The sequence below is a fragment of the Odontesthes bonariensis genome, chromosome 20, assembly GCF_027942865.1.
Source record: "Odontesthes bonariensis isolate fOdoBon6 chromosome 20, fOdoBon6.hap1, whole genome shotgun sequence".
NCBI lineage: Eukaryota > Metazoa > Chordata > Actinopteri > Atheriniformes > Atherinopsidae > Odontesthes > Odontesthes bonariensis.
The window spans coordinates 14,011,445-14,081,064 of record NC_134525.1 but is presented as its reverse complement, the minus strand read 5'-3'; the positions used below and the strand labels follow the sequence as shown (position 1 = coordinate 14,081,064).

General features: G+C 42.3%; 4 protein-coding genes and 4 non-coding genes across 15 annotated transcripts; 7 read left to right on the top strand and 1 right to left on the bottom strand.

The window, feature by feature from the left end:
* Window positions 1-1,086: 1,086 nt before the first annotated feature.
* On the top strand, window positions 1,087-1,159 carry trnaf-gaa (transfer RNA phenylalanine (anticodon GAA)). The gene has a single exon. It is a non-coding gene; the product is annotated as a tRNA-Phe (tRNA).
* Window positions 1,160-2,532: 1,373 nt separating this feature from the next.
* On the top strand, window positions 2,533-2,605 carry trnaf-gaa (transfer RNA phenylalanine (anticodon GAA)). Its single transcript has one exon. It is a non-coding gene; the product is annotated as a tRNA-Phe (tRNA).
* Window positions 2,606-9,382: 6,777 nt separating this feature from the next.
* Window positions 9,383-15,343, top strand: LOC142370132 (uncharacterized). Its single transcript, XM_075452579.1, has 10 exons — window positions 9,383-9,449; window positions 9,557-10,095; window positions 10,196-10,523; window positions 10,658-11,462; window positions 11,623-11,832; window positions 11,952-12,232; window positions 12,353-12,460; window positions 12,555-12,707; window positions 12,810-12,962; window positions 13,389-15,343. Exons 2-10 carry the CDS (start codon window positions 9,635-9,637, stop codon window positions 14,421-14,423), a joined length of 3,534 nt encoding a protein of 1,177 aa, XP_075308694.1. The 5' UTR covers window positions 9,383-9,449; window positions 9,557-9,634; the 3' UTR covers window positions 14,424-15,343.
* Window positions 15,344-17,384: 2,041 nt separating this feature from the next.
* Window positions 17,385-17,457, top strand: trnaf-gaa (transfer RNA phenylalanine (anticodon GAA)). The gene has a single exon. It is a non-coding gene; the product is annotated as a tRNA-Phe (tRNA).
* A 2,205-nt stretch (window positions 17,458-19,662) lies between these two features.
* trnaf-gaa (transfer RNA phenylalanine (anticodon GAA)) lies at window positions 19,663-19,735 on the top strand. The gene has a single exon. It is a non-coding gene; the product is annotated as a tRNA-Phe (tRNA).
* Window positions 19,736-23,669: 3,934 nt separating this feature from the next.
* Window positions 23,670-35,869, top strand: mak (male germ cell-associated kinase). 5 transcript variants are annotated; one of them, XM_075452536.1, is made up of 15 exons: window positions 23,670-23,777; window positions 26,382-26,789; window positions 27,683-27,737; window positions 28,043-28,164; window positions 28,606-28,685; window positions 30,020-30,152; window positions 30,333-30,504; window positions 30,619-30,786; window positions 31,646-31,894; window positions 32,122-32,330; window positions 32,498-32,637; window positions 32,834-32,977; window positions 34,419-34,538; window positions 34,765-34,860; window positions 35,091-35,869. In XM_075452536.1, exons 2-15 carry the CDS (start codon window positions 26,686-26,688, stop codon window positions 35,249-35,251), a joined length of 1,953 nt encoding a protein of 650 aa, XP_075308651.1. In that variant the 5' UTR covers window positions 23,670-23,777; window positions 26,382-26,685; the 3' UTR covers window positions 35,252-35,869. The 5 variants fall into 5 exon arrangements, with proteins under 5 accessions (XP_075308651.1, XP_075308652.1, XP_075308653.1 ...); XM_075452537.1 differs by lacking the exon at window positions 34,765-34,860 and adding an exon at window positions 33,737-33,823; XM_075452538.1 differs by lacking the exon at window positions 34,765-34,860.
* A 4-nt stretch (window positions 35,870-35,873) lies between these two features.
* Window positions 35,874-38,662, bottom strand: tmem14ca (transmembrane protein 14Ca). Its single transcript, XM_075452541.1, has 5 exons — window positions 38,457-38,662; window positions 38,010-38,094; window positions 36,704-36,805; window positions 36,346-36,433; window positions 35,874-36,092 (listed from the first exon to the last, which is right to left on the bottom strand). The coding sequence occupies exons 2-5, from the start codon at window positions 38,083-38,085 to the stop codon at window positions 36,032-36,034; spliced, it is 327 nt and encodes a 108-aa protein (XP_075308656.1). The 5' UTR covers window positions 38,086-38,094; window positions 38,457-38,662; the 3' UTR covers window positions 35,874-36,031.
* Window positions 38,663-44,151: 5,489 nt separating this feature from the next.
* tfap2a (transcription factor AP-2 alpha) lies at window positions 44,152-56,377 on the top strand. Of its 4 annotated transcripts, XM_075452554.1 has the most exons (8): window positions 45,502-45,592; window positions 45,980-46,412; window positions 46,958-47,377; window positions 48,627-48,678; window positions 50,270-50,492; window positions 51,342-51,460; window positions 53,216-53,357; window positions 54,640-56,377. In XM_075452554.1, the coding sequence occupies exons 2-8, from the start codon at window positions 46,386-46,388 to the stop codon at window positions 54,926-54,928; spliced, it is 1,272 nt and encodes a 423-aa protein (XP_075308669.1). In that variant the 5' UTR covers window positions 45,502-45,592; window positions 45,980-46,385; the 3' UTR covers window positions 54,929-56,377. The 4 variants fall into 4 exon arrangements, with proteins under 4 accessions (XP_075308667.1, XP_075308666.1, XP_075308669.1 ...); XM_075452552.1 differs by lacking the exons at window positions 45,502-45,592; window positions 45,980-46,412 and adding an exon at window positions 44,152-44,279; XM_075452551.1 differs by lacking the exon at window positions 45,980-46,412 and having other exon boundaries at window positions 44,986-45,592.
* The last annotated feature ends 13,243 nt before the right edge of the window (window positions 56,378-69,620 follow it).

Sequence of the window (69,620 nt, the reverse complement as noted above, 5' to 3'; positions counted from 1 at the left end):
CTCCACGGAGCGAGCTCCCGGTTTTAGTTTCCAAATGAAAACGGCCATTTTGGCCCTGTGTAGCTGAAATAGCTCAGACTGAAGATCTTAAGGTCCCTGGTTCAATCCCGGGTTTCGGCAAAGACTACTATGAATGTTTGTCGAGAGGGAAAAACAGCCCATTTTAGGGAAGTGAACTGGTAAAAAGGAACTATCTCAATGAAAACACACGAGGCTGGTAGGAAAGTGAACTGGTAAAAAGGAATTATCTAAAAAAAACTGCATTAATGAAAACACACGAGGCTTCTTCCTCATCTACAACCGTCAATTATTGCATTTTTGTGGCCTTTATCTGGCTCCACAGCTTTGTCACCTAAGCTCCACGGAGCGAGCTCCCGGTTTTAGTTTCCAAATGAAAACGGCCATTTTGGCCCTGTGTAGCTGAAATAGCTCAGACTGAAGATCTTAAGGTCCCTGGTTCAATCCCGGGTTTCAGCAAAGACTACTATGAATTGTGGATGTTTGTCAAGACGGAACAACAGCCCATGTTAGGAAAGTGAACTGGTAAAAAGGAATTATCTCAAAAAAGCTGCATTAATGAAAACACACGAGTCTTCTTCCTCATCTACAACAGTCAATTATTGCATTTTTGTGGCCTTTATCTGGCTCCACAGCTTTGTCGCCAAAGCTCCACGGAGCGAGCTCCCGATTTTAGTTTTCAAATGAAAACGGCCATTTTGGCCCTGTGTAGCTGAAATAGCTCAGACTGAAGATCTGAAGGTCCCTGGTTCAATCCCGGGTTTCGGCAAAGACTACTATGAATGTTTGTCGAGAGGGAAAAACAGCCCATTTTAGGGAAGTGAACTGGTAAAAAGGAACTATCTCAATGAAAACACACGAGGCTGGTAGGAAAGTGAACTGGTAAAAAGGAATTATCTAAAAAAAGCTGCATTAATGAAAACACACGAGGCTTCTTCCTCATCTACAACAGTCAATTATTGTATTTTTGTGGCCTTTATCTGGCTCCAAAGCTTTGTCGCCAAAGCTCCACGGAGCGAGCTCCCGGTTTTAGTTTCCAAATGAAAACGGTCAGAATAGCCCTGTGTAGCCGAAATAGCTCAGTTGGGAGAGCGTCAGACTGAAGATCTGAAGGTCCCTGGTTCAATCCCGGGTTTCGGCAAAGACTACTATGAATTTTGGATGTTTGTCAAGAAGGAAACACAGCCCATGTTTGGAAAGTGAACTGGTGAAAAGGAATTATCTAAAAAAAACTGCATTAATGAAAACACACGAGGCTTCTTCCTCATCTACAACAGTCAATTATTTTATTTTTGTGGCCTTTATCTGGCTCCACAGCTTTGTCGCCAAAGCTCCACGGAGCGAGCTCCCGATTTTAGTTTTCAAATGAAAACGGCCATTTTGGCCCTGTGTAGCTGAAATAGCTCAGACTGAAGATCTGAAGGTCTCTGGTTCAATCCCGGGTTTCGGCAAAGACTACTATGAATGTTTGTCGAGAGGGAAAAACAGCCCATTTTAGGGAAGTGAACTGGTAAAAAGAAATTATCTCAAAAAAGCTGCATTAATGAAAACACACGAGGCTTCTTCCTCATCTACAACAGTCAATTATTGTATTTTTGTGGCCTTTATCTGGCTCCAAAGCTTTGTCGCCTAAGCTCCACGGAGCGAGCTCCCGGTTTTAGTTTCCAAATGAAAACGGCCAGTTTAGCCCTGTGTAGCCGAAATAGCTCAGTTGAGAGAGCGTCAGACTGAAGATCTGAAGGTCACTCGTTCAATCCAGGCTTTCAGCAAAGGCTACTATGAATTGTGGATGTTTGTCAAGAGGGAAACACAGCCCATGTTTGGAAAGTGAACTGGTAAAAAGAAATTATCTCAAAAAACCTAGATCAATGAAAACAAACGAGGCTGGTAGGAAAGTGAACTGGTAAAAAGGAATTATCTCACTGAAAACACACGAGCCTGGTAGGAAAGTGAACTGGTGAAAAGGAATTATCTAAAAAAAACTGCATTAATGAAAATACACGAGGCTTCTTCCTCATCTACAACCGTCAATTATTGCATTTTTGTGGCCTTTATCTGGCTCCACAGCTTTGTCGCCAAAGCTCCACGGAGCGAGCTCCCGGTTTTAGTTTCCAAATGAAAACGGCCATTTTGGCCCTGTGTAGCTGAAATAGCTCAGACTGAAGATCTTAAGGTCCCTGGTTCAATCCCGGGTTTCAGCAAAGACTACTATGAATTGTGGATGTTTGTCAAGAGGGAAACACAGCCCATGTTAGGAAAGTGAACTGGTAAAAAGGAATTATCTCATTGAAAACACATGAGCCTGGTAGGAAAGTGAACTGGTAAAAAGGAATTATCTAAAAAAAACTGCATTAATGAAAACACACGAGTCTTCTTCCTTCTTCCTCATCTACAACAGTCAATTATTGCATTTTTGTGGCCTTTATCTGGCTCCACAGCTTTGTCGCCAAAGCTCCACGGAGAGAACTCCCGGTTTTAGTTTCCAAATGAAAACGGTCAGAATAGCCCTGTGTAGCCGAAATAGCTCAGTTGGGAGAGCGTCAGACTGAAGATCTGAAGGTCCCTGGTTCAATCCCGGGTTTCGGCAAAGACTACTATGAATTGTGGATGTTTGTCAAGAGGGAAACACAGCCCATGTTTGGAAAGTGAACTGGTAAAAAGGAATTATCTCAAAAAACCTAGATCAATGAAAACAAACGAGGCTGGTAGGAAATTGAACTGGTAAAAAGGAATTATCTCAATGAAAACACATGAGCCTGGTAGGAAAGTGAACTGGTAAAAAGGAATTATCTAAAAAAAATTGCATTAATGAAAACACACGAGGCTTCTTCCTCATCTACAACCGTCAACTGTTGCATTTTTGTGGCCTTTATCTGGCTCCAAAGCTTTGTCGCCTAAGCTCCACGGAGCGAGCTCCCGGTTTTAGTTTCCAAATGAAAACGGCCAGTTTTGCCCTGTGTAGCCGAAATAGCTCAGTTGGGAGAGCCTCAGACTGAAGATCTGAAGGTCACTCGTTCAATCCCGGGTTTCGGCAAAGACTACTATGAATTGTGGATGTTTGTCAAGAGGGAAACACAGCCCATGTTAGGAAAGTGCACTGGTAAAAAGGAATTATCTCATTGAAAACACATGAACCTGGTAGGAAAGTGAACTGGTAAAAAGGAATTATCTAAAAAAAGCTGCATTAATGAAAACACACGAGGCTTTTTCCTCATCTACAACAGTCAATTATTGCATTTTTGTGGCCTTTATCTGGCTCCACAGCTTTGTCGCCAAAGCTCCACGGAGCGAGCTCCCAGTTTTAGTTTCCAAATGAAAACGGTCAGAATAGCCCTGTGTAGCCGAAATAGCTCAGTTGGGAGAGCATCAGACTGAAGATCTGAAGGTCCCCGGTTCAATCCTGGGTTTTGGCAAAGACTACTATGAATTGTGGATGTTTGTCAAGAGGGAAACACAGCCCATGTTTGGAAAGTGAACTGGTAAAAAGAAATTATCTCAAAAAACCTAGATCAATGAAAACAAACGAGGCTGGTAGGAAAGAGAACTGGTAAAAAGGAATTATCTAAAAAAAACTGCATTAATGAAAACACACGAGGCTTCTTCCTCATCTACAACCGTCAATTATTGCATTTTTGTGGCCTTTATCTGGCTCCAAAGCTTTGTCACCTAAGCTCCATGGAGCGAGCTCCCGGTTTTAGTTTCCAAATGAAAACGGCCATTTTGGCCCTGTGTAGCCGAAATAGCTCAGACTGAAGATCTTAAGGTCCCTGGTTCAATCCCGGGTTTCAGCAAAGACTACTATGAATTGTGGATGTTTGTCAAGACGGAACAACAGCCCATGTTAGGAAAGTGCACTGGTAAAAAGGAATTATCTCAAAAAACCTGCATTAATGAAAACACACGAGGCTTCTTCCTCATCTACAAAAGTCAATTATTGCATTTTTGTGGCCTTTATCTGGCATCACAGCTTTGTCGCCTAAGCTCCAAGGAGCGCGCTCCGGTTTTAGTTTCCAAATGAAAACGGCCAGTTTAGCCCTGTGTAGCCGAAATAGCTCAGTTGAGAGAGCGTCAGACTGAAGATCTGAAGGTCCCTTGTTCAATCCCGGGTTTTGGCAAAGACTACTATGAATTGTGGATGTTTGTCAAGAGGGAAACACAGCCCATGTTTGGAAAGTGAACTGGTAAAAAGAAATTATCTAAAAAAAACTGCATTATTGAAAACACACGAGGCTTCTTCCTCATCTACAACAGTCAATCATTTTATTTTTGTGGCCTTTATCTGGCTCCACAGCTTTGTCGCCAAAGCTCCACGGAGCGAGCTCCCGATTTTAGTTTTCAAATGAAAACGGCCATTTTGGCCCTGTGTAGCTGAAATAGCTCAGACTGAAGATCTGAAGGTCCCTGGTTCAATCCCGGGTTTCGGCAAAGACTACTATGAATTTTGGATGTTTGTCAAGAAGGAAACACAGCCCATGTTTCGAAAGTGAACTGGTGAAAAGGAATTATCTAAAAAAAACTGCATTAATGAAAACAAACGAGGCTTCTTCCTCATCTACAACAGTCAATTATTTTATTTTTGTGGCCTTTATCTGGCTCCACAGCTTTGTCGCCAAAGCTCCACGGAGCGAGCTCCCGATTTTAGTTTTCAAATGAAAACGGCCATTTTGGCCCTGTGTAGCTGAAATAGCTCAGACTGAAGATCTGAAGGTCCCTGGTTCAATCCCGGGTTTCGGCAAAGACTACTATGAATGTTTGTCGAGAGGGAAAAACAGCCCATTTTAGGGAAGTGAACTGGTAAAAAGAAATTATCTCAAAAAAGCTGCATTAATGAAAACACACGAGGCTTCTTCCTCATCTACAACAGTCAATTATTGTATTTTTGTGGCCTATATCTGGCTCCAAAGCTTTGTCGCCTAAGCTCCACGGAGCGAGCTCCCGGTTTTAGTTTCCAAATGAAAACGGCCAGTTTTGCCCTGTGTAGCTGAAATAGCTCAGTTGAGAGAGCGTCAGACTGAAGATCTGAAGGTCACTCGTTCAATCCAGGCTTTCAGCAAAGGCTACTATGAATTGTGGATGTTTGTCAAGAGGGAAACACACCCCATGTTAGGAAAGTGAACTGGTAAAAAGGAATTATCTCAAAAAAGCTGCATAAATGAAAACACACACGAGGCTTCTTCCTCATCCACAACAGTCAATTATTGCATTTTTATCTGGCTCCCCAATTTTGTCGTCAAAGCTCCAAGGAGCGAGCTCCGAAATAGGCCCTGTGTAGCCGAAATAGCTCAGTTGGGAGAGCGTCAGACTGAAGATCTGAAGGTCCCTGGTTCAATCCCAGGTTTTGGCAAAGACTACTATGAATTGTGGATGTTTGTCAAGAGGGAAACACGGCCCATGTTTGGAAAGTGAACTGGTAAAAAGGAATTATCTCAAAAAAACCTGCATTAATGAAAACAAACGAGGCTTCTTCCTCATCTACAACAGTCAATTATTTTATTTTTGTGGCCTTTATCTGGCTCCACAGCTTTGTCGCCAAAGCTCCACGGAGCGAGCTCCCGATTTTAGTTTTCAAATGAAAACGGCCATTTTGGCCCTGTGTAGCCAAAATAGCTCAGACTGAAGATCTGAAGGTCCCTGGTTCAATCCCGGGTTTCGGCAAAGACTACTATGAATTTTGGATGTTTGTCGAGAGGGAAAAACAGCCCATTTTAGGGAAGTGAACTGGTAAAAAGGAATTATCTCAATGAAAACACACGAGGCTGGTAGGAAAGTGAACTGGTAAAAAGGAATTATCTCAAAAAAGCTGCATTAATGAAAACACACGAGGCTTTTTCCTCATCTACAACCGTCAATTATTGCATTTTTGTGGCCTTTATCTGGCTCAAAAGCTTTGTCACCTAAGCTCCACGGAGCGAGCTCCCGGTTTTAGTTTCCAAATGAAAACGGCCATTTTGGCCCTGTGTAGCTGAAATAGCTCAGACTGAAGATCTTAAGGTCCCTGGTTCAATCCCGGGTTTCGGCAAAGACTACTATGAATGTTTGTCGAGAGGGAAAAACAGCCCATTTTAGGGAAGTGAACTGGTAAAAAGGAACTATCTCAATGAAAACACACGAGGCTGGTAGGAAAGTGAACTGGTAAAAAGGAATTATCTAAAAAAAACTGCATTAATGAAAACACACGAGGCTTCTTCCTCATCTACAACCGTCAATTATTGCATTTTTGTGGCCTTTATCTGGCTCCAAAGCTTTGTCACCTAAGCTCCACGGAGCGAGCTCCCGGTTTTAGTTTCCAAATGAAAACGGCCATTTTGGCCCTGTGTAGCTGAAATAGCTCAGACTGAAGATCTTAAGGTCCCTGGTTCAATCCCGGGTTTCAGCAAAGACTACTATGAATTGTGGATGTTTGTCAAGACGGAACAACAGCCCATGTTAGGAAAGTGAACTGGTAAAAAGGAATTATCTCAAAAAAGCTGCATTAATGAAAACACACGAGTCTTCTTCCTCATCTACAACAGTCAATTATTGCATTTTTGTGGCCTTTATCTGGCTCCACAGCTTTGTCGCCAAAGCTCCACGGAGCGAGCTCCCGATTTTAGTTTTCAAATGAAAACGGCCATTTTGGCCCTGTGTAGCTGAAATAGCTCAGACTGAAGATCTGAAGGTCCCTGGTTCAATCCCGGGTTTCGGCAAAGACTACTATGAATGTTTGTCGAGAGGGAAAAACAGCCCATTTTAGGGAAGTGAACTGGTAAAAAGGAACTATCTCAATGAAAACACACGAGGCTGGTAGGAAAGTGAACTGGTAAAAAGGAATTATCTAAAAAAAGCTGCATTAATGAAAACACACGAGGCTTCTTCCTCATCTACAACAGTCAATTATTGTATTTTTGTGGCCTTTATCTGGCTCCAAAGCTTTGTCGCCAAAGCTCCACGGAGCGAGCTCCCGGTTTTAGTTTCCAAATGAAAACGGTCAGAATAGCCCTGTGTAGCCGAAATAGCGGTAGCGGGGGACCGAGCGTCTGTATAATCTCCTCCAATCACGTTGGCCCATTTCCATCTTTCTCCATCTTTGCTGTCAGCCAATCACAGTAGTCCTTCTCCAACATTGCTGGGACGGACCAATCGCAGCCCAGAAGTTCCATCTTTCTGACAGCCAATCACGATGCCGCTTCTCCAAAAATTCATCCCGCCGAACTTCAAATGTCTTTACCGAAAGCTGTGGAAAAAGGTAAATATATCGCTAATATCATTGTATTCTGTCAACTATCTAACTTGGTCGGTGTGAAATATGTATTATAGAGAGAAAAAAATAAATAAAAAAATACGATAACAGAAACGACTGCCGTTGCCTCCCCAGACGTTAACATTAAATTGATTTTTCATTCGCCGCCAAAAGGAAACACACTCGTTATAATACTCAGACACTCGTTATAATATTGTATTAAGTTAGCTAGGTAGCTAGGCAAATATTAATGATATATTAAAAAGAGAAATTACGGTTAAAAAGAAACGACGTTGACGTCGCATCGCCGTCGACGTGTCCAAACGTGACTTTTAGAGCCATTTTGTTTTGGCTTTTCAGTATCGTCTCCATCATCGTCACATACTGTTGCAGTCACCGTTGTGAAACTTATTTTGACCACTTTTGGACTTTTTCTATGTGCGAGTTTCCTCCAAGAGCAACGACTAACGGTAATGCTGGCCCCCTCCCCGGTTACCGGCATCGGTATAACGTATAACGAACGTATTCGTAACGTATAGCAGTATGTTAAACCTGTATAGTATTCATTTCTATTGTCACAAAAGTCTTGACTATGCACTGCTACCAGTTCATAATAAGCTACAGTACGAATTAAATCTGTCTACTGGTAGTATTCACTTCACCAAAGTCTTCAATATGCACTGCTTCTATTAGTACTAGTTGATAATAAGCTACGGTATGATGAATGAAATCTGTGTAGTATTCACTTCTGTTGTAATAAATATATAATATGTAGACTACTGCTCTTTGTTAATAATTAGCTGTGTGCTTGTGTGACTGTAAGAACTTGTGTGTGTGCATAAATATATGTATATTAGTAAGTTAAAAATATTGCACATTGTTCATATTTATGAATAAATATTAGCCGTTTTGGTATAAATATTCTTTCCCTGTTAATGGCAGATGGCTTGCAAACAAAAAAAGCACAGGGCCATGGGAGAGGAGGAGTGGATACGCCGCCTTCGTAGATTTGCTGCCTCAGGCGTTTGGCCCTCTGAGGCAGGAAACAGACCAGCACCTCGGCAGAAAAAGTGGCATGATCTGTATCTGAAGGTAAACCTGGACAGAGTGATATGTGTATCATATTAAATGTAAAGCTATGACATATTTAAACGGAACACCTTCTTATTCGCTGTCAAACATTAATACAGATTGAGAAATGCCCAATGCAGACGAGGGGACAAATGTCACTGTTTGGAGGTGCACAGAGCTGTAACTGTGGTTTCCATGCAAAGAAGGTATCAGAAGTTTCTCATATAATTATGACGTGCTGGTGTTGAATTCTGTAGTATTACAATTTTTTCATCTTCTCTGTGAACCTGTAGCCTTCCAGTTCGCTCCCTGACTCAGGACCCTCATGTACAGTGGCACAGCAGCCAGGGCCTTCATCTGCTGGACCTTCATGCACGGTGGCACAGCAGCCAGGGCCTTCATCTGCTGGACCTTCATGTACGGTGGCACAGCAGCCAGGGCCTTCATCTGCTGGACCTTCATGTACGGTGGCACAGCAGCCAGGGCTGTCATCTGCTGGGACCGTACAGTCAGGACCCTCACCTGCTGGTGAACCTAGAAGGCCCCTTTTGACTTTGGCATCAGTAAGTAATGAGGATTTACTTATGCTGATATTTATCTTGATGTTATTAATATACTCAACTATAAAAAATGTACAAAGCCCCAGTGAAGGTCATTTTTTTCTTTTTGTCAGTTTACAAAGCCACGGTTTGGTGGCTCTCATGGTGCCATGTTGAAGCCAAACCTAAGTTCGGCTGGGAAGCGTTCATCTAAGGTAATGTAAAGAGAATGATACATAGACTGACTTTGATTTTAAAAAACATACACTGTTATTGTTTTCATGTAGCAGTAACTATAGTGGGACTTTCATGCATCCGTTTCATGTTGAAATGATCTGGTTTTATTGACTGCTATACCAATAATGGATAGATTCATTCATTCATTCGTTATCATCTAAGGTTATCCTATATTGTGAACTGTGCCTTTATTCCCTCAGACCTCTGACATATCCAGCCTCATCATCAGCCCACCCAAAAGAACATTGTCACCGCCTGGCCGCAGTTCCAAGTTGTTCCTGCAAACTGTCTCTCCTCTGTCTCTTCCTCCCTCTCCTGTTCCTGTATCACCAGCTCCTTCCATTCTGCCCTCCACTGCTACAGTTGTAAGAAGATATTCTACTACACTTGAAACAGGAACTGCTCTTAAGTAGATTGTTATCATATCTATGTATTTACCTTATTTTATTTTATTTTATTTTTCATAAAATAGGAAGTGTCATCTGCCACCTCCTCCTGTGTATCCTCTGGAACCCCCTCTGCTCCTCTCACCTCGCCATTTCCTGAAAATATGGAGATTCCACACGTTTCAGATGCTGCCTGGCTGCCCACAAAGCTGCTGAAGACAATACCACCGCAAGACCAGAAGTGGATTTCAGCAGCCCTGTGGAAGAACCAGCGTCTGCGCACAGACCTAAAACTGTGGTATGATCCACCAGAGCCGTCCCTTATTTATCATCAAGTCCCCACTCCAGAGCGCTTTTTCCATCACCGGCTTCTCTTGTGGATGCCATACCATCTGTGGAAGGTCAGGCTGTCCTGTCCTGCTTGTGGCACACAGCTCACAAGCTATGGAGCTCACAAGAGAGCCCGACACATTCTGGATGTGGACAGGTATTACCTGATGATCACCGAGACTCTCTGGTGCAGTTCAGCTGGTTGCAAGACAACATATCTTTCCTCCAGCAAGACAGTCTTGGACCAGCTGGACTTGGCTCACAGGCTGGAGTTCAGATTGATTCTGACTCGAAAGTAAGTATACGTAGATAATTTTGCCTTAGTTTGTTATCAAGAAATTAGAAGGTTTTGATGTTTGTCTCATTCGGTCTCTCGTTTCCTTTGTTTTATACAGATTCGCTTGTGATGTGCGGGTGATCCGTTTCCTGAGGGAGAGGGCCCTTGGAAACAGTCCCACCCGCTTGGTCAGACAGCTGAGGGAGAACCACAGCGAGGAATGGCTTAAGCGCCTCTGCCGTTACCTTGGAGCTTGCTCTGACTTTGCTGCCAGGCCAAGCCTTTTTCCCGTAACATTCCAGGATCCCCCTGAGCCTGTGGATGTTCCATCGCACCGATGGATGCTGGCTGTGTATGGGCGGGACATTTTGTGCAGGCTGGACCACATCAAAGCCAGCATAACGTCCACCTTTGGCAGTATCCTAAAAATGGACTCCACAAAGAAGGTAAGTATTTTAACTGCTAATGCTGTGAAATTCAGTAAATACATGTAAAATAAATACATAATTATAACCCTGATGTTCAGATACAAATTCAACAATTTATTTAGGCATTCACTGTGTTTTCTGTGCTATTGCAGATCACCAAGAAGCTCTCAGGCACTGCTAAGGGGACAGCCTTGTGGCTTACTTCTGTAAGCAATGAGAGAGGGCAAATCCTGATCAGTGTCCTGTCTGCTCAGGAGGGTCCTGCCCTGGACAGAATGGCAACTGGCCTCATCTCCAGGTACAGTAATGCCGGAGTGGCTCCACCTCAGCTGCTGTACGTCGATTGTGACTGTTGTCGGGAGGGCAGAGGACAGACCAAACTGAAGGAGAGATTTGGTGGGTGGCCAGACCTCATAATCAAGCTGGACATTTACCATTTTATGCGCCGACTGGCATCAGGGTGTACAAAGGATGCTCATCCTTTGTACCCTGTCTTCATGGCGAAGCTGTCGAGCTGCATCTTCGAGTGGGACAGAGGAGATGTTGCCTTGCTGCGTCAGGCCAAGCGGGAGCAGCTGAGACAGGAAGGCATCCCTGGCATCACTGACACTCTCGTCGATCAGCGCATCAGCAAAGACGAGCTGGCACTGCACTGCAGGAGGCAGACAAGAGGAGAGCGGCAGACATTGGGGATGATTGAGCAGCTCCTCAATGAACTGATGGGGGCAAAGGGCAGGGATTTTCTTGGTGTCCCTCTTTTGGACCACGAAAGGATGCAGCACATCTGGCAAGTCCAACAGAGGCACGTGAAGTGCATACAGGACGAACCAGGTGTGCTGCTTTACACCAAGACTGGTACCACCACCAAGGCAGGCATTGTCCTGCCAAACTACAGGTGTGCCAGAGGGTCCACATCGTTGGAATCCTTTCACCTCCATGTGAACAGGTTCATTCCAGGTCAGTATGAATCATTATTCATCAGTAAGATTCTTTAACATCGCAATTCTGTTGTTTGTCATTACCATTACCCTGGAAACAGTGGCACAATTAATAATTTTCAGATGACCAAACACAACAAATAAATGTATCATCGTGTTTACCTTTCTACTATCTTAAGGAACGAGTGCCAACAGTTTAAATTTCCAGCTGTACCTCCTGGAAGGACTGAACAGGTGGAACCAGGACCGAGAAGCTGCATCTCTAGCAGTCAAGCCTGCCCCCCTGCTGAGTTATTCTGGAGACCTTGTTCACTGCGTCAACACCCTCAGTGTCAAGGTCTTTGGAAGGCACCTTGTCCCGTCCTTTCAGCCACCTGCTGTTTACACTGGTAAGTTTAAGCTTTTCATCCTGATGAAGCTATTTGCTATATTTACTATATATTCATCTTTTTAATGCATTTTCTGAAAGTGAATTTTCCACCCTCTATTGTTCTCTCACCTGTCCCAGGTGAGCTTCTTGGCATGGACTACCTGTACAGCCAGACCGGAAAGGCCTTGCAGGATGTACATCCTGACTCAGAGGAAACTGAGGCCCTGCTGGAAGATGTAGGCACTGAGGAGGAGCTGGAAGATGAGGGGTTTGAAGAAAGTGGGTTAGACCCCACCGTAGAGCTGCTGGACCTGTCTGATCCAGCCCCTGTCACCACCAGCTCGACTCCAACTCCCACCTCTCTCCAGCCCTCCCCTAGTCCGGCTGTTTCCACCTTGACAGCACCTGAGCAACAACTGGTAATAATTATAGAATTATAATTATAGTAAATAAATACATACTAATAAAGTAATTATGCAAAAAGATGAAGTCCAATTGAATGCATTTTTATAATCACCTTTTTGTATTACATTTTACAGCCTGTGCATGAGTCCACACTCTCTGATCCATCAGCTACCTGCTCTGCTCCTGCTCTCCACACTTCCACCAGCCTCCCAGCAAGTACGCCTGCCGAACTGTCACAGCTGGTAAGTGTTCTTATTATGTGACATATCATTTGTTGCACTTGTAATATGATGTAATATGTTTTTTCTTATTTTTTATTTCTATTTTTTTTTTCAGCTGTCCTCTGGCCAGTCAGCCACTATCACCAGTGCAGCCTCTGCCCTTCCTCTCTCCACCGCCTTCAGAATGACTACCTCTGCTGCTGCAGCTGCAGCTACAGCTGGGTCAAAAATGGCCACCGCCACCCCAGCAGCCCCTGAGAAACAACTGGTTAGTCTTTTTGCATCAAAAAGGTGTCAGTGGTCTTAATGTCCTGCTTGTCAATGTATTATATATCACTGATATTAATAATTGTCTTATTACATTTAACAGATTGAGCACATCCTGTCCTCTGGACCAACAGCTGTCACCTCCAGAACAGCCTCTGCCCCCCCCCTTAACATCCAACCAGCCACTCTCCCCACAGCAACTGTTGGTCCCTCTGGGGCACATACCTTGGCTCCAGCAGCACCTGTGGAACAGGCGGTAAGTCTTAGTTCAGTGAAGTTCATTAAGACTTAATTTAATAATCACCAATGTTCTTCTAATCAGACATATGGATATGGATCAGTGTTTTTGTGTTACCTTGACATGTTTTGACTGCATCTGATGTCTTCCTCAGAAGAGTCACCTGATGTTGCTGTGATGTGTCACACCAGCTGATGTTACACAGAAAATCAGCTGAGAAGACACATCACAGCAACATCAGGTGACTCTTCTGAGGAAGACATCAGATGCAGTCAAAACATGTCAAGGTAACACAAAAACACTGATCCATATCCATATGTCTGATTAGAAGAACATCCTACAGTAGTTGGTAAGTGTTTTGTGACTGTTGGACTGTGACAGCTGTACTTTTCTAGTTGTGTTATTGTGTTTTAATTTTGATGTATACTCCTACCTCTTTTCCAGGCTGTTGATGAGCGTGGCATCCCAGGGATGGACAGAGTGGATAGCCTGGCAGAATATTTGGTGGGTCTGAGGACAGAAACTGGTCAAACAATGAGCAATCAGCAGGCCAGTACAATAGTAGCACTGTGGCAGAACCTTCTGCCGTACGACCAGCAACGGGTGGCATATGCTGCACGTCATCAGGTGCGCCTTACCACAGGACGTTTCAGGTGCTCTAAAAAGAGACCTGAATTTACACCTGGTGTGGAGAGCACAACACGCTGCGTTTTAGCATCCTCAGGATCTCCTGCCCAGTGGCCAGACTGTAGTCGCCTTGTAGAGTCCATATGTGTCAAGCTGTGTAACATTCACAAGAGCCCCAAAAAACAGGGCACTTCCAGCCTGACAAGATGGACTTTGATTTTGACTGACTACAGCAAGATCAGGCAGCTGGTTCTGGGGAATGCCACAGTGATGCAGAGCACTACTCTGCAGTTGTTTGATATTAATCAAACAACACTGACTCAGTGGCACAATAAGAGACTGAAGAGGCAGGACAGTGGCATTCTGCTGCAAGGGGTCAACCTGCCTGACTCTGTCCCCATTGCTGCGAGGCCTCTGCCACTTGCGCAAGTGCGCCCTCCTGCTGTACCTCCACGGCCTGGTCCCCACCATCAGTACCACTTGCCCCGCAGTACAGTTGGACAGGCAGTGGATAAGCGGAGGTCAGCAGCTCAAAGGCAGTTATTCATTCAGCCACCACCTCCAGCTCCTGTTCTTTCAAACGCCAGCCCATTCTTTGTGCCAGTTGCGTTTGTTGCTGGAAACAAACAGATTGTGCCGTCTGGCCCCCTGCCCTCACCACCGCCGACCCGGAGAGCTTACACCCGAACGGTTGAAAAAAACAAATGCCGTCAGTGCCACCTGCCGCGCATAAAGGAAAATGGTCATGGGCAGTATTATGGGAGTATATACTGTCCCAAAAATAACAGAATGCCACTGGAAGAATGGATGGAGGAGATGAGGAGAAAGAGGGAAGAAAAAAAAATGGTGTGACATTCTTTGTCAATATGTATATAATATAATGTAAATAGTTTCAAAAGAAAAGAAATGTCTTCATTTACTCCTGTTCTAATTTTTCTAACTTCTTTTATTTTCTTCTTTTGTTAATATATTGTATTTATTTTACTTATACTTACTCTTTGGATCGGACTTGTTTGTCCAACACATCCCACGATTGGATTGAGATCTAGGAAATTTGGGGCCTTTCTATGTGGGGGCTGTTTATTCTTTGCATGTCTGCAGGGGCTTCCTCCCACAGTCTAAAGACATGCACTTAATAGATGACTAAAATGTTCATGTGAATAGTTGTTTGTCTCAGTGTACCCTGTGATGAGCTGTCTTGTCCAGAGTGTAACCAGCCACTCGCCTTAAGTCAGCTGGGACAGGCTCCAGCTCCAAAATGGCTGGTTGGATGTAATTTGGAGGCCATGTCAACACCTTTAACTTGTTGTGTTCCTCAAACTGTTCTTGAATCATTCATGGCAGGGCGTATTATCCTGCTGCATCCCACTGCCTCTGCTGGGGGTGCATCCTGGTGCTTGCCTATATTTTTTCTGCGTCAAACACGTCAACTTTGAGGTTCACTGGCGGCCTAATATATGCACCTTTTATGAGGCAATCTGTTAATTACTTCACCTGTCAGTGGCCAGGCTGATCGGTGTATCTAAAAAATCTGTTCTAATTTTTTTAAAATTTATTTTCTTCTTCTGTTAATTTATTGTATTTATTTTACTTATTTTGTTTTGGTTATTTATCTTTTTTTATTCTATTTTAAATTGTTTCTTGTTCTAAATTTTCTAAGTTTAAATATTTTCCATTTTTGTTTATTTATTGTATTTATTTTATTTTGGTATTTATCATTTATTTATTCTATTTCAAGTTGTTACTATTGTTCTAATATTTCCTAAATTTAAACATTTTATATATTGCTTTTATTTTATTTAGGTTATTTATCTTTTTTTTCTACTTTTAATTGTTTAATTTATTCCTGTTTTTATTGCTTCAGGTTTTCTGGTTTAATTTCACACACTTGTTTGTGAGTGTTTGTGTGTGTGAAATTAGTAATAAATTTGTTACATTTCAGTGAGTGTCTTCAGTTTTTTCTGCAAACATGCAAACTCATTCATAGAAGACGATTGTTGCAGTACTTAATTCAGAAATCACTTTAAAAGTACATTTAGTTACATTTGATCACACTTGGTAGTAGTTTGTGTTACAGGCGTCATGTTCCAATGGTGGAATCGAACCAGCGACCTTTGGATCAAGAGCCTCCTATGCTATTGTACAGTAAAGTGTCATGTTTGGTTAGTTTTCTCAAATGAATAGACCAGAATATGTGTTCTTTTACTTGTGATGGACAGCAGAGACACAAATAACTACAAGTTCCTTTCATTTTTTCTCATTTTCTCAAAATTTCCTCTCTTTTCCTTCATTTTTTTCCTTCTCCCTTCTTCCCCCTTCTTCCCCCTCTTTCCTTCTTCTTCCCCCCCCCAAACAGACTATTGTTCCCCAGCTTTAGCTCAGTTGGGAGAGCGTCAGACTGAAGATCTGAAGGTCCCTGGTTCAATCCCGGGTTTCGGCAAAGACTACTATGAATTTTGGATGTTTGTCAAGAAGGAAACACAGCCCATGTTTGGAAAGTGAACTGGTGAAAAGGAATTATCTAAAAAAAACTGCATTAATGAAAACAAACGAGGCTTCTTCCTCATCTACAACAGTCAATTATTTTATTTTTGTGGCCTTTATCTGGCTCCACAGCTTTGTCGCCAAAGCTCCACGGAGCGAGCTCCCGATTTTAGTTTTCAAATGAAAATGGCCATTTTGGCCCTGTGTAGCTGAAATAGCTCAGACTGAAGATCTGAAGGTCCCTGGTTCAATCCCGGGTTTCGGCAAAGACTACTATGAATGTTTGTCGAGAGGGAAAAACAGCCCATTTTAGGGAAGTGAACTGGTAAAAAGAAATTATCTCAAAAAAGCTGCATTAATGAAAACACACGAGGCTTCTTCCTCATCTACAACAGTCAATTATTGTATTTTTGTGGCCTTTATCTGGCTCCAAAGCTTTGTCGCCTAAGCTCCACGGAGCGAGCTCCCGGTTTTAGTTTCCAAATGAAAACGGCCAGTTTAGCCCTGTGTAGCCGAAATAGCTCAGTTGAGAGAGCGTCAGACTGAAGATCTGAAGGTCACTCGTTCAATCCAGGCTTTCAGCAAAGGCTACTATGAATTGTGGATGTTTGTCAAGAGGGAAACACAGCCCATGTTTGGAAAGTGAACTGGTAAAAAGAAATTATCTCAAAAAACCTAGATCAATGAAAACAAACGAGGCTGGTAGGAAAGTGAACTGGTAAAAAGGAATTATCTCACTGAAAACACACGAGCCTGGTAGGAAAGTGAACTGGTGAAAAGGAATTATCTAAAAAAAACTGCATTAATGAAAATACACGAGGCTTCTTCCTCATCTACAACCGTCAATTATTGCATTTTTGTGGCCTTTATCTGGCTCCACAGCTTTGTCGCCAAAGCTCCACGGAGCGAGCTCCCGGTTTTAGTTTCCAAATGAAAACGGCCATTTTGGCCCTGTGTAGCTGAAATAGCTCAGACTGAAGATCTTAAGGTCCCTGGTTCAATCCCGGGTTTCAGCAAAGACTACTATGAATTGTGGATGTTTGTCAAGAGGGAAACACAGCCCATGTTAGGAAAGTGAACTGGTAAAAAGGAATTATCTCATTGAAAACACATGAGCCTGGTAGGAAAGTGAACTGGTAAAAAGGAATTATCTAAAAAAAACTGCATTAATGAAAACACACGAGTCTTCTTCCTTCTTCCTCATCTACAACAGTCAATTATTGCATTTTTGTGGCCTTTATCTGGCTCCACAGCTTTGTCGCCAAAGCTCCACGGAGAGAACTCCCGGTTTTAGTTTCCAAATGAAAACGGTCAGAATAGCCCTGTGTAGCCGAAATAGCTCAGTTGGGAGAGCGTCAGACTGAAGATCTGAAGGTCCCTGGTTCAATCCCGGGTTTCGGCAAAGACTACTATGAATTGTGGATGTTTGTCAAGAGGGAAACACAGCCCATGTTTGGAAAGTGAACTGGTAAAAAGGAATGATCTCAATGAAAACACATGAGCCTGGTAGGAAAGTGAACTGGTAAAAAGGAATTATCTAAAAAAAATTGCATTAATGAAAACACACGAGGCTTCTTCCTCATCTACAACCGTCAACTGTTGCATTTTTGTGGCCTTTATCTGGCTCCAAAGCTTTGTCGCCTAAGCTCCACGGAGCGAGCTCCCGGTTTTAGTTTCCAAATGAAAACGGCCAGTTTTGCCCTGTGTAGCCGAAATAGCTCAGTTGGGAGAGCCTCAGACTGAAGATCTGAAGGTCACTCGTTCAATCCCGGGTTTCGGCAAAGACTACTATGAATTGTGGATGTTTGTCAAGAGGGAAACACAGCCCATGTTAGGAAAGTGCACTGGTAAAAAGGAATTATCTCATTGAAAACACATGAACCTGGTAGGAAAGTGAACTGGTAAAAAGGAATTATCTAAAAAAAGCTGCATTAATGAAAACACACGAGGCTTTTTCCTCATCTACAACAGTCAATTATTGCATTTTTGTGGCCTTTATCTGGCTCCAAAGCTTTGTCACCTAAGCTCCATGGAGCGAGCTCCCGGTTTTAGTTTCCACATGAAAACGGTCAGAATAGCCCTGTGTAGCCGAAATAGCTCAGTTGGGAGAGCATCAGACTGAAGATCTGAAGGTCCCCGGTTCAATCCTGGGTTTTGGCAAAGACTACTATGAATTGTGGATGTTTGTCAAGAGGGAAACACAGCCCATGTTTGGAAAGTGAACTGGTAAAAAGAAATTATCTCAAAAAACCTAGATCAATGAAAACAAACGAGGCTGGTAGGAAAGAGAACTGGTAAAAAGGAATTATCTAAAAAAAACTGCATTAATGAAAACACACGAGGCTTCTTCCTCATCTACAACCGTCAATTATTGCATTTTTGTGGCCTTTATCTGGCTCCAAAGCTTTGTCACCTAAGCTCCATGGAGCGAGCTCCCGGTTTTAGTTTCCAAATGAAAACGGCCATTTTGGCCCTGTGTAGCCGAAATAGCTCAGACTGAAGATCTTAAGGTCCCTGGTTCAATCCCGGGTTTCAGCAAAGACTACTATGAATTGTGGATGTTTGTCAAGACGGAACAACAGCCCATGTTAGGAAAGTGCACTGGTAAAAAGGAATTATCTCAAAAAACCTGCATTAATGAAAACACACGAGGCTTCTTCCTCATCTACAAAAGTCAATTATTGCATTTTTGTGGCCTTTATCTGGCATCACAGCTTTGTCGCCTAAGCTCCAAGGAGCGCGCTCCGGTTTTAGTTTCCAAATGAAAACGGCCAGTTTAGCCCTGTGTAGCCGAAATAGCTCAGTTGAGAGAGCGTCAGACTGAAGATCTGAAGGTCACTCGTTCAATCCAGGCTTTCAGCAAAGGCTACTATGAATTGTGGATGTTTGTCAAGAGGGAAACACAGCCCATGTTTGGAAAGTGAACTGGTAAAAAGAAATTATCTCAAAAAACCTAGATCAATGAAAACAAACGAGGCTGGTAGGAAAGTGAACTGGTAAAAAGGAATTATCTCACTGAAAACACACGAGCCTGGTAGGAAAGTGAACTGGTGAAAAGGAATTATCTAAAAAAAACTGCATTAATGAAAATACACGAGGCTTCTTCCTCATCTACAACCGTCAATTATTGCATTTTTGTGGCCTTTATCTGGCTCCACAGCTTTGTCGCCAAAGCTCCACGGAGCGAGCTCCCGGTTTTAGTTTCCAAATGAAAACGGCCATTTTGGCCCTGTGTAGCTGAAATAGCTCAGACTGAAGATCTTAAGGTCCCTGGTTCAATCCCGGGTTTCAGCAAAGACTACTATGAATTGTGGATGTTTGTCAAGAGGGAAACACAGCCCATGTTAGGAAAGTGAACTGGTAAAAAGGAATTATCTCATTGAAAACACATGAGCCTGGTAGGAAAGTGAACTGGTAAAAAGGAATTATCTAAAAAAAACTGCATTAATGAAAACACACGAGTCTTCTTCCTTCTTCCTCATCTACAACAGTCAATTATTGCATTTTTGTGGCCTTTATCTGGCTCCACAGCTTTGTCGCCAAAGCTCCACGGAGAGAACTCCCGGTTTTAGTTTCCAAATGAAAACGGTCAGAATAGCCCTGTGTAGCCGAAATAGCTCAGTTGGGAGAGCGTCAGACTGAAGATCTGAAGGTCCCTGGTTCAATCCCGGGTTTCGGCAAAGACTACTATGAATTGTGGATGTTTGTCAAGAGGGAAACACAGCCCATGTTTGGAAAGTGAACTGGTAAAAAGGAATTATCTCAAAAAACCTAGATCAATGAAAACAAACGAGGCTGGTAGGAAAGTGAACTGGTAAAAAGGAATGATCTCAATGAAAACACATGAGCCTGGTAGGAAAGTGAACTGGTAAAAAGGAATTATCTAAAAAAAATTGCATTAATGAAAACACACGAGGCTTCTTCCTCATCTACAACCGTCAACTGTTGCATTTTTGTGGCCTTTATCTGGCTCCAAAGCTTTGTCGCCTAAGCTCCACGGAGCGAGCTCCCGGTTTTAGTTTCCAAATGAAAACGGCCAGTTTTGCCCTGTGTAGCCGAAATAGCTCAGTTGGGAGAGCCTCAGACTGAAGATCTGAAGGTCACTCGTTCAATCCCGGGTTTCGGCAAAGACTACTATGAATTGTGGATGTTTGTCAAGAGGGAAACACAGCCCATGTTAGGAAAGTGCACTGGTAAAAAGGAATTATCTCATTGAAAACACATGAACCTGGTAGGAAAGTGAACTGGTAAAAAGGAATTATCTAAAAAAAGCTGCATTAATGAAAACACACGAGGCTTTTTCCTCATCTACAACAGTCAATTATTGCATTTTTGTGGCCTTTATCTGGCTCCAAAGCTTTGTCACCTAAGCTCCATGGAGCGAGCTCCCGGTTTTAGTTTCCACATGAAAACGGTCAGAATAGCCCTGTGTAGCCGAAATAGCTCAGTTGGGAGAGCATCAGACTGAAGATCTGAAGGTCCCCGGTTCAATCCTGGGTTTTGGCAAAGACTACTATGAATTGTGGATGTTTGTCAAGAGGGAAACACAGCCCATGTTTGGAAAGTGAACTGGTAAAAAGAAATTATCTCAAAAAACCTAGATCAATGAAAACAAACGAGGCTGGTAGGAAAGAGAACTGGTAAAAAGGAATTATCTAAAAAAAACTGCATTAATGAAAACACACGAGGCTTCTTCCTCATCTACAACCGTCAATTATTGCATTTTTGTGGCCTTTATCTGGCTCCAAAGCTTTGTCACCTAAGCTCCATGGAGCGAGCTCCCGGTTTTAGTTTCCAAATGAAAACGGCCATTTTGGCCCTGTGTAGCCGAAATAGCTCAGACTGAAGATCTTAAGGTCCCTGGTTCAATCCCGGGTTTCAGCAAAGACTACTATGAATTGTGGATGTTTGTCAAGACGGAACAACAGCCCATGTTAGGAAAGTGCACTGGTAAAAAGGAATTATCTCAAAAAACCTGCATTAATGAAAACACACGAGGCTTCTTCCTCATCTACAAAAGTCAATTATTGCATTTTTGTGGCCTTTATCTGGCATCACAGCTTTGTCGCCTAAGCTCCAAGGAGCGCGCTCCGGTTTTAGTTTCCAAATGAAAACGGCCAGTTTAGCCCTGTGTAGCCGAAATAGCTCAGTTGAGAGAGCGTCAGACTGAAGATCTGAAGGTCACTCGTTCAATCCAGGGTTTCGGCAAAGACTACTATGAATTGTGGATGTTTGTCAAGAGGGAAACACAGCCCATGTTTGGAAAGTAAACTGATAAAAAGGAATTATCTCATTGAAAACACATGAGCCTGGTAGGAAAGTGAACTGGTAAAAAGGAATTATCTAAAAAAAACTGCATTAATGAAAACACGAGGCTTTTTCCTCATCTACAACAGTCAATTATTGCATTTTTGTGGCCTTTATCTGGCTCCACAGCTTTGTCGCCAAAGCTCCACGGAGCGAGCTCCCAGTTTTAGTTTCCAAATGAAAACGGTCAGAATAGCCCTGTGTAGCCGATATAGCTCAGTTGGGAGAGCGTCAGACTGAAGATCTGAAGGTCCCTGGTTCAATCCCGGGTTTCGGCAAAGACTACTATGAATTGTGGATGTTTGTCAAGAGGGAAACACAGCCCATGTTTGGAAAGTGAACTGGTAAAAAGAAATTATCTCAAAAAACCTAGATCAATGAAAACAAACGAGGCTGGTAGGAAAGTGAACTGGTAAAAAGGAATTATCTAAAAAAAATTGCATTAATGAAAACACACGAGGCTTCTTCCTCATCTACAACCGTCAATTATTGCATTTTTGTGGCCTTTATCTGGCTCCACAGCTTTGTCGCCTAAGCTCCAAGGAGCGCGCTCCGGTTTTAGTTTCCAAATGAAAACGGCCAGTTTAGCCCTGTGTAGCCGAAATAGCTCAGTTGAGAGAGCGTCAGACTGAAGATCTGAAGGTCACTCGTTCAATCCAGGGTTTCGGCAAAGACTACTATGAATTGTGGATGTTTGTCAAGAGGGAAACACAGCCCATGTTAGGAAAGTGAACTGGTAAAAAGGAATTATCTAAAAAAAACTGCATTAATGAAAACACACGAGGCTTCTTCCTCATCTACAACAGTCAATTATTGCATTTTTGTGGCCTTTATCTGGCATCACAGTTTTGTCGACGGAGCTCCCGGTTTTAGTTTCCAAATGAAAACGGCCATTTTTGCTCAATAGCTTCCAGGTCATGTGATCAATTGACTCCAAATCAGTGTGAGGTCATGTAACTACACTTGCTGCATGAGATACACCTTTTATTTTTACATTTTAGATCTGTTCATAATTTTAATGAATTTTTATATGAAAACAGTCTTTTTGCTCAATAGCTTTCAGGTAATGTGATCAATTGACTCCAAATCAGCTTGGGATCATGTAACTACACTGGCTGCATGAGATACGCCTTTTATTTTTACATTTTAGATCTGTTCATATTTTTTTATTAATTTTTATATGTAAATATTAGCATTTTTGCTCAATAGCTTCCAGGTCATTTGATCAATTGACTCCAAATCAGTGTGGGGTCATGTAACTACACTTGCTGCATGAGATACACCTTTTATTTTTACAATTTAGATCTGTTCATGATTTTTTATTAATTTTTATATGTAAATATTAGCATTTTTTCTCAATAGCTTCCAGGTCATGTGATCAATTGACTCCAAATCAGTGTGGGGTCATGTAACTACACTTGCTACATGAGATACACCTTTTATTTTTACAATTCAGTTCTGTCCATAATTTTCAATAACTTTATACACAGTCGCTCATCTCTGCTTTAAATATATATATTTTTTCCTTTTTATTTTATTTTGAAAACAGGAAGTTGGAACACGCTGCAGTCGTCCTCTCCGTGTGTTTACTGTAAAGTCTGCAATATGGGTGCACTTGAAATGTTGGAGTGGCTTGCTTGCGAATGTCTGTCGAATATCCAACTTAAAACTAACTTCACCTAAGTGGGCACACCCTGTGGCAGACTGCTTAAATTTGTGGTTTGTATAATAGAAAGGCATTATCAATGGTAAATGATGACACATTCACAGCATTACAATACAACAAAGCCAACATTTTTTTTTGTGTCAGATTATCCAAAGGATAACACAGCAGTTTTTATGTAACGCCTGTAATCACAAATACAATCATGTAGCGCTATCTGTTGGCGTGGAACCTGAACTGCTGATGTGTCCACACGTGCGTCACGTGAACGGGTTTCCACTAACTTTTCCAGTCATTTGTTTTGTGTTTCCTGAACATTCATGCTGCGAATGCTCTGAGGCCAAATACCCGGGTCAGTCCAGCAGGTGTGTTAGCTACGTCTGAAATTAGCTGCATAAAAAAACAGATAGATAAATAAACAAATTTTCCTTTTTACCGGGTAAAGTGTTACATTTGATGGGGCTGTAATATTGATGTAGCTTAGTCTGTGCGAAATATTTCAGTGAGGCTTACATGATAGTTGAGCGTCAACAGTCAAACGTCTCCAAGACAACAAGCCCCACAAAGCATTGCGGCAGCCTGCGCTACACGTCACCTGGTGCAGAAACAAGGCGTCGCGTTTGTGTGCCTGTTTCCATGGAGAGCACTCATGCGCGCGTTATCACAAGTGCTGGGTTTAGACACTACGTGAATTTTATCTGGAGCTATCAGTAGAGCCAGACAACGGTCGAGAAAAGGAACATCGCTAAATGGTGAGTTTAAAACTGAGAGAGGGAAGAAGTTAGGGCGAGAGAGATAGATAACGAGTAAACAAATGGCAGAGAAATTGAGTAGTCAAATCTGACATGTCAACCTGAGCTAAGCCTTTTTTCTCCCCCCCCCCCCCCCCGATAAACGACGCATGATAACATGGGCCGTTATAGTCCAACAACACTGTCTAAGTGGGTTATGGTCAGTTTATTTGTTTCACGTGGAGTCTGCTGTAGTTGAATACGTTTGGGAAAGCGAAGTTAGAAATACGTGTTTGGATTATTATACTTTGATCAGTTTTGATAAATTTCACTTTATTATCTTTTTTTTTTCTTTATGGAAGATTAGTGTCGGTTTGTGGTTTCAGCGGAACTGACCTTGATTAGCTTCCTCATGTCACGTGGCCATGCTACGTCTTAATTCCTTTTCAATCCCTCCCGAACGGATTGCAGGCCAATTCTTCTCTCATTGCTTATTGTCTTCGTGAGACCAGGATGCCAACCTGACCTTCATTCAGAGAAAGCATGTCTAATTCGCGTATATGAATCATTTTATTTATGATTTTTGTCTTTTATGATTCAGGCATTTAAAAAAAAAAAGTTGTAGTCATTTATTTATTTATTTTTTACCCCTTAGTCGAAATAAAGTTCAATCTCGCATTGGATTGCCTGCAATTGCTTCCCCTTGAAACTTAACAGATCTGGTCATCGCTCAAGGAGACAAGTTGTAAACGGTAAATGGATTGTACTTACACAGGGCTTTTCTAGTCTAGTTGACTACTCAGAATGCTTTACCATAAGAAGCCTCATTCACACACACACACACACACACACACTCATGCAGCACATCTCAACCCATACACTGTTACAGGCACATCCACACACCAAATTGGACTTTTTTACCCTTATGCGTCTTCGAACTACACCTTGGCCTGTCGTGCATGTTTAGTTTACATTCTTTTCACCAACTTGCAACTGATGCATGTAATGACTGCACATCCTTTAAGGGTAAGACAAAAGGCCAATGCAATTATTTATCAAAAAAATATTAACTGGATTTATATGGCAGTTTTTTTTAGTCCTACTGATGTTGAATGAGCGTGTTGCCACATTCACCTTTAGTGCATCTTATTGCATGCTCACGGTACTTAGTCGACCACACCAAACTTCCCACAGTGATAATCAAAGGTTAAATTGATTGGTTATAGGTGTGTGTGTGTGACTGTGTAGGTGTGCGTGTGTGGCGGGAGCTCTATGTTACAAAATCAGTTGACAAGCTCCTAATGAAATAATATGACACATCCCTCTTGTCTGCACACTAATCAGAGCCGTTTTCTCTTCGTCAGCTATAGCTATGGTGTTGTTTCCACAAAGGGAGAGATAATAAGTATGAACAAATATCAAGAGAACAGTTTTCCAGTAGTTAAGATTAAACTGGAATTGATTAATTTTTTTATTATATTACACAGGATGCAAAAAACTTTCACTGACTTTCCAGAGTCACCACTTCGTCACAATCTTGTGAAATTTTTTCAACAAGTGAGGATGTTACAAAAGATACAGACGGCGTCAGTTGGTTTCCTTCTCTTTGCTCCGCTCACTGTAACATGTAGCTCCGAACCGTTGAATTTTTAGGAATATAAACATGTGAAACATAGATTTTCGTTGTGAAAACGAGAGTATAGAAATTCCCAAATGACTTATGTTAAATGAAGAAGTCTTGTTCTTCTGAGAGGAAAAGCGAAGGGAAATAAAATACTTTCCATCAATTAACATTATAGCTGGGAACAGGTCATTTTGCTCACCAGCTAACTTCATTTAAGAGTTCATTTTCATGGCCTGGATTTTTGTGTCACGGTCTGTGGATTCTCTTTTGTTTTACTTCTGATGTCATTGTTCTGTATCTATGTTTACCTTTTATATTTTGCACATACGTTTATCCCTTTTTGTTTAGTTTGGAGAACACCAGGACATTCTCTGCTAAAAGTGTATCAGGAAGGCTACTCAGTGTATCTCTGTATTGCCTGGATGCATCAAAATAAGGAATATATTTATAGCATTTTGTTGCAAACTAAAACAGAACAGCAGGTAGCTGTGTGTTTAATCCAAGAAGAAAATACAGTGCGGCAGTGTAATGTTTTGTGAGTACAAGTTGTTGACCCTGCAGTTTTGAACAAGTCCTCAAGGAGATTTATTCAACTGAACATACCTTGATCACTATGGCCTATGGCGTCAATCAAATCCTCTTGCCGAGCAGGGTGCTTGGGGATGGCTGTGGATGCCGGTAAGCATGTTGGTGATGTAACATCCTATTTACATCGCTGTTTTCCTAATCTGCCTAAGGCAGGCTATGTCATCTCCCTTTGGTGTTCATGCTGGAGCCTCCTACAGCACTGATGTGGCACGCACCTAAACGTACTCGCTAAAGGAAAAACAGGAAGCTATTTTACCGTAGCATCACCTTGTGACCAGGTCTCCTAAAACTCTCTGTTGTGCAGATTTGTGGGAGCAAGTAAGATGATTGGTTGCCTTTTTGTAATCTTGTGTATTGGTAGTTGACACGTATGTGTCTTTAGCTGATGATTTTCCTTCCTTTTTTTTTTTTAGCTATCTTGTGAATTTGGGCCCACCTCCATCACCAAGATCAAGATGAACAATGGATCAGTTACTGAAAGATAAGTTTTGAGCTCCAGAGTCTGTGGATTTGGCACATATTTGGCCAGCTGAAGATTCCTCGTCTTGGGAAAGAACAACTGAGCTCTTCCGGAGACCAGGCTTCGGGAAACAAGACTGAGCTTTGAATCACTCAAAGAGAACAGAAAAGACACTTTGATCAATACATTTGCAGTGTTTATTGAGCTCATCACACGCTTACAAGAACGTTCAAAAGCTGATGAAACCATTTTGAGAGATGATGAATCGCTACACCACCCTGAAGCAGCTGGGTGATGGCACCTATGGGAGCGTTCTGATGGGGAGAAGCAACGAGTCTGGAGAACTTGTAGCAATCAAAAGGTGAGGATTTTTTTTCAATATATTTATGTTTCCTCTCCCTGTTAGACCTGTACAATATATTGACATACTGATGTGAGAATATCCCTCAGTTCACTGATATGATGCCAAACAATCGCTGCTAGACCCTTTATATAAATAGGACTTTTTCCCATGCACCTCACCTCAAATAGGATTTATCAATGTGTAATTATTGATAAGTCAGACTTTTCTCTAATGTTTTCCACTAGTCTAAACCGATGTCCCAGCCAATGCACTATATAACAAGAAGCTTGTGTCCTGGCTGACCTGTCCACCTCAAGTTTTCTGCTGTCAGCAGGGCAAACAAAGCAGCTTACGTTGCTTTGTTTCGGCAACACCGCCGCTGTGCTCAATAATAGACGAGCCCACTTGTTGATCATTTGGTTACCATGCAAGATAATACGTGCGGTGATGGTAAAAGGCAGTGAAAGTAGTGGAGGTGTGTCAGGTTGCTGACATTGTGGAGGAGACAAGGAGTAAAGGATATCTGCTCGTTCTGTAACTCTTATGTAATTCCAGAGGGAGGGTGAGGATAAGCAAACGGCAGCTTGTGCGCTGCGTTCATCCACGTGGCCACATGTACGCCGACAAAACCGAGCGAGGTTGAACAAATCCGCGTGTGTTTAGACATGTGAAATTTAAGCTCAGAAAAATGAGTGGTTAGAATCTACATGGATTAGAATAACAGTGACAGAACATGAAATTGGACACACCTCAAAAGAATTGAATTATTGATTTTGTAAAGACCATTGTGGTACTATGTTGTATTATGGATGTAACCTATGCAGCCTGCGATGACATCTTCTCTTATGTGTTGTATATTGAATGTAGATTATCCTTTTAAGTCTTTTTTTTTTTTTTACATCTTCTCCTAGGATGAAGAGAAAGTTCTACTCATGGGAAGAATGCATGAACCTAAGAGAAGTGAAGGTAGGGATGGTTGATATTTATTGGTGCACACAGAGGCAGTACTTCCAGTACACAGCACTTTCAAATGAATATTTGTGGCCTTGTGATTTAGGATTTAATCTGTTGGATCTGTTGGAGCTGCTTTCAAATGCAACACAGTCAAATGAAAACTTAAAATGGCTCCTTCAAACAGCTGAACTTTATAAATGACTACACTACCTCTGTTGACATACCACTTAATAAACCTGGTGTTAAATGCACATAAGTGTTTTATTACACACTTTTCGATAACATTTTCCTGCTTTGCAAATGATTTCTCTTTACAGTCACTGAAGAAGCTGAACCATGCCAATGTGGTGAAACTAAAAGAGGTTATCAGAGAGAACGATCACCTCTATTTTGTCTTTGAGTACATGAAGGAGAACCTGTACCAGCTTATGAAGGACAGGTAAGAAGAGGAACACCACGTTCACTACCAACTGTATCACACACCTATTGTAGCTAATTAAAAGGTAGACATGTATTTATACTTAGTATAGTTTTAATGATGTGCCTGAATCCAGTGGTTTCCAGTGGAATATTTGATATTTCTGTCACCACGTCATGCATTCAGTAGTTTCTGCCTATCACTGCATTTTGCAAACAGCTGTCACCGGGCTTAACGGCATCTCTGGAGGAAGCCTTGATGTTTTTCTTTGTTTGGAAAGCCCCAGGCGTGTATATGTGCAAAGCACACCTGGGCTTAGTTGTTATGGGCAAAAATCAGACAAGTGAAAGTGTTTTACGACTCGTCAGATTACTGTTCGTGTTATTGTTACAAGAATGCTGTTTATGTCATGATGCTTTCATTAGCTTGCTCATGAGACTTCTATTGATTTTATGCTTACAGGAAAAAAATGTTTCCTGAATCAGTGATAAGAAACATAAGCTTTCAGATTTTACAAGGCCTGTCATTTATTCACAAACATGGTAGGTGTATAGCGTTTCATTTATGCTCGCAAGGCTACCAGGGTGGTTTCATTCTGCAAGATTCATTGAACATCAATAATGGGAAAGTAATGACCCTGTTTAAGATCAAAATTCCACAAGCAAACTACTCTGTAAAGCCGTGTCACATTAAGTGATGCAGACAGAGATCAGATGTGTCAGATTGGTTGAACATTCATCAAATTCTTGTAGTATGCGAACCCTCCATAGTTGCTTTGTTGTAAACACTTGTCTAACTCTCTGGTCTGTGTTATTTCTGTGTAATTAAAAGGGTGTGTGGATGCCCTGTATCTACAAATATTGGCCTTTTAAAAAAAAAAGGCCAAATTATAATAATGATTCTGTCTTTATCAGAAGAAAAACAGCTGGTCCATAAAAATGACCAAACACACATGCTCGGCATATAAGTGTGCATGCTTCCACATATCCAAAATGCACACTTTTTCTTTTTCTTAACACTTCACTTTTATTTCTCTTTCATCCTTCCTTCTTCCTTCTCTGCCTGTTTGGTGTGCTGTCAGAGAGAATAAGATGTTCTCAGAGAATGAAATTAGGAACATCATGTTTCAAGTGCTGTCTGGGCTGGTTTTTGTACATAAGCATGGTAAGAGGCTTTACTTTGTCATGTCGTGCTCTCTCAATAAGTAGTATAACCTTTAGCTTGTCATATAGCGATGTGCTGCATATGCAAATATGTTGGTATTTTCCTATATAACCACAAGGTACGTTGTTTTTGCTTTTAAAGATTTCTTTTAAAGAGGCCGGACCCAAAATAAATATGTTCATGACATCAAAGGCCGTCACTGCATTTGAATAATCGATATACGTATTATTTTGTTTCGCCTATAAGAGCGATTGATGAAATGTTCTTATTTTTTTCTCCATGATTCAAGCTCTTGAACTCGTGTTTTTCCCAGAGGCTTATAATTTGTATTATGTGGCACTGTTGCAGCTACATTTACACATTTTGCCTATGTTCTACTAAATGCATGAGCAAATTGCATTTTTATACAACACTGGCAGTACGGTTCTTTAACGTGTTGTGAATAATTTCCACTAAAATCGTGCTCCAAATTACAAAGTATGACAAATGGAGCCCATCCAGTGCCCTTGGCCTTTGTTGATGGTATTAATGAAAATGTTAATGTGAAATCCTACAGTCAGAGTGAATATAAACTCATCCAGTAGAAGTTCTCTCTGACTTAAACACGTTTGTATTACTTGTAAAATACCAGTGCAGAGCAGCTTTGCAATGTTATAATTTGAGTAAAGTCCAGTGGAAGGTGGTAAAAAGATTAATATGATCATCTGTATAGGTTTCTTCCACCGAGACATGAAGCCAGAGAATCTCTTGTGCATGGGTCCAGAACTGGTCAAAATAGCAGATTTTGGACTGGCCAGAGAGATCCGCTCCAAACCTCCTTACACAGACTATGTATCCACTCGATGGTAAGAGGAGTTTTCTACACTTTGCACTCTTCTAAGATAGGACACAAAGCTTGGGCACAAATTACAGTTAGCTAAACCAAGAAATAGAGTATTCACTGTAAAATGTATACTTTTATGTATATACACCCATTCCTTTTTTACATTGAGTTGTTTACGTATTACATACTGTTCTGTATCAAGGTACCGAGCTCCCGAAGTTCTGCTTAGGTCATCTACCTACAGCTCTCCTATTGACCTATGGGCTGTGGGCTGCATCATGGCTGAACTCTATACACTCAGACCTCTTTTCCCTGGAAACAGTGAAGTGGATGAAATCTTTAAGATCTGCCAAGTTCTGGGCACTGTCAAAAAGGTGAGCAGACATTGAGTGGAGCAAGGTGGAAGAGGTGTGAATCATGAATTAATTTCACACATTTAAAGAAGGGAGTGGACGTATACGTAATCAATTCATTGTTTCTGCAATCAGACCGATTGGGCCGAGGGTTACCAACTCGCGTCTGCTATGAACTTTCGCTTTCCACAATGCGTGCCGACCCACCTCAAGACCCTCATCCCAAATGCCAGCAATGAGGCTATTACACTGATGAAGGACATGCTCCAGTGGGACCCCAAAAAACGGCCAACGGCTGTACAGGTATACAAGACTAATCTCTCATAATAAATTCTTATGGTTGAGTTAAAACTGATTTTAAGTGTATCAGCATGACTGAATATCAAACTAAACTCTATCTATCCACAGGTAATTAAGCCTGAACCCTGCTCCAGGTTTTTAACTTGGATCCTTTGGCTTTTTTAGGCCAGAGTGTAGCCTCCAGAAGACCTATTTGGACATATGTTTAGTTTAAACCCAAGCGGACGTACCAGTCCTCAGAGTAGAAATTTCCGTTCCTGTGCATCACTCCCTACTAAGTGCAGAACATCTGTTGTTAAGATGCAGAGATCATGTAAGCACCCTAATCATTGTCATTTTATGGAGCACTTAAACCACAATTCTCTCCCTCTGAAACAAAATGTTTAAGCTTTGGCTTTGTGCTTCAACATGCTGTACCCAAAGCATGGTCTTGTACTAACAGACCATGGCCTTTGATAATTTATGCACAAGTGAAACAGCTGAATTACTCTGTGGACCTTCAGGAGGAAAAACCTTTACCAGAGGGAGTGACAGTGCTTTTCCATTTTCTGCCTACAAAGCTCCCAGTTATATTGTTTTTTTTTGTTGTTGATGTTGTTGGATGTACAGCAACGGTGTCCTACTTTAAAAATCAAGTTTTCAGTCAGACAGCAAACATTTATGATTACATAACAGAAAAAGGTCAGCTCAACATACCTGCCATCCTAATCTGATACATTTATCAAGACATCCATGACATTTCATTTTCCCCCAGCAGGTCTAAACAACTGTTTTACATACAGTATCTTGTTTTTATGTACACATTACATAGATGTCTTCTGTTTTGCAGTGCATGATATCGCTCACTCTTCTCCCTGGCTAGGCCCTGCGTTACCCTTACTTCCAGGTAGGCCAGGTCCTGGGGCCTCGTCCTCAGAGCCAGGAGGTCAAGAAAATGCAGACCAGGCCCATGGTTCAGAAACAGGTGTCTGAGTCTAAGGCTGATCCACAGCAGTTTTCCTCTGACTCCAAAGCTTCCACAACCTCCTCCAGAAACCACCAGCAACATCAGCCTCTGCAGCAGATCCCACTGCCTCAGGGTGGCAGTAAACCAGGAGGCCCCAGCCATGCAGTGAGTGACTTCATTTATATATATTAAAAAGATCAGTTTGATGACAGAATGAAAAAACCAAAGATTGTATATTTAGGGATATAACTTGGCAGAATAAAGCCGTCCTTCCAGATTGACAGTGGCCTTATTAAGGCAGTTGTAGAACCGTGACTGTAGCAGAGAGCGGAAGTTAAGTTTTTCAAATACGTCAAATACAGTTCAGACAATGGCAGCATTGTCTTCTGCAGAAGGCGGCACCGCTGGTTGGTGAGAACAGTGTTGGGGCCAGTGGGATCGGGGTGCTGAAAAATGGACGTCGTCGCTGGGGACAGACAGTGGCCAAGACCTCAGACAGCTGGGATGAATCCGACCAGTCAGAAACTGCAGCCTCCAACTCCAAGAAGCCCAGCCTGGGGAATGGAGAGGAGGAGGAGAGCTCTGCGGAGCGCGGCCCTCAGTAAGTGCTGTAATGTCTTTACAGGAGCATCAAATATGTGAGGCATTTCATTACCGTCACATGTACGCGCAATGCTATTTTAGCAAAATAATATTTGATCGATATAAAAATGTTAAACACCATCATCAAGACTCTGTCTACTTAAAGTGTTTGCATTCTGTTATCAGGCCCAAGGAGCAAAAACCTCTGTATTCCTTCAGCACTGTTACGAAACTACCTAACAATGTTAAGGTTGGCCAATTGGATTCCAGTCTTCCTGGATCTGCAGCAAGGCAGCACTATCTCAGCCAATCACGTTACTTGCCAGGTAAGACAACTAAGCAGCCACTTCCTTAATACAGCAAGTAGCGTTAATTTAGGTAGTAAGAGCAATGTTGTTTCACTCGTTGAGTTTTTTGTTATTTTGGTAGACGCTATTGTTGATAAGATTATTGGTAAACTAATCTACATTTTTACTGGTGAACTTGCTACAATTTTATTCACGTAGTATCTGTTGCTTTAAGGCTTGATTGGCAGGAATCAGACCTCTGGAGATAAGGAGATGAGTGGTATGACACTGCGGGACCTCTGGGAGAACTCCTCAAACACTGTAAACAAACCACTGGGTGCTATTGGAGGAGGATTAACTGTCACCAGGGCCAACGCAGGTAACGACTGCTGATGTCTGATGCAGAAGTGTTAAGAGGTGTTTGGCATCGTGTGCAATAAAGGGGATTCAGGGTTCCAGATTCTACGAACGGAACTGAAGAAAAAATATTGAACGAGATATCTAACAGTGTAAGTCCAAACTGTAAAAATTGATAAAGAAAAAAAGACACAAAGGCTTGCTAAATCTAAACATTAGTTCTGAATCCTGACTTGCCCCTTTTGCTTAGCGTAGTTAGCCTGTCGACTCTCAGCGTTGCCTATAGTTACGAAATGATACTGTCCTCTTTGCGGCACAAAGCCAATAAATGCAATTGAGCCCTGCTCAGGTATGGATCTATAGACAAATAAGTGTTGGGAGTGAGCCCATATGTCCGCAGCCTAAGAATCATTTCTTGTGTGGGCAGACACACGTTATGTGCTCACTTCTTTGCCCGACTCTTTCCTTCTCCTTGACTCTCCATTTCATTATCTATTCATGAGATTAAGTCTGTCTGTTGAAGATCAAATGTTCCTTTAATGACCCCTAACTCCACTCCCCCCCTCCCCGCTCCCAGCATTTCTTAAGCAGTGTTTGCTTTAATACTGTTCATCTTTTAGTCATTAATATAGCATTTCACAAAGTTATAAAAACACGTGTTGCCCCATGTCACCTTTAGGTGTGTTCTGCTATTTGATCTTTTCGTCACTTTTGTTCTCTTCCTTTTCTCTCACTGCATGCACGCCTCTCCTCCAACTCTACTTTTTGGCTGTGAAATTAGAAGAGAACGCCACTAAATCCGTGGCTAGCACACCAGAGAAAAGTGTTGTCAAAGAAAGAATACTGGAGAAAATTGATCTGTCCAAAGGTATTTCAGTCAGACAGCTTCAGCTTGTTTCACAGGTAGAAGAAATGACGACAATGAAAACATCTTTTGCTCCCATATATGTTATTCGGTGCACTGAGGAGGCTTGGAGTTCAAACAGTAGAGTTGGAGTACGCTGAATAATTTGAGGATAAGTGGGACGAGCAGCCAGCATGACGGCTGATTTAACAGCAACTTAGCATATGAACAATACAGCTGCTAAAAGCTCTGCAGGAGATGAAGATGTAAATGCACAGTTTAACCTGGGTGTAAAATAGAAAGAAAATTACATTACAATGAAAACATCTTCGTAAAGGAGCAATTAGGCTTTTCACTAACTGTGCTAATAACCATCTAAGTGCTGCTCAGGCACCTTTGTGGTGTTGGTTTGAAAAGTTGAATGACAAAAACTTGGATTGTTTGGCTCCTTTGTAGCTTATATACAGTAGCTACCTCACACACGTTCACACAAGTGAAACATATGTTAACTGTAGTTCTCATCTGAATGCTTTGTGTCGGGTGTTTCACACTTCTTATTAAAATATGTATGAATGAAACAAAATGCAAAGCCTTGATACCTGTCTTTCTTCTCTTTAAGGGAACTTTATTAGCACCAAATACAACCTCTCCAGTGGTTATATTCCTTCTTTCCAAAAGAAAGAGGTCGGTTCAGTGGGACAGAGAATCCAGCTTGCCCCTTTGGCTGGCCAGCATGCAAGTAAGTACTTATTTCAACTGTATAAAGCCAACAAATTATTTTTGACACTGCTCTGTGAGAGAGAAAATAAGAAATCCTCTGCTGCTTAATTCTCTACTCCTCAAATCTTAATCACGAATAAACACTGTGTATTTCCTAAGCTATTTCCTCTCTTTTGTTTCATTCATATTTCTATTAAAACTCTCTTATTCCAACTCTTTTTCTCCCTTTTTCTTCACTATTTCAGTCAATCTTTCTCCTTCTCTTGATAATAAAAAAGACAGGACAAAATCGACAAAACTCGAGCCAATATCCAACTCATCATTGAGTGAAACTGGTGAAGGTATTGCCGTTTTATTATAGCTCATCATTTCTATTTATTGGTCTTGCTTTCCATTTTTACTGTAGTACATAACCACTCTGCTTCCAATGCTTTTTTTATTTTCATAAAACATTCATGTTCAGATGTGAAAAGGCTGGACTTTACAGGGGTTTCTATTTACCGGACGTATGGCTTGTTTTATAGCTACAACGCGGAAGCAGAAAAATTAACTGCCTGTCTTCTTCTTCTAGATTATGAGGGCTGGAAGAGGAGGGCAGACAGGACTCAGGTGAAGGGAAGCAGCTATTCAGCATTCGGGAAGACCTCTGGAAGTCTCCTGAGCCGAGCTCCCGCCGTGCAGCCCGTCCACGGCAGGGTGGACTGGACATCCAAGTATGGTGGAAATCGGTAGTTGAGGGAATCAGGTGCAGCAACTTTTCTACCGGCTATGTTGGGCTTCGAGTACTCGATGTGAATTCGTTCAGGAACTACAGGATTAATACGTTTTTGGAAAATGTGCTCAACACAGCCCACGTTCTTAGTGAAGAAACATCTCCATGTTTGTACGTGTGTGTTGGGAGGTGATAGTTGCCAAGACTGGAACAGTCTGCGAGACAAGTCCACTGTATTCCTGAGGGATCCAGTGCGAGCCAATTCTACTGTTAGTTCTTGGATCTTCTGGGTAGAGTTTGAATGTAGCAAAGTGTTTGAACTCTCCCGTTTTTCTTTTTTTAATTTCATTGTTTCTAATTTTACTTTGTTGTAAAGTGTTATTTCACTTCCCGGTGAGAAATGTAAATAGCGTTTTAGCAACGGACTCGGCAAAGCTAAATTCACTCAGCTTTATATTTCATATCGTAGGTGACACAAAATCCAGTCATCAGTGCATCCGAGAATGACGACTCTTCATGCTGTACGGCGACTGCACGGCTCTTTGTATGTGCACTGAATAAAGATTTTGTAATAATTTTTTTACAAATAAATGCATAGACGTTCAAGGTGTGCTCCTTCAGAAATAACAAGACAACCACTCCTACTGTATATAAACAATATATTTCATCATCAATGATACATGTTTTTTTTTTTAATATAACAACAGTTAATGACAAAATGTTGAGGGGGCTGCTCTTGAAACATAAGATCCACATCAGCGAATGGGAATAGAACATTTTCATCTTTCAGCATCTTCACCTCATGAGGTCTCTGCAGGTTTCTGGAGCAATGCCAAGCTAAGCTTCCCCAACATCAGAAGGCTGGAATGAGAGGACTACATTAGGCTCTTTTTAAGTGCATTATTGAATCATAACACGGCTAGCAGCACTGTATAGTTAAATACAAAAAGTAAAATGTCTCCTTACAACATGAACGAATAAGTTATGAGAAAAAAGCTGAATTAAGGCCGTCCCAACAGCACAACATAGCCTTACTTTTAGTAATCTTACACGAGTGACACGAATAAAAACGTCCATAATTCATCCAATAACATGGATGTGATGAATACCGCACCTTGCCCCCGCCATCAAACCAGCTGGCATGAGCTTCCTTGATCCGTAGAACCTCTTTCCCATAACGCCGGTCAGGGCTCCGGATGTAGCTGGCACACAGAACATGGTGGCCAACGTTAGTGTGAAGGCAGTCGCAATTATAATCCATACCTTACCCCCACGCACCGTCACTGCATGCATGTATTAAATGTTTAAAAAAAAACAAAAAAAGACCCAAACTTGAATTACGCAGTTCAGTTAGACAATTTAAAGGCTAAAGGTCAGGATGTTTCTGACAAGTATGAATTTCTGGCTGGTTAAGGACACTCAGTTACTTTGATTTGTTACCGTGGAAGCCAAAACATTTCACGTATACCAACCTAGGGACACCCAAATATTTTTTGGGTCATTGGAGATCTGGTAGGCACCGAAACCTGCAAGGCCCCCAAAAAGGAGACCAGCAGCCAGGGAGGGGACACTGCCTGAGAGAGAGAGAGAACAAAGAAAAGATGCAAGAGGTGAACACATGCGCCTGACATTCCCAGGACTGAATCTGAAGACCGTGAACAGTACGAGGCTGACAAGTGGATTCTGAGGAGTTATGAGTCTCGCACTCATCAGTGTCATCAGCAGACTGAGAATATCATAACAATTCTACTTGCTGAAGGTTTTTAGAGGGAGATAAATATAATTGTTTTGTGGAGGTTTATTTTTTGTGGAAGATGAATCCGATGGAGAAATGCCTTATATCAGACGTATAGGTGGAGTTGTTTTTCAGGGCACAGCCTTTGTTCTCTTTTAGAGATAGAAAGGAGCAGGTCTGCTATTTCCCCCTAAATTATTTTGCAAATGTAGGGGTCCAAACCTGCAACCGAGAAACTCTGCCCATCCATCCCTTCTCTATACCCGCTCGATCCAACTCAGGGTCGCAGAAGGGCCTGAGCCAGTTCCAGCTGGCATTAGATACCACAAAAATACATCACTTTGCACGAATGAATGGGACTTGTACAGCAGAGCAAACTTCCAATGTGACACGAAACCACAGGAAGGCCAGGTCCTGGGGGGCCAACCACCACAGCCCTGTGCAGCCCCCTGTATTGACAATCCTTCTCCTGGAAATGGGTGTGTACTTTGTTAACACGACTGCTCAGTTCTGTACTTACATTTATTAAGTTTTGTCTAATATATAGCCACCCAATAAGGAACAATAACACACCGTTAACAAATATGTTGCCAAATGTGTTTTTTGTTGGATAAAGCAAGCCGTTTCCTAAAGCACCTCCATAGAAATTCCTTTAAAATCGTCCCTGTCCACCTAAAAAAAAATAAAAAACTCTTTTAAATGCATAAAACTTGATAAGAGACAACAATATCTGAGAGCTGTGTTCATCTTTTGACTCCTCTAAGTAATTCACGACTACTTTGAAAAACAAAGTTATTGTTTTTGTTCAAGCATATGAAAATGAGGAAATACTCATTGAACCCATGAACTTCCAAATAGTGTTTCGAGACCCTACTCTAGCTGAATAATGTAGGCGTCAACCTGACTGGACCTCTGCAAGTGTCTGTGACTTAAAAAATAAATCCGACACCAAGTAAACAGATGAATAAGAAAAGTGAGGAAGTATTCAAAGGCATGTGCTGTCCAACTGACAGGATGTAACCCTACTGAACCACTGAAATTACCTGCTTTCGCATAACCAATGACTCCTCCGGACGCAATGAGGGTGGCGTATCCATATCCTATCCAATCCACAGACATGTTGCACACCTGCCGGGAAACACATTGTGTTCAGTGAGTGAAACAACAAAACACCCTTAAGGCATCGAACATGGGACTTATTTCAATTAAGACAAGTCTGATTTGAGCTCTAATCTCAATTACATGTGCAAAACTACTCAGGCTGTCTGACTCCTGTGACATGGAGCTGTTACAAAACACTAACTGAACGAACAGAACGTGCGAAAACATTGTAACACACGTAACATTGTCCCAAAAGTGGCGCTTGGGTGCATTTTGATCAGAGATCGTTACACAGAGGGGGACATGTGTGCGTCTGGGTGGGGGAGATAAGACACCAGGAGCTTTGACTAGCATCGCAGTTACAACACACACACACGCAGAAAACTTACACAATTTGTTTAGGCCCACCGATCAAACGTCCAATAAACTATGAGGCTACAGCAGTGTTTCAGTCTGGATTGGAGCCTCGAAATGACGAGCGCGTGGCACCGGAGAGAGCTAATAAAGCCAAATACAACCTTGTTCTTTCTGTTCGTCCTCTGTCACCGCCGCTCGCAGCTTGTTCTCCGCCGAGCACAAATGAATGGTACACATTCAATGCAACGAGCTGGATGATGGGAAATGTAGGCTCCGATACTCCGACAGAGAGAGAGAGAGCGAGAGATAGAGATAGAGAGAGAGAGGTGCACCGTTCCAGATCTAGTCTGGAGGGTACAGTCATAAAAAGGCTCATTTAGAAAAGAAAAGAAAAAAGCTTAACTGTTTATCTGGCTGACTGGTTAATTTTATGCCAAAAAGTTAGGACTTTTCACGATTTGTGTCGTGGTAAGGCCTAAAACAGGAAGTTCTGGTTGCGTTTGTCAAAAGAGAGCAAAACAAACAAACAAACAAAACAGTGTAATGTTAATTTTCCTTCCTGGTGTGCATGAGTACAAATTCGCATAATTTTTCATTTAAAATATCTGATTTTTTTCCGAATAAAACCCAAATAGTTTGTCCGGATAAATGGCTCAATAAATTAATGCGTTTATAAATGAATAAACTGCCTATCCTTTCCGTCTCAAGCGTTATGTTCACAGACAGCAGATGAACTCAATCAATTCAGATCCGGGCTGACGGAACACCTTTAAAGACTCCCTGATGACTCCTCTGACGCCGGTCGAAAAACTCTTTGTCTCGACCACAAGATGGCGCCATAGGATTAAATTACGCTGCGTTACAGCACAACCTTTCATCGACGCGCCGACTAAAGACTTCAGGATGTAAATTCTCTCAGTGCTTTCTCAAATTGTCAATATATTTTTTGATTGCAATCAGTAGAATAAAACTGTTTGAAGAACAATGTGCATGTTCACCTTTCAGTGAGTTGTCGGTATCAGAACTGCCTAGAAAGTAAGGCCAGTTGGATAAAAGTGAATAAAAGCAAAGTAAACCGAAACAAAATCAACATTTGCTTCATTATGTGCCTGAATTTGGATCTTGCAGCTCTTGGGTTGTGTGTGTTTTTTCTTTTTTTTCATTTATTTGCTTTTCTATTTTTAAAGCTTGTACAATTATATATTTATTAATAAATTGTTAGGCATCATTGGTATGGCAATCTTGCAAGTCTCCCTGTGCGCGTGTTCTCGTTGGGTTTTAATGATAAGGCTCCTGGCCTTGTCACACTGTTGCGCAACCGACGATTCACGGAGCGGTCAGGAGGAGGAGTTGGGGATCTTGATCGCTCAGAAGCATGTAACTCATCAGCCGCAGGTGCATCAGGCATTTCAGCAGGTTTGGGTGAGAATGATTCTTGTGTTTTTTTGCCTTTTCCTCGGCCCAGGGCCCGGGCAAACTACGATTGCTTCTTGGGAGGCATGATCGAGATGAATGTCTCGAGAGATGTTGATAGCGCGTCGTCTACTGCAATAATGGAGCAATGTGGAAAGGCTGCTGAGTTAATGGCGTTGCCCCTGGCAACCAAAGCGTCTTCTGCCAACATGGCCGACCTGCCGACCGGAGTCACGTGACTCCTCATTCTCAATAGGCGCGTTGAAACGTACACTGGGCATGCGCAGTTCATATGCTACTCATACGCTAGTCATTCTTTATTTTCAAGGACTTTTCGTGCGTATGATTAATTTTCATACGCAACTCATACGCTTCTCTCATACGCAACAGTGTGACAGGGCCTTCAAAGGCTCCTTAAATCAGAGGGCCGCGCGTCCTCGCTTGTCTTCTGACGCAAGATGGCGCTGGAACATAATTTATATTCCTCGGAGAGCTGCGTTTTACACTGTGGGGCCGAAAGTCCTTCCACTTAACCATCACCACATGAGGCTTTCATCTCTGGAGCCGGTGACGGAACAGTTTTGTGTCTTCGCCGGACAGAACGCTTCAGCAGCAGCAGCCGGCAAGACGGAGCCGAAGAAAACATGGCACGCCAAGGCTATTTTCATTTTTTTTACTCCAAATCACTGGGCAAAAGGCTCTCAGTTCTGGCAACGGAGAGAACGGATTCAAATGGGTTTGCTTCTCCTTACTTTGGCAAAAGACACAAACTGACCTCCACACGGATCAGCATGCAACAACAAAATGCTTCAGACAAAAACAAATGTTAATCAGACATATAGTAATAATAATATGAATTGCCATTATTATCATTTTGTGTCGTTGTTTGGTCCCCAGCTTGCCTGAGGCGCAGCCTTTATTAGACACAGCTCGCGGTTTAAGACCGCTGCCGGAGGCCCGGCGCTACGGTGGAAGTGGTTGTAATATTCAAAAGGGAATCAGCTCCAACTCTCAGACAGCTCCGCTTCAAAACTTAGGCTACTCCTCCCTTGCGCGGAGCCCCAAACAATATTTCTGCCCCCCCACCCCCAGCTCTCTCACCCCACCGCTCCACCCCCCTGCCCCCCTGCCCCCCTGCCCCCTCCACAGTGCCTACTCCTTTGTCCAGGTCTGTATAGCTGCAGGTATTGTGTGCGCGGTTAAAACGCGTTCGCCTTTGAAGTCAAACATGAAGGCTCATTTTAAATATTAACGCCAAGAAAATCTATAGTCTCCGTGCGGAATTATGCAACTGCAAGAGAAAAGTCAAAAAGTTAAAGTATGGATCTATTATTTGGGGTAAAAAAAAAAAGTGTGTTTTTTAAAAAAAAATCAAAACACTTATTAGGGACTATTTTTTTCTTAAAAAAAAAAAAGTTTGTCCAATATTTACACACTAAGATTTCAGTGCGTCCGGCGATAGGAGCGCGTTTATGTGCGTGGCGCTTCCTCGAGAACCTCAAAGAAAGAAAAGGTGGTTTGAAGAGGAGAAAAGTCGAGCTTTAGTCTGAAAAGCCTCGACTGTTATCGCCCATGTGAGCGCACGTGTTGCTCCACGGCGTGTGTGTTTTTTGTGCGTGCGCGCGCGTGTGAACTACCGAGAGAATCAGAGCTCATTCGCTCTTGGCCCCCCGGGGATGGAGGGGAGGAGAGGGGAGGGGGGGTCTACATAAGTATGTATTAGAAATAAACAGTGGATAAATAAATAATGACCCCTCACAATAGCAGGGGTAGCTCTCTGTGCTAAAGTAACGACGGTGGCAGTTAACCTTCAGGATTTGATCTCGACACACTTCCATGAGGGTTCGTGTTTTACACCAAGACAGATCAGAGAGGAAGATGAATTAGAAGAAGAAGAAAACAGAACAAACAAGCAAAGGTTTAATTGACTCCCACAATTTAATAGATTTGGCCTTTTTTTTTTTTTTTTTTGTTTCATCTCAACTGAAGACACAAGTGTGAGCAACGTCACTACGCGTGCGTTCCCTTGCTCTTTAACACATGCTGGAGGAGGATATCCTCGATGAGCAATCGTTATTAATAATTTCTACCGATAAATAAAAGTAAATCGTGTGTTACTTGACAGCAATAATTGCTGATGAGCATTCTAGTCTGTAACAGAGGCTTATTGCATCTCAGAGCAGTGCAGTATTTCAAACGTCTACATTTCCAGACAATATTGCTTCTTTTCTTTTCAAAGTACGACAGCTCCCACTCATCCACGGCTCCGTCAGTAAGCCCTTTTCACTTTTTCTTTTTCTCCCCAGGTACTTTCTTGTCCACACCCGGACAAGTGCGCATGCGTCGCCAGGTGGGCCCCCGCACCGTTTTTTTAAAATTTTTTTTGTTTTATGGCCAGGTGAGGCGATCCGGTCTAGGTGAAAAAGTGAAGGTTTACTTTGGGAGCGAAGGCTCAATGTGATAGACAAGGAGCAGCTCAAAACAAACCCGCAAAAGGAAGCAGAAGACAGAGAATGTCAATTATGGGCAAAATGGGGGAATGGCAGGTATGTGTTGATTACTTTGAGACAAAGAGGCTGCTGCGAAAATCCATGAAAATTGTCAAAGTGTTGACTTGTTGTAGCATGAGGCTGCACTGTTAATTTGTTTGGTGAACGGTGCACGGTGGAGGAGTTATCTCGCGCTAGAAGGCTGTTGGTTTTCAACAGACAGGCGATCATATGTAAGCGTTTGAGATATATTTTGGAGGCTTTTTTTTTCTCTCGTTGAGGTAGCCGTACATGTCACACTGTTCATCTGTTTTTATTTTCTTTTGTGTGTGTTTTTTTTTGTTTCTCTGAAAATCTGAGCTGTGCGCATTTAGGATCCACTGCGTTTGAGATTTGTTGTATCTTAAGACAGAAATGTTCGTAAAGCAGACTTTACAGTGTTTGGGTTTTGTCACAGAGGAGAAATGACAACAAAAAAAAACACCCTTTTGCCCCAAATTGCGTTCGCTGCGTCTTTGAGGTGAAAATGTAACTTTTCATATGAGTACTTTTCTTTTCAGCCACAGCAGTTGTTCCTGAAAAAGGAACCCATGTACTTTCTGTAGTCTTATTCTGCAGATTGCGCGAGCTTCACTGGGAATCTGGCCTCGTTTTGGGAGGTGTGTGTGTGTGTGTGTGTGTGTGTGTGTGTGTGTGTGTGTGTGTGGTGGGGGGATTTAAGATTTAAGACACGAAACAAACACTTGAATCTTGCTGAGGAAAAACAAAAAGAAAAGAAAAGAAGAAAAAAATCACTATGACAGACAACCAGACCACATCTCCAGAAAAAAAAAAAAAAACTGGCATGAATGGCTGTCAGCCACTTCCATCGCTCCAGATTCATTAATAACAACTGTTTAAAAAATGTAAAGTGCTCCACCAAAAATGGTAATCCGGGTTTTGAGCAAAGGGGGCCGACGCCTGAAAAGAGCTGGCGACCTGTCTGCTGACCCACGACCTGCTGAGGTGAAGGCTCGGCCGGCGACAGGGCAGAGCCAGGCTCCCGGCAGCTCATTGAAATGAAACAAGGCCATGTTGTTGTGTTAATTATTTACATTCCCGCAAACCCTGCTACCTTACAGGTAGTCAATGGACCTGTAGAGCCGCTTCGAATAGCTCACCTTCTTAACATAACATTAAGAGAATAGCCTCTGAAGGTCCCCGCTCTCAATGGGATTAAAATAACTCTTTTGGAGTTAAAGAAAAAAAGAAGTCAAGATTGGCAACATAGTGCGTGGCCGTGTGGTATTTGCATAGGCATGCTGTTTTTACACCGAAAAACAAAACGATTGCGAGAAACAAAAACAAAAAAAAAATTATACACTGGCTAACCGGAAAGTAAACAGTAAGATAATTATTGTCTGATTGTTTGAAATCTTAGTTTAAAAAAAATATCTGAAATCAGAGATGATCGCGTAACTCTTACTCCAGCCCAAAGAAACACGGGGAAACAGTGGAGCCTACTAAAAACCGTCCCAGGTGCATGCAGGTCCCCATGCATGACTATACACCCTCCCCTCCCCTCGACGAAAACAAACACACCTCGCTGAACAGTAGCAATAACAAACATGTGTAGCGTCTTGCTGCTTTAGTTTTTACCTGTGCGCTGTCCATTGGTGTTGTGCGAGCAGATGGGGGGGAATCAAAACGGCTGTTGATATGCTAATGAGGCCCTGTGCCAGTGTTATTACAGAGCTGCTCCAGCCCTTCACTTCCACCATTAGAGGGAGACCTCAGAGCGCAAGACAGACAGCAGCCCACAGCTTCAATAAAAGTAGTTTTTTTTCTGAGCGGAGAGCACAATTCACTGAGTGAAAACAAGACTAAGGCGATACCTATACTCAATAGCCACCTCAACAACCCATGAAAATGCTCTGGAAATTAACTGATAACATTAAATATGAAGACTGCGAGGTAAGGCACCTTTTTCAATTTATTTGAATTTTCTATTGCACTTTTTCTTTTTCTTTCCTTTCCTTTTGTTTTCTTTTTTTTTTTTTAATGCATAGGACAATTATTCAAAGGGTGCTTTGTGCTGTTTTGACCACGTATGACATTCTTCTGACAGCTGTTAGTGAACACATTAGCTGCAGCAGAGCAGGCTTCATCCAGTAGCTTTCATTCATTTCAAACACACTGACACCTCCACTGGTGTGCAACAATAATAATGATACTAACAATAATATTAAGTTTGCATTTTACATGTTAAATATCCAACTTTTTATTGCATGAACAAAACGACACCGGTATTTATCCCCCCACACCATCCCTCCCCCCATTAAAAATAAAATCCACAATAGAATATGTCCCAACATTTAAAGACACGTGGATACATTAAAATGATAATATGCACTTACCATGCATTGAATTAACATAAGCATTTTGGACCTATGTAAACGCTGACACGGCCTGCTTTATTTTATGCTTGAACGGCATTGCACGTGCACCTTTCATTTTCTATTTTTTATTTATTTTTTTTATTTTCATTATTTCTTCAATTCAAGCGGTTGGGTTTTTGCGTGTGGGCAGCCTGTGTGTATGTACGTGAGGAGTGCCTGCTGAGAGCGAGTTGTTTTGGACACAGACAAAGTTTGACAGTAATATCAGAGGCTTTAGGAGTGGAGAAGCCAGTCGGACGTGTTTTCGCCCGCGTCCTGCGAGGTTAGGGACCGACGTGGAGCTGGAAAACAAAACGACAAAAAAAAATCAAATGATAAAGAAAGAAAAAAAAAGAAATAAAGGCACCTCCTCGTTCCTGTTGTGCTGATCGTCTTAGTATTTTGGGCAAATCCTTCCCGGTATCGATACAAAAATATATACACACACATATGTATAGATATACAATTTGCGTTTGAAATCCGGTTATGGCCCCGTGTTTCGTAATTGTAAACTGCGTGTTTTTGGCAGGAAGGGGAGTGGAGCTGCTTTATAGAGCCGCGCGTAAAAGTTCGTTGGAGCGCCGGATCCCGCGGCCCTGTGTGTGGACATTTTTTTTTATTTTTTCTTCGTCTTTTGCCGTTTAAAGTTAACGTTAGCCGCGCGGCTTTTGGGCGCGGAGTCGAGGAGGAATCGTTGTATTCATTCGGCGGAGATAAATGGAGGAAATGAGCGCCATGGAGGACAGCTCGCTGTCGGAGTCTGAGGTGGAAAACAAAGGGACAGGCGGTACGACCGAGCCGATCGGAGTGCCCGTAGCGTCGTCTGCTGGATTTTCACCCAGTTCAGAGGTGCACATTATTTCCTTGCCTGGCTTCTCCTGTCTGCGGTCCACCTCCCTTCATTCCTATGTCTTTCTTTCACTTTTGCGCTTTGGCCCTGGGACTCTTTTCAAAAGCCCCCCCACCTCCTCCCCCTCTCTCTGATTCGTCAGACGGGAGTGAATGTCCCCCTTTTTTTTGTCTCCCTCTCCACTCCCTCCACACTCTCTCACTCGCTCTTTCTCTCTCACTCCCCATCTCTGATTAGATATACTGATTCCTCCTTTCAATGGACGTCATTTAAGCGTCGACTCCTGCCTTGAGTTGCGTCCTCCGCTTCACGCCAGCTTTCCGACTATTCTTTCCTTATTATTAAGTATTCCTGTAATATTAATAGTCATGACTGTGTTCTATTAGGAGTCTAAGAGGGAGACGAAGAAGCAGCTCTTTTGCTAATATGAGCTCAAGCGAGGGGACGGTCGCACTGTGATAGAAGCCGGAGAGCAGGGAGAAAGAGGGGGTTACCAAGAGAAACTTTTCAACCCGAATCCGCCAGCACCGTCGAGTATCTGCATTTTTAGACCCAGATGAAGGGCAGCTCGGATCTTACCATTTGTTTCTGATGGATTATCGTCCCGCTGTCGAGGCACATATCTGATCACCGGGGCCATCGTGATCCTGCAGGAGAGAAGAGTCTTTTCGGGGGCCTAATTTTTTTTCTTTTGCCGGTTAATTCCCTTTGCTCGCCCCCCCAAACACTAACGGTGTTTTTGAACTGAATTTTTTCTTCTTCTCTTGAGTTGCACCAAAAAAATCCTTACAGATGTTAGTGCACAGTTTTTCCGCGATGGTAAGTTGCTGCAGAGCCTCACCGTGTCAGATACTTTTTGTCTGCTTGTTTGCATTCCAGATTTTTTTTCTTCTTCTTCTTTTCACGTTAAGTTGTATTTTGCGGAGGTTGTCTGCCTAAAACCAGCGGTGCATCTTGCAAAAACCCATCAAAAAGGCACGGTTACATATTTATGGGCATTTCCCCCTCTGGAATTTGGATGTCTCGTTTTATTATTTACTTTTGGCAAATTTTTATCATGTTTATATGCATATATATTTATATATATATATGTGTGTGTGTGTATAAACTTTGTGGACACGTGGTTGTTGTGAGAAAATGGTGTGTTTCTCCTTTAAAATGCCCTTTTATTTATTTGATCGTCAAACAACTAACAATTTCACACAGATTTGGCTCTTGGTCTTGTTCCTGTCATCCGCTCAGGCTATATTGCCCGAGTACACCCGCTGAGCATCTAGAAGCAAAAATAAAGAGCGACATTTGATCAATTTATGACTGTGTCTTTGGGGCTTAAATATTCTTTTCTTTCTATCCTCCCCTGCCAGGACCGTCACGACGGCACCAGCAATGGGACAGCCAGGCTACCTCAGCTGGGCGGCGTGGGCCAGAGTCCCTACACGAGCGCCCCTCCGCTCTCCCACACGCCAAACTCGGACTTCCAGCCCCCGTACTTCCCCCCACCCTACCAGCCCATCTACCCGCAGTCTCAGGACCCGTACTCGCACGTCAACGACCCGTACTCCCTAAACTCCCTGCACGCCCAACCTCAGTCGCAGCACCCGGGTTGGCCGGGCCAGAGGCAGGGTCAGGACAGCGGCCTGCTGCACCAGCACCGCAGCCTGCCCCACCAGTTGTGCCGGGAGTATCGCAGGGAAGTGCTCCTACAGTCCGGCCACGGCATCGACACGGGGCTGTCGGACTCTATCCCTATCCATGGAATACCTCACTCTTTAGAAGACGTTCAGGTGAGGCAGCGTTTACCTGGGTTTCTCTTTTTGTCGGTTTGTTCGTTATATAAAAAAAAAACAAATAATATGATGATAAATAAAAGGGCAACGTTGTTGTCATCAAATTGGTGCATTCAAGCACCACTACAATTTCTCTATTAATATTTTTGATGGATAAAGGAGTGTGGTATTGCTTATCGTTCTTATTTATTCTCATAGATGTGTTTTTTTCAGGTTTGTTAGTAGAAAAACTGTTTTTAGAATAAATATTAATTGATTGAAGTTAGTTTGGATGACGCGTTTAATTAGGCTCCGGTTGCTTATTGTTGTTGCTTTTAAAATAGTACCCCCCCCCCCTCCTCCTCTTCCAGCTTTGTACAAATAGCGTGGAAATGTTTTCTGCTTTGTCAAGATTACCTCAGACAAATCGCAAGGATTTGGCTTTTTTTTCTTACCTGGAAAATATTTTCCAAAACGGTCCCTTTTTAATGCTGTTACTTGCCAATTTTGATATATATTTTTCAAAAATTCATTGTTGGTTTTTGACTTAAAGTAAACTGAATTAAATTCATAGAAAAAAAACCAAACCCGTACGTCTGTATTTCCGCGCGGTTTCCTTGATGTACTTGGACTTTTATTGGATTTGTCTCGGGGGGAAAAAATGGGAAAGTAAAAAGCACAAGCTCACGGCTCTTCGTGAACAATAACATCATATAATACATCGCATGCACACTTGCAAGAGAATTAATTTTGCTATATTGAGCTTTGGTAGCTGCGATTAGCTACTAAAGATGCGTGATGAATGAGCTCTAAAATTGTCAGTAGCCCCCATTCTTATCGAGACTATTCTTTCCAGTTTTTAATCAGAAACAAACACCAATAATTCTCTAATTAGTTCATAGGCCTTTAATAGGCTGTGCTACCGTAATTACTATCCAATCTAGATTAGAAGTTTCCTTGTGCGTAGAGCCAAACTGAGGGCGAAATTAGGTCAGGATTATGGGGCAACACAGCTTCGTTATTTAAGTCTGAGTTTGTGTTATCCTGTAATGAGTCCACCAGTGTAACGCGCTGAAAACACCCGTGGACAATCCTAACAGGTATGGGCCACGAGAGCTTCCATGTTGGGCGACATAGTGGCCGCTAAATGTGTCAGGCTTTGTTCGTGCACGGCATCCTTACTTCCACAGGAGTGAGACTGACATTTTTGTACCTTTTGTGCTAAAATATGTTCCTTTTTTTTTTTTTTTTTTCATTTGTGTCATAGCCTGTTGAGGATCAAGGAATTCACATTCCCGACCAGACTGTAATTAAAAAAGGTAAGCAATTTCCTCTGAGATATCATGCATGTTTCTTCAAGCTTCACACCGCCACACACACACACACACACACACACACACACACACACACACACACACACACACACACACACACACACACACTCACGCACACGGTCACGCGCGCCCACTCCGTTCACCATTCTGCTCGACAGAACTCGATGCAATGCGGTAATGCCTGACTGATCCTAATACGCAGTAGCCCATTTTTCATTACATGGTTTCCAAGTGCATCAAACTGGCTGCACCTTTTTCTCGCTGATGGAATTTACTGTCAGCGTTTCGGCGCAGCGGGGAGATGAGTGGAGCTGGTGGGCTTTGTAGGCCCGCGCTATTGATGGTCAAAGATACAGGCCTATAGACGATGCTGGCACTTAGAAGCCAATAGCTGCAATCACGCAGCATGGCCAAATCTAAAATGGAAGTTGGTACCGCCGGATGGAGCACAGGCCAAGTGTGTGCAGGGTGATAACATGTCGTTTAAGGAGGGAATAAAAACTGGGCATGGAAAATAAAAATTACCGGCTGTTTTTTTTTTTGTTTTTTTTAAATATAGAAGTGAAATTTTCGCGATGGATTATCCTGCCTCAGTGTATCTATTTATTTGCTGTCAAAAGAATCGGTGATTTATATGGCTGATGATCCAACATAAGGAGGCCTTTTCGCGGCCATGTTTAAAAGCGTTTTGTCAGGTCACATTAAATCTCACTGGATATGATGTGGAGCAATTTTGCTTCTTTTCTCTCTGCTCCTTCTGCTTTTTCGTCCTGTCTTTTTTCCCATTCTTGCCCTTTTTTGAGTCTATCTGCACATCAACATGATAATTGGCTTCTTATATTAGTAATCTCAAGAGTTCGTTTAACTCCTATTGTCTCTATTAGGCTCCCTTGAGCCATTAATGTCACAAGTGATCTATCCAAAGGCGCACAGTCCCCCTTTGTCTCCGGTTACTGCACACCAAAACGGTGTAAAGCCCGGCAGTGCTGAGCCGTCCCCCCTCTCTCTCTCTCACACACACACACACACACACACACACCTCCTCCCCCTCGGTGTGAAATCACACACGGGCAACGATGTTTTGTTGGATACCAAGGATATGTCAAAATGGGTAGACTTTATCGAATCTCTCCGTTGGTGTCTTTCTGTGGTGATCCGAGAAAAATGCGCTGTTTTAGCGCTGAGCTGGTTCTCACTGTCTGTTGCAAATAAGGAAGTGCACGTAGATGTTGACGCCTCAAGGTCATGATAGAAATTATACCAAGCACAAATGTATTATACAAATATTATCGTTATTAATATTATCATCATTATCATAATAGTATGTATGGGCCTCTGTTCGTTTTCTCTTCATATGCTTGTTTCTGAACGTGTACACATGTGATGCTAAACTCTAAATACGAGGCCTAAGTCCCCCCTTCTCATTTAGTTAAGGCTCTGCATTGCATGAAATTCACTGAGCACGGTCTCTCTCTCTCTCCGTCTCACCCCTGATCCCCCCTCCCTCCTTCTCTCCATCCCTCTCTTCCACTCCCCCCCCCCCCCCCCCCCTCCTCTCCTCTCTCCCTGGCTATAGGTCCAGTGTCTTTATCCAAGAACAACAGCGTCTCCATCCCCGTAAATAAGGACGGTCTTTTCGGAGGGGTGGTTAACCCCAACGAGGTGTTCTGCTCGGTTCCGGGCCGCCTGTCTCTCCTCAGCTCCACATCAAAATACAAGGTCACGGTGGCCGAGGTGCAGAGACGCCTCTCGCCGCCCGAGTGCCTCAACGCCTCTCTGCTGGGCGGGGTGCTGAGGAGGTGAGTTTGACTGGCGGAAAAAGAGAAATAAAAAAAAAAAGCGAGAAAAAATCTTCTCTCTCTACTTTGCTCCGTCTTTACCTGTGTGTTTGTGCGCGTGCGCACGAACTCTCTCCCTCTTCTCCAATCATTTCTCTCAGCGAGCGCGCATCTCTCGCTCGCTCGCACTCTCTCTCCCTCCTCTGTACCAAGAATAATTAAAATCGACCAACCATGACACCTAGCTCCTGCATTTAAAGCAGGAGGGCTCTGTTAAATTCCATATTAACTTCCCTTTGCGCACTGGAGCTCCCTCTCTCAGTCTCTCTCAAATTAATGTAGGCCTAGTCTGTTTCAACACCAGCTCTATAGGCCCAGTGAAGGCATTACACATGAAAACATTGGTCTCCAGTGAACTGTCTACTGAAGTGCTGCTGCAGACACGCAGCCAGTAATATCACTGCCTATTAAGTGGGACTTTATTTATTCAGTTTGTACAGTATTCGTCTGCTGGTGATAAGACTGGGGCTCTTTTGGATTTATTTATTGTTTGTATCAGAGATGTGGACAAGGGCAAAGCTACTCCCAAATTAAAAACAACAAAGAGGAGATGAACCTCTTTATTGGGTCAAATCTGTTTATGTCTCGTCGCCTAAATATCAGAGTGCACAAACACATAAGAGCAGTGTTATACCCCCCCTTTACTTTTGAGTGCTTGCAAACCACTGTAGCCATATTTGGTGCGCAGTATATCTTCGTGTCCATTTCAAAGGAAAATATCCCTCCTCATAGTTCATCTCTGCCCCCTGACACAAATTCCTCCACATGAGCAACACCGCAATGAATTTCTGCTTTGTTTTCCTGTCACAGAGCCAAGTCCAAGAACGGAGGAAGATCCTTAAGGGAGAAGCTGGATAAAATCGGCTTGAATCTACCTGCAGGCAGACGCAAGGCAGCCAACGTCACCTTGCTGACGTCACTAGTCGAAGGTAAGTCTTTAGCCGTAAATCACGTTCCCACTCTTGTTGCTCCCGCGATACCAGGTACTTGCAAAAACTGCCCCCCCCCCCCCCTTCTCTGTGTTGGAAATCAGCATATGCGCTCATCCGTGTAATGTGGACCGACTTTGCCTCGCAAGTAATAAAGCATGAAGGATGTGTGTGCGTGTGTGTGATTATGTGAGTGTGTGTGGAGAGTGAGAGAGAGATAGAGAGACCCACACATACAGAGAGAGAATGGTGCTGGTAATTCTAGTGGCTTTGGAGCGTTGGCCTTCGCTTTCAGGAGCACACTTGCAGGTCCACGGCTGGCCTAGTTTATACACTGGATTAATTTGTGTTGAAGTCCAGTTAATTATTGAGTGCTGCTTGTTTATTGGGCACCGCTGAGCTGTTTCACCTCATGGATGAGAAGTCGATTGATTTATTAACCCAGCATTGTTTCAAACATTAATACAGCCTGGATATAGCAGTGCGGGGCAGATTTTTAATGGCAACTTAATTCTTTCGTTAATAGCTTCCCTTGCTTTGGTTTTCAGTGAAGATTTGTACTGCATTCAGATGGCGCAGCGCTGACCTATTGGGAGCTATATGTTTTGGGCCTATTAAAGAATAAATTAGGCAATTATTGTGCGCAGAAAAGATGCATTTTACGCGACTGGATGAATCCATTTCGCTCGCAGAGTTGAGTCTGATTATTCAGTGCAGTGGTATTTGGTGTGTAGCTGGTTTCCAAAGGTGAAAGCACGCGACGGTTCATTGGTCCCCGTTAATCATTATCGCAGACTAGACCCAAATGCAATATTCATTGTGTTTGGTAGAAAATTTGGTCCTGTATTGTAATGAGCCTGGAGAAATGTTTGATTGTGAGTAATACGAGGGTGGTGGCACGTGGGAGGTGGGTAACAGGGGGGGTGTTGGGAGGGCTGCGGAGGCAGTCTGGCTGTTTGGAGAGGGGACACTGCATGCGCTGTGCTGTCATTGTTTATGATCCGCTCCATTTTATGGAAAATAGTTTACTGGACTCGAGCTTTGATGCTAATTGGCGCATGCGTTCTTCCGGAGCAGAGGCTTATGGGCAGGAAGCCCCGCAGTAAAAACTCAACTGCTTCAGGAAATTAAAACCAAAGGCTTGGAGGGGGGAAATGGAACCAAGAAGAGAGGCGAGCTCAGACAGTAACGGACGGAATGAGAACTGCAATTCTCTGAGCTGCAATGGCAAAGAGATTTGGCTACAGCCCTTTAAAATTGCTTCCCCCATGCCTTTATGATCTGCTGGACTTTCAATATTGTGCAGGCATTGGTAATCAATGACATGGTGTTAAGCATGACGCTCCGTCTATATTTCATATCCACTTAGTTTCCCCCTCCATGTTAAAACGTTCTCACGGTATGAAGAAAAGAACCTAACGTGTAATGACAGTTCCCAAGTATAAATATTATCATTATTATTATTATTATTATTATAATCATCATTGTTATTATTATTATTGTTGTTGTTATTTCCCGGGTCATTCTTGTTGTCATCATCGCCATCATCATCAGAGTGGTTGGGAACGCACAGGTGCCACGACCCTGCTGCCTGAACGCATAAATAAGAGTGGACGTTCTTTTCGCAGCAGATTAATCACGTGCTCGTCCAATCAGGGGGTGTGAACTCTTTCGTGTTTTTGATGTAGCCATATTTAATGAGAAAACACTTTCAAGCTCATGTTTTCTTTTTCTCTTTTCCCCTCTGTCTCCCAGGCGAAGCGGTGCATCTTGCCAGGGATTTTGGTTATGTATGCGAGACCGAGTTTCCAGCCAAGGCAGTAGCTGAATATGTAAACCGTCAGCATTCCGACCCAAACGAACAAGTCCAAAGAAAAAACATGCTATTGGCCACGAAGTAAGTGTTATTATCACATTTCACCGTGTCACACCAAGTCTGTGCCAGAACGGGCCTGCTTGCTTATTTGACAGTGTGCACACACTCAATTAAAACGCATGTTTTTGCCCCACACACTACCCCCCCCCACCCCCCCACCCCCACCCACCCCCCACCAGCGTTCTTAAGTTTGACGTTTTCTTTTTCCTGGCCTCTAAACGTATCAGACACATAACACTGCTTCAGGATCATGTTATACTGTAAACGTTGCTGGCAAGCCTGATAATGAATAAATAATAATGATTTAAAAAAAAAAGAAGTTGTGCCTCACCCTTCTCATTGTTCCGTCAGACGGATTTGATTCAGACGCCCATTTTCTTCCTATTTAAACAGGTGTTTCACTTATTATTATTATTATTATTATTATTATTATTATTATTATAACTACAGCGCACTCAAACAGGCCATAGTAGTGCTGATATCTCGACTGGGCCTTTCTCTCGTGCGCTCGCACAGCAGCATTTTGTTTACCGTGTAATTTCAGAGACACTGACACATAGCTGGTTTCCATCCAGCGCTGCCATTGCTGTTTACTATGCATTAACTAAAGCACGGGGATTCCACACAAGGCACAGAGAGGCAGGGGCCAGCATTTAATATTGATGATGGGCTGCTATAATCAAACAGCTGTCAGCCATAACCGCCTATGACAGGCTTTTAAAGTGTTGTTACCATGAAATGGAGAGTGGCCTGAACCTGCGTTAAAGCACATTTTAATGATGGAGTTTTTTTTTTTTCTTCACGTTTTGCAAAAATTTCAGATGACTGAAATCTTTTTTTTTTTTTTTTTTTTCAGTTTCTCCTGTTTTGGGTTCTAAGTTGCAGAAACGGTGTAAAGCATTCGTCCACTTTGTTCGTGTTTTTCGCCTTGAAATGAGTTTTCTTTCCGGTGCAGAATTAATCATCGCGACGCGGAGCTGAGAGATTTTACTTCAACCTGTTTGGCGCCGTGATATTCTCGTTATTCTTTGAGAAAGAAACACGGGCTCAGCCAACGAATACGCAGTCATCTCTTTGTAGGATAAAACAAATTAATTATAGAAGCAGGGAGACTTTATCTCACCTCAATGAATTGGCACTTTTCACTTGCCTCAAGCAAATGCAGAATTTACAACCGCAGGACTGGTTATTCTTGCAGCGCGTCCGCTGTGATATATATTTAATTTTTTTTTATCAGGACATTGAAATGCATGTAGGGATTTTTCTGGCTCGATCATTAACATCCCACTCTCTTTGCTTTTAGGCAAGTCTGCAAAGAGTTTACAGATCTGCTGTCCCAAGACCGCTCGCCTCTGGGAAACTCACGGCCACAGCCCATCCTCGAACCGGGAATCCAAAGCTGTTTGACCCACTTCAGTCTAATCTCGCACGGTTTCGGGACCCCTGCCCTGTGTGCGGCCATCACGGCCCTGCAGAACTATCTGACCGAGGCTATCAAAGCCATGGACAAAATGTACCTCAACAACAACCCCAACAGTCACTCAGATAACGGCACTAAAGGCGGAGACAAAGACGAGAAGCACAGAAAGTGATGTTTCCATCCCACCTGCACCTGAGGGCCAAATCCTAGGGCCCTTCTTCTGCACCGACCCACGCCCTCGTTCCGGCCCCTTCTCATCCAATATAAATATTATAAATACCTTATAAATATTATTGATAAAGTTAAACGTGCCACTTCCTGATCTTGCGCGATTTTCCATGTTTTTGTTTTTACATCCCACTTTGGATTCAAGGAGGGGGGGTGGGGGGTAAGGACGCAAGAATCTTCCTTCTTCCATCACCTGAACCACGCAAAACGTTATTCTGGAGAAAAAAAACGAAAAAAAAAACAAAAACAAAAGAAAGAAAGAAAGAAAATCAAAAGAAAAGAGAAACGCTGCAGAGGAGCAGCTCCAGGGCGAGGAAAAAGGTGTACCACCTCAGCCAGAGGACTTTTTATGTGCCCCACACACCACCCCTCCTGTTTTTTATGAGCTGCAACGAATGGACTGAAATCCAGCAGACCCCCCTTCAATATCCCAATTTTACGATTGTGACAAAACCGAAACTAAAAGAAGATTAATTCTTTATCAGTATTGTGAATAATAAACTTGAAAAAACAAAGCGAAATTCCACAGATCTCCATGTCATGACTTCAGTTGTAGACTCTCTCACACTCTCTCTCTCTCTCCAAGCGACCAACTTGAACTTTTTGAATTTTCAACACGATTCGCGGTTATATAAGGGAATCAGTGTTCATGTATGTATATATTTATTTATGTGTAATTTAATGGGAATTGTAAATATGGTGCGTCTGTTGAAACTTCTTCTTCTTTTTTTTAATTTTTTTTTATTTATCTGGTGCCTCCTGTTTTAGTGGGTTTGAATATTCGGTTAGTTCTTCATGTGATTTTTATGGTTCTAGAAAACAGAAGTTTTTGGGGTATTTTATTTCTCTGGGATATTTCAATTCAGCCCTCTTGTAGCATGTTGAGGCGACACTGAAGCAAGTGAACAAATTGAATAGAAATAAACTTCCATTTCTCTCTCTATATATCATCCTTTTCAGTTTTTCTTTTCAAAAATCTGAGCTGAGACAGAGCATAAGTGAGACCCCGAGGATATATATATATATATATATATTATATATATATATATATATATATAATTTTTTTTTTTTTTAGTGTGTCTATTTTCGTTTTTATACAAGCTTTTATGTGTTGTGCCAATCAGAATACGTTTCACCTCTTGTTCTCTCCTTGAAGCACCATAAAAGCAATAAATGGAATATTGTCTTTTTTTCTTTTTTTTTTTCCTCAATGGTTGAAGACATTCAAAAACATTTTTTGGGACCACCTGATATCTTGTTATGTCCGATAATGTCCAAAAATTGGAGGCGGTTTTAGCTGTATTGTATAGACCTGTGCTGGCAATAGTTCCTATGCCTGTCAATGTATTATAGTCCTTTGTTGCCCAGAAAAAAATAAATATTTGATACGCTTCATCTCGATTTTTATTCACATCTTTTTATTTTTGTATCCACCGCTTCATAAACCGGGTGTTTTTTTTTCTGTTTCTGTTTTTGCTTTTGATGCTTTTTAGTATTTCTTATGTATTTTTTTTCCTCCATATTCTGAAGGGCTACAGTAATTGAGTTTATGTCTCCCCTGACAATTTCTTCTTGCAATAAGCAGCTGAACTCATTGTTTCCCTCAAGTATAATATAAAAAAAAAAAAAAAAAAAAAAAAAAGAAATCTTACTTTTAACTCCCTAGTTCAGAGCACATGATCTTATGCAGGCCAAAATGGCTCACAACAATGGATGTATTCGCGTTTGTGATGTGCAGCACCAACCCTCCAGCTAAAACGCTCTGAGATGTATATAGGCCTGGTGTGCAGTGTTTACAGGCTATATTTGGCTCTCCCCCGTTTCTTCTGTGCTGGAGCCCTTATTCAAAGACGTGCATCAAATATTTGTTATGTTGTTTGCCTCTTTGTGTAATCAGTGCACAATCAGCGCTCAGTGTGCTGGCTTCTTGTGTATACCCCGTGATATAATCAGAACATTTTCATAACGAATTTCCTAATCTAACCGGGATTCAGTCTCTTTCCTTTTTTTTCTTCTTCCTCTCTCTCTCTCGTTGCGCCGAGGCTGAGGAAGTCTGTGGTGATGTGGCTATCTTGCTCGCCTGTGATGGCAAATCTGATTCTGGCCTTTGCTTTATTTTGCGTGCAGAGCTGCAGAAAGCAGGCCATTGCATAACATTTAAGTTGAGTTTGATTGTGTATTGATGGCGTGGCACCTATGGCTCGGAATCAATCTCGTCTGGAGCATGAATCAGTCTGGTGATATATGCATCTTGGTATTGTTTTTTTGCTTTCCCTATTTCACTGTCTGGTAACCATGCAGTTTAAAATATTGTAACTCTGGGAGATATGGCACCGGGTATCCCCCCTCCCACACACCCACCTTCCCACTCCTTCTCTCCCATCTCCTCAGCGGCCACACTTATTATCTGCATGATTTTTGGTCCTTGGTTTAATTCTGAGGCAGTTGTTTTGCGGGAGAGTGAACGAAGCCTAACTGTACATGTCCTTGGCATAATTGCGATGCACAGTGCTGGAGCAGGTGAAGCGAGTCATTGTCTGTCAGGGCCTGTTTTTGTTGGCTCAGTCCTCAGATTGTGTGTGGGATCCTGTCCTCAGGCACAATAGCTCACTCATAAAGGGGAGAGACTACCCGGCTGCTGCTGCTATGGTGGATTGGAGAGGGGGTGGAGGGGAGGCATAAATAGTCACTTTAAGGGAAAACAATCGTATTAAAACAGCATTCATTGGTATTAGAGGAAAAGGAAGCCCCTCGCGTGTGTCATTAATTCTAATGTTATTTAATAAATTTATCGGGGTTTGGTTGAAAGAAAACAGGTTTCTGAGGGTGAAACTAACGCATTAGAAATAGTTGCATCTGTGACAATGGCGGATATTTGTGTGCATTATTATTATAAGACGGAGGCCCATAATTGCGCCTTTCCGTCTAATAGAATTGTGTGAAATGAGTGAAACTCCAAAATCCCATTGTGCTGTTGCTTGTTTATACTGATACCAGCCCACAATTTGCATCGCTTTTTAATGCAAAATTGTAATTTTACCCTAATTTGATCTTAAGCAGGTAGAACTGGTTTCTCACATGCCTCACAGCAGAAGTCATTTGCAAAAGAAGGAGCTCTGAAATTCGAAGAGCCAGCCAGCAATACCCAGCAGAATTTGGATAATTCAATCCATAACTGCTGCTTGTCTCAACTAAAGCAATTACAGCTGATTCTCCTATAGTAATTAATAAGCGCGAGGCCTGTTGTTATCAAATGTTGATGGGAATATATGAAGCAAAAATAAACCGGGGGTTGCACTGAGGAAACTGTGAAACGAAGAGTTTTCGACAGGCAGATGACGATGATGCTCAGGGAAGGTGGACTGTTCTCTTATATATATATTTATATATATACAGAGAGATTTATGTGTTCACATTTACTTCCTCCAGCATTTGTCTGCCGGAGATTCAGTGGGCTGGCTCTATGTTGAAATTTACAGTTGGCAGCAGATATGTGATGAAGGACAAACACAGACAGAGCAAGTCGAACCACCTCTGCAGCGCTTAAGCCACACACATCTTTGTTTAGAACAAAAGTCTTGTTGTACCAATTCTGAATAAATGTGGCGTGTGTGGATGAGACATTTCGAGGAGGAACGAATGCCTGCGTGCTAATACTCCGCACAAATTTATTTTCTCATGCCGGTCGCCTTCTATTGATCACAGCCTCTCATCTACAAGCAGCTGCACGTCGCTGCTGCGTTCATCAGTCCTGTACAAATGTGTCCCGTCCACTCTACACGCTAGGGGGGATTTTTTTGTGGTCAGGAAGTCTTTAGTTGATACTGCTGAGATCATTGCTCGGTGAAGGGACTGTCTGCGTGGCCTAATTAGCCTGTAGCGGCATCGCTACAACAGTCTGCACTGTGACGCTTGGAGGCAATGCTTTGGAGTTGCTCGCCTGCATGGGAGGACATAGAGCAGCCGTCTATAAGGCCCAGTTTGTTCAATGCACTGACAGAGAGGTTATATTGGTATGCCTGGAATTTGATTCAAGCCCAGCTGTCTTCCTGACATTTAAACAGAGGGTTCTGAAACTGGTGGGCGACTGTGGTATGGTTTCCACGCCGCTCTATTTTAAAGAGAAGAGAGAAGTGTGCTTTCGCGGGGGATTAGTGTCTTCACTGCTGGAAAGTTTCTCCTTCTTGATGCAACGGATATGTTTTGATAGAGGCTTTGGGTGGACTAAATATATCGATGTGCCAGAAACACTAAGATGGGATGAGTCTGAGACAATAGCAAGCCGATCGCCATTTCATCGACAGAATTGCAGCAAATGCGCCGCTGTCAAGCGGAGCTGCTTGTGTCACGTTTGTTATCGGGAGCGCATTTCAAACTGCCGGCTTAATAATAAGTGGCTTGGACAAGATGCAGGGCTCCTCTAAATGACATTTGATACGGTTATTGGTGCAATCGAATTATGTGACTTTAAAGTTTGCAATGAAGCGCAAAATGGCTAATTGTCCTCAACTCTGACATCAGCCGTAATTTGGGGCTTGGCCCCCACTCTCGCCGGGTGCTGACCCCCTATGGGCCCCTTGCCCACTCTGCAATCCAGGGCTCTGAGAGAGGTCAAAGGCTTCACCAAATCGCCCTTGATTACTTGAGACATTAGGTAATCGATTAGAAAACATTAAGTGACTTTGAATAAACAAAGGGACTCCTGATAGGCATTAGAACTCAATAATTCGACTGCAATATGTTCATTCAGGAAAACGAAAAGTGCGTGAGTAGTGTCCCTTAGCTTGCACACGCATGCCCACACCTCTATCGCTACATGTGCAAAGACTTGGCGACTCTTATGACTAAATATTTGATTTAAAATAGGCTTTATTTTGGCCACTTTGAAGCAGTCTTGGCTTTGTTAGCAGTTTGTGGCTGTGGCAGCAGTCATCAGGAATTAACTGTTATCCCCCAGTCACCCATCAAGCGCTGAGGTCTGAGGAAACTGGGCTTGTGTGTCCCCAAATATATGAAAAATGAGCGGATTAAAATTGTGTTAATGTTTCCTCACTCGGTTAATGCAGTTTGTATTCTAGTTTTAGCCATTCTCCCTCTCTCTCTGTCTGTCTTTCTCTCTGTGTCTTTCCCTGCATCCTCTGCAGTCAGCCAGGGGGGGAGTGTCGCCCCGGGCCAAACATATGCTTCTTTCCATTGCACTAATCCAAATGCAGCGTGGAGGAATAATTGCTCGAGTGGCCGTGGCTTCGCAGGGGCTTTGTCCCTCACTGGCTCCCGTCAGCCAGGCACACGCCATTTCAATCAACTCTCCCTCTCTCCGTCGATGTCTCTGTAGAAACTCCAGTCCCCCTTTTCTTATTTTCATTTAATTATCTTTTTTTTTCCTCTTTTTATAACAAACCAGAACCTCACGCATCTCAAGCACAGAGCCACAGCTTTTTAAAACGCGCCCTCCTTGCTGCTGTCAGGTCATCACATTAGGAGCAGCATCTTCATTAATACTGACAGTGTGCGACACTGGCTTTTTTTTATTTCTATTTTTGTTTATTTTCTATTACAACTTTTGAGGACTTTGCCGCTGACTATTTTTTCTTCTTCTTTTTTTTTTTAATTAACACAATGAAATGTTTTGTCAGTGTGGGGAAATACACTTTGGCCTGTCAACCAGAGCTGATAAAGTTCGCGATATACGCCTCACTTCAGGAGAAAACTCATTGTTTTATGTAGTAGGAAAACATGCAAAGCAACAACTATAAGAGGCGTTAAAAGTACAAAGTTGGAGACGTTTGGGAATCTAAAATGTTTATTATTGAATAACAACAATAGTAGTAGCAATGATGTTAATTTTAATGATAATAGTAGTAATAATGATATTCCTGATAGGTACACACGCACAGGACAGACCTGTGCATTGTTTACTTTCTGATCTGATTTTAATATTGAATGAATAACCAGAGTGATTCAATAAGGAAACAAAGATGTGTTTCATGGACCCAAACCTTTTTTTTTACAACAAGTTTAAAATGTGTTTCAAAGTGCAAATCGACTTTTATCATGTTTTGCACACACACACACGCCCGCGCGCGTGCGCCTCCGCAAACGCGCGCATACCGCGAGCTTTAACACAATCGTTTGCCTTATTTTCTCTGAATCAACGATGAAAAATCACTCTGGTTAAAAAGGTGCGTTTGCTAGAAAATCACATATTTCCGCGGATAAGGGATGGAATAAGGCAGAGGCAGGGAGAGGTGGGGTGGGGGGTGGGGGGGCGGGGAGGGAGCGGCAGAGAGCCGTGGATGTCTGACTGAATTAATAGACATGATAATTTCACACTATTTCATAGCGAGCTATCTGTTCCATCACAGCAAAATAAAAGGGTCACTGCGCAGCTGTGGCAAACCCCAAGCGTTATTATGAAGTTTGATGATAGACACCCCCCTCTTTCTTTTCCCCTCTCTCTGTCTTTTTTCCTTCTCCCTGGTACTTTGCTTCAGGCCAGCAATAGCTCGGGGCCACGCCAGTGCCTCCCAATGATAAAGGACTTATACTCTGTCTGTGCGCAAAGAAAGCCGCAGCTTCTCTCTCTCCCGAACCTAATCAACTCACTGGCTTGGCCCTTTAACGATTGGTATACACCCCCTGCCTCTCTTTCTCTCCCTCTTTCTCTCCTTCCCTCCATCCCTACCCCCCCCCCCCCCCCATCTCTACTTCTTTTTCTGCCTTTTTTTCTTCTGTTTGTTCCTGCACATTTTGGGCTTGGTTATTCTTTCGCAAACACCTTAATACTGCTACTAATAATGATAATAATGAAAAATAAATATAATTCTCAATAACGAATTAGATTTTGTGAACGACTTGAAAGAGACATCCAGTTTGAATTAGACCATTAAACTTTGAAGATGAGGTTGTGGTTCAAACTGCACCACTTTTACTTTTTCAAATTTCTCAAATTCTGCTGGTCATGACGAGAATCTTCATGACGGAACAAAACAAAACAAACAAGCGAAAAAAGAAGGAAAAATAAAACAAACAGATTTTTGTGTTATTACAAGTCATTTATGTCGGCATTTATAGTGACGGATTTTCTTCTTCTCCTTTTTTTTCTTCTTTTAAAAACTCATAATGCTCTTCAGACTTATTTCACCAACCTTTAGGCTACCGGTTGAATATAGTAGCGAATGAGACACCTAAGGTGACTTTTTCCAGTGACAGCATTGGAGTCTGTAACGCAGCGAGATATAAATTTTAAATGCGAGTTGATGCTATTAGACTCGTTCTGTCATAAAGAAAGAAAAAGAAAAAAAAAGTATCCTCCGACTCCAGAGTAGAAAATTGTAACAGACTTTTTAGAAATGGATAAAAGAAAAGCATGCATCAGATAATGCCCCTATTTTCCACGTTATTGCTGCTAGTTTTTGTCAGTTATTGTTGCCAGGCAATGATTGAAGAAATAAATAGCGCAAATACTCCATTTTGTTGGAGTATAAACGGAATCCAGCTGAAAGCACTCCTGCCAAGAGTGTTTTTTTTTTTTTCCAAAAAGTTATCACATTAGCATCATTATCAACCTTTAGGTTCAACTTTAACAGTAAAAAAAAAAAAGAGCAAAGGTTGACAATTATTTATATGACCAAGAAAAGAACAGTGCTCAAATTCTTACCCAAATGAAATGAACGCTTTCTTTGAAATGACAAACGAGAACTTCCAACATCAGAAAACATTTTTTAAAAGGTCGATTCCTGTATTGATGACTTATATATTTCTTTCTTTTGAACAACATACATTCAGCCTAAATTTAATTCAATCGTTCAACTTTCTGTTATGCAAAAGAGTTACAAGGTTAGACTGTGTAGTGGAGAATTTCACACATAACTTCCTTTCACACACAAATCCCTGCGAGATGGCATGCACTCTGTTGTCAACACTACAAGTTTCCACAGCACCTTGACGCATGCCTGACCCTTGGAACAAATCAATGTGTTTCATGAAAAGACATCAAATGAGCAGAAATGTTTTAATGATTTCAAGCTTTGCATGGTGATCTATGCAACTGCAAGTCTTGGGCTCATCCTACAATGGCAGTGTTACTTTTTCTGGGATTTTTCCTATTTCCTGTGTGCCAAAAGGACATGACAGCTAAAGATAAAAAGGACTCAGTAATCAGTCAGCCCTCATTTACTATCCTCTTATTATAGTTTTGATGAGCCATCTTGGAGGACATTAGTAACTACAGCTGAAACACGTTGTAACTGTGCATTTCTACCAACATTATGGGAATAACTGGCAGAAGCAGCGTGTTGTTTTGCCCTCAGTCTTATTTTCTCACTAATGAAACAAAGGCAGCCACTCAATTACCCAAACATGTGTATGAAGGAGAAAGACTATTTTGCACTTTGTTAATCTTCATTTGATTTTTTCGATGTAAGTGATTCTATTGACACAAAAATGTCCTCGCAGAAGAATTGTTCATGACAGGGCAGAGGTACAATTAAGTTTTCTGTCATTTGCAGCGGATCCTGTGCGCAGCTGATAATAATGTAATAACTGTACGATAAACAGCCATGATATTAGCTTAAAGCAGAGTCCTGCATGGTTGAAGGAGTTGGAGGAGCTCGGTCTGGCCTCTTGGAGCCTGTGAAGAAATGGTTTTGATCTTACCACAGGCTAAACACTGCCAACAGGACTTGACATTGCAGTACAATTTCCCAATTACCTTTTGACATGCATATTGACACAAACGCACAAAACTGTAATTTTCTCTCTGAATTTGTTAGCTTGAGGGGCTCACTTTCATGCCAGTGGATTGTCAGATGTGCTGCTCTCTCCCCCCTTACTCTTGCTGAATATATCTCTGTTTCTTGCTGCCATTGTACTTGTACGTCAGTGTCCAAAGAAAAAAAAAGAAAAAGGAGTTTTCCGTCCTGACAGCTGGTAAATGAGGAAGAACATTTTCATTTTCCGCTAATATCTAAATCTGGGCTAACTTCCACTTGACTTGTGTGCTTAATACTTGTGGATGATAGCAGTGAAGAACAGGACATTAAACACGTTTCATTTCATGGTTGTTGGAAGCTCCCAGGATGTAAATGTGATCTGATAGTTAGCTTCCACAAACAAGTTTCATCTAATAGCACTGAACACTTGTGTGCCAAAAACCTCAACCTTTTCCAATAAACTTTGCAAAGCTCACAAACATCTTGTCTCTCGATTGTCAATCTCATGGTTCTGGCCAAACTCAACATGCCACTTGACACTGAAATGCCATAATCACTGGGATGTTGTCTTGCTTTTGAAATGTCCAGGCAGCAAAGAGAGGAGGGCGGACGATGGCCATGTCATCATGAGCTTGTCATCGTGGTCCGCTTGATTGGCACATGCTCGGCCAGATTACAGGAGCCGGTGTTGACGAGGGGTTACCCTGAGACTTCAAGCCGTTTGCTAACAGGAACCCCCTGAAAACTGGGTCAGACTTGGGTTTGGCTCTGCCTGGAGCCCCTTTGCCCCACTGCTGGTCCCAGTGCATGTGGTGGTGAAGGAGAAGGACCGGGCCTCAGGCCTGAGATGAAAGGCCATAGCTTCCTTGAAACAATCATTGCCACAGTCATAAATGCTCCATCATGACCTTGACTTCTACCTTAAAATACAGTATTAAAATGTGATGAATGTGAACTCTTGCGGTTATCAGTGGTAATATCTTTGTTTATGAAAAAAAAGGCCCTAGTGGATAGACTTGTGTGTGCTTCTTCATCCTTTTAGAACACATTTCCAATGCTTTTATTCTTTTGTCTGTAATAGCCATTAAGAAAAAAGATAAAAGAAAGATGAAACTAGTATAGTGCTGATTGGCTGAATCACTATTTTCTGTAATTCAGTGACACATAATGGATCTTGTGTTGGAAAAAAGCCACTTGGAATTGCAAAGAGAAACAACAAAAACATGACCGGTCCTGGACACGGGCAAGTTTTGGGGAGGAGGACACTAACATAGGATGTTAAATTGATTTCAATGATCTCATGGCTTTGTGTATGAATCAAAGGTCACTTCAGCCACATTTGGCATGTAATTTCTGTGTATATTACGCTTCGCACGTGTCACTTTAAGGCGTTAAATGACATGTGAAATTGTTAGGGTTAGGCTGAAGGTTCGGGACAGGGTGTCAGTCCTTGAAAGTACATGGCGTAAAACAGCAAAAAAAGGAGAGAAGAATCAACATTCAGCAGAGGCCTGGCTGACTGTTCAACACAGGAAGTCTGGCAACATGTTGAGCCTTCATGACAACTAGTTCTTGACCTGCCGAAATGTTTATAGACCACACAGTCAAAAAGAAAAGGAACACATATTTTGACACTGTGGGGCAAATGAGTGGGACAAACATAGAATCAAGAGAAGATTGTTGAAAGAAGTCAAGTGACAGATCATATAAAATTCTCACTAGTCTTAATGGGGAAACCACATTAATAACTGTGGTGACAACTGGTGGAGTTTGACTTTAGTACGACATTCAACCACAAGTCATTTAAAACAGTGTGGCTCCAGTGCTGTGGCTTAAAAGTTTTAAACGTGGAAGTAGTTAAATGATCATTTGTACTGCTTTATTTTATAGCATACCAACATATAGTTATACGGAGAAGAGACTACTGTTAAGCTATTAGATGCGACCTGAATAAATGAATAATTTGACTAAAGAAGAGGCAAAGCAAAGGCAAAAAAAGCAGCCTATGTGAATTCACAATGGGCCCCCTCTTTATCTCCCTCCATGGCCCTGATACACGCTTTTTAAAGTGTGTAACCCAAATGTGCTCTGTCTTCTCTCTGTAGTCACCTAAATTAAAGCAGCCACAACTAAGGGCCGGGGCTGAACGCCAAAGCTTTGCAGTGGCAGCACCGTGTTTAACACAAGTTCCATTAAAAAGAGCCCATTACTACTACTGAAGGAAACGATGCCCGGGGCCTCTCTAAAGTGTTGCGAAAACCTCATTGATAATTAAATGTTGGTTACCCCCGGTATGCATCGCTCCCGCACTTTGCTTACCAATCAGACCCCCGCCCACCACTGCTGCCGGTGCAGCTCTTTCTCCTCAGTGTTTATCAAGAAAATCATACAGCCCTCTAATAGGTGCCAATTAGAACCAATGGGGGCTCTGGGGTTAATTATTCCAAACACATTATTTGATTGGGCATATTTAGAGCAGCACTGTGCTGTGGAAGAACAGCGACCTGGTTAGTAAGGCTTTAGTCTTTGTTGATGTGCATTGACAGTCACAGGCAGACAGTGACAGACATATGCAAGCTCACGTATGTGCACACACACACACACACACACACACACACACACACACACACACACACACACACGTAAGTAGTTGCATTTTCAACACTTGGAGGACATTACTTTGATTTACATTCATTTCTGGGGAGCTTAATTTGAATCTTGAAAGGAACTGATTTGGTGTGACTCTTGCTAGGAAACATCTGACAATTGATTTGATTAAGATCTTCACATCAGTGTATCCAAAATCCTTGTACTTCATGCTCGTTCACAGCAGCTTACGGTGGCGTCAATAATGCAGACTGCATGGATATGGAGGCAACGTTTTAATAATTTGTGTTGTTGAATAATCTCACTGACACATATCAGAAATGCCCGAAATGCTCACCGCTGAAGCAAACGAACAAAAACAACAACCTGTGAAAAATCTTTATCTCTTTTCGGTTCTTTCAAGTGCAACCTACAGCAGAGTGTATCTCCATCAATAATACTATAATATGTGAGGAGGAGGGTTCAAGCAGTTCTCCTTGAACAGTAAACACTGGCAGGAGTAGAAACTAAAGAATGAGTGAGACAGAATCATACACACAATGAGCGGTAGGTATCAGATTAATGATGGGTAAATAGATAATAATCATTATACCCAAACAGTCTCAGTCACACTGCGATGAAGCAAAGACAAAAGTAAGTTGAGAATGAAGCTTTTGACAGGTTGCTAATGGATCGCTCTAGGCCCATCTGTTTCACTCCAAATAGAGAAATGGTGGGGTTTTGATTTTGGTGTTGAAACTGTTACCACTGTCACTGTAAACAATAATTGTCAAACATATTTACCCCACAATCGCTTTAGCAGATGTTCCGCTTTTTGTTTCAAGCAGCTTTTTTGTGCGTTGTATCTCCCCTCTGCAGACACACCACATGCCCCACCACCGCCACTACGGCTGAACCCCCCAACTAGAATATTGAGCAGGTATTTGCAAAAGGTGCTCCAGGGCACAGAGTGCAAGGGATTGGGTGGGGTGGCTGGGAAGAGGGGAGGTGAAGTGAGAGGAGAGGGCAAAGGGAGGAGGGAAAGAGGGAGAGAGAGGGAGAAAGAAGGAGGGAGGAAGAGATTATCTGGGCCCTTCATCAGCGGTTCAGCCTCCCTCCTCCTCCTCCGCCTGCTCCTGCCTGTCATGGAGCCCTGAGGGCCCGGGGAGGCGGCCCTGTGCCTTGCAGCCATGCAACCTCTTTATCACTCTAATCTGTTAATTGTAGGCGTTCAATTGGCACATGGTGGCTTTTTATTAAAGCCTCACAAAATTAACTAGACTGAGAATGTAAAAGCTGGTGCGGCTCTTATCTTTTCTATTTTACTCCTCCTGCCACCCATTTAAAACTGAAGTATAGAATGTTCCATACTTTTAAATCCTCATATAGCTGGTGAATGGACATTCTTCTGTTTCAGCTCTTTAGAAATGCAAACATTAAAATAATCTTGCAACTATTTTTTGAAGAAAAAAAACAACAACAATTGAGCAGCTACGTATCGGTGTAGTTTCCAGCTTCTAATCAACAAAGATTTATCCAAAAAAAGCCATCATGCCTTTTCCAAATGAGAAACACAATGCATCTGTTTCTCTTTTTTCCAACCCCCCTTGATGTTTTTCCCTCACAATAGAGGTCTGACTCTTTAAAGGTGGAATAAATGAGTGCTGAGATGACCCCTTACTACAGGCAAGTGATCATCAGATCTGATCTCAGGTGCTCCCTCTGTTCCTGCTGCTGTCTTTGTGAAGCTTGTTACAGTGAACTGACTCCACACTCTGCGGAGACTCTGGGGGATGGCAGCCATAAGGCCAGAGGTCTCCCCTCTGTCCCGTTCAGACTTGTCTTTACTGACTGCTTCACAATGAGGCGGCCGAGGCGTCCGCAGGTCTATTTTAAAATTCAGAGGGGGTGGAGGGTTCACAGGCTCTCCAGGTGAATATACATAGACATAAATTGACCGTTCACACGAATTCACACACCTTTATTTCTTTCTGTGGCCCAAACACCTTGTGTTTGTTGTCAAAAGACTGATTAGTGAAAAAAAAAAAAAAAGAACCCTCTCTGCTGGCTCTCCCAAGACCTAACAAAAGGTCAACAGCAGCTAAACTCTGATAATTTTCTGTGTTTTTCTATACACATGAATCACACTATCAGCATTCCACCAAAAAGCGCCCGTTAAAGGGCTGTGACTAATTTGCAGTACGGTTAAACTGTGTGCCCACAAGAGCAGACGGCAATCTTTTATTTAAAATTTATGAAATGGATCTGTGTAGATTATTTGAAGAGAACTGAATTACTTGCAAAGGAGTCCAAATTAAAAGGGCAGTTTGCATGTTTGTGTAGGGTCACAGCACACATGGAGTGCTTGGTGATTGAGGCTTTAAAATGTTTGATTCTGAAGTGGCGAAGGGGATGATTGGGGGTAGGGGGGGTTTGCTTATACTTTCAACCAAGTTTTACCTCATGAATCCCACAGAGAAATGCAGCTCTGCAACTTGATGACAGAACAATGGAGTGAGCGATTTATGGCTGGCTATTAACAACTCCTGCTTTCAGGCCCCATGCTGCAAACAGGTGTTTTACGAGTCCACCCCCACGCAGACACATGACCTGCTGTTTATTCCAACCAACTTTCCGTGTCTCAATTTCTACCCCTGGCGAAGGGTTAAAAAAATTAAACACCTAAGTAGATGACAGCTTCAAATCACATGGTTTATACTTTTTTTTCCTGTTTGGTCTCATATTAGCCCCAGCCCCAGAAAAAAGTAACTCCTGAGAAGAAACACTGGCCCCTTTGCTGTTAATTGATGAATATGTGCCATGTTAAGACCGATCATTTTTCAGTCGCTCTTGCTCAGCCAGTAAAGAACCAAATAATTAACGCAGCAAGAAAACTGAAATTACGATAAAGGGCATGAAAGGCTTGACACTGCCTCAACTGCAACAGTACAAATTGATTTAACTATAAATATGTCAGGCTCACAATCATTAGCACACCAGTTATGCCTCCAACAAAGCCGCCCAATGTCTCGGACGGTTTTGTTTTCTAGTGTCATCACTTGGGTCAAATTTACCAATTTACTCGTGGCAAGTAACAACAAATAAAAGCATCATGATAGCAAATTGAATTTGGACAGAATTTGTTTAACATGTTTAATTTTTCACAGGGAGGGAAGACTTTTGGCTGCTGGTTCAATGCAGTCTTTGTTTGTGGAGGGACACAGTCAGAAAGAGAACAACCTTTAGTAGAATATCTTGACCGGAATAACATCTGCACTCGGACAGTATGTTGGATCATGGACTTTCTAAAAGATTAAATTGATATTTGCCATTTGT

Excerpts from the sequence above, each read along its gene's own strand:
- tmem14ca (XM_075452541.1), bottom strand. The coding sequence starts at position 38,085 with ATGTCTGTGGATTGGATAGGATATGGATACGCCACCCTCATTGCGTCC. Across the intron at positions 36,806-38,009 it reads CATTGGTTATGCGAAAGCAG|GCAGTGTCCCCTCCCTGGCT; the intron begins GTAATTTCAGTG and ends TCTCTCTCTCAG. Across the intron at positions 36,093-36,345 it reads GGTTTGATGGCGGGGGCAAG|CCTTCTGATGTTGGGGAAGC; the intron begins GTGCGGTATTCA and ends CTCTCATTCCAG.
- LOC142370132 (XM_075452579.1), top strand. The coding sequence starts at position 9,635 with ATGGAGATTCCACACGTTTCAGATGCTGCCTGGCTGCCCACAAAGCTG. Across the intron at positions 11,463-11,622 it reads TGTGAACAGGTTCATTCCAG|GAACGAGTGCCAACAGTTTA; the intron begins GTCAGTATGAAT and ends TACTATCTTAAG. Across the intron at positions 12,708-12,809 it reads CAGCCCCTGAGAAACAACTG|ATTGAGCACATCCTGTCCTC; the intron begins GTTAGTCTTTTT and ends TACATTTAACAG.
- mak (XM_075452536.1), top strand. The coding sequence starts at position 26,686 with ATGATGAATCGCTACACCACCCTGAAGCAGCTGGGTGATGGCACCTAT. Across the intron at positions 32,331-32,497 it reads TCTGCGGAGCGCGGCCCTCA|GCCCAAGGAGCAAAAACCTC; the intron begins GTAAGTGCTGTA and ends TTCTGTTATCAG. Across the intron at positions 34,539-34,764 it reads TTTGGCTGGCCAGCATGCAA|TCAATCTTTCTCCTTCTCTT; the intron begins GTAAGTACTTAT and ends TCACTATTTCAG.
- tfap2a (XM_075452551.1), top strand. The coding sequence starts at position 45,461 with ATGGAGGAAATGAGCGCCATGGAGGACAGCTCGCTGTCGGAGTCTGAG. Across the intron at positions 48,679-50,269 it reads CCAGACTGTAATTAAAAAAG|GTCCAGTGTCTTTATCCAAG; the intron begins GTAAGCAATTTC and ends CCCTGGCTATAG. Across the intron at positions 53,358-54,639 it reads AACATGCTATTGGCCACGAA|GCAAGTCTGCAAAGAGTTTA; the intron begins GTAAGTGTTATT and ends CTTTGCTTTTAG.